Source organism: Dermacentor albipictus, chromosome 2 (genome assembly GCF_038994185.2).
Source record: "Dermacentor albipictus isolate Rhodes 1998 colony chromosome 2, USDA_Dalb.pri_finalv2, whole genome shotgun sequence".
NCBI lineage: Eukaryota > Metazoa > Arthropoda > Arachnida > Ixodida > Ixodidae > Dermacentor > Dermacentor albipictus.
Window position 1 is genome coordinate 145466577 of NC_091822.1, and position 69396 is coordinate 145535972.

Below are 69396 nucleotides of genomic sequence, written 5' to 3' on the forward strand. Positions count from 1 at the left end.
GTGTCCTGGCGCATCTATTCTTCGCGATCGGCCATGAATCGGGTGATGCATGAGTGCAAAAATAAAACTCATTTGCAGGAACATAATTTTGGTAACTGGAACTTGTAAAAATCATGCTCGCACGTGCTATCGCCTTTTCAGGTCTTGGCTTCCAGACTTCCCCAGTAAACATAATAGCGGAATATCAAGCGATTTTTAGCGTATGTTTAGATCTACCCGAATGTACGTCTCGATGTGACACAACCACACAAGTGCGCAGATGAAATCCCACTAAAATGTACGATAGAAGTAAACAACGGACAGCAAGCGGGGTCCATAACAATCATAGAATACACAATTTCGAAAATTTGCGCCAAGGCACGTGACCAACAAGACCAACAATGATCGCACAGAACAGGAGCGCCCTCAAACTAACCGTTCTATCATAATAACTTTTGTAGCCGTAAATAATAAACGTTGCTGCATTTATATTGCGTGTACACTGTAATTAACCGAAATTCTACTTTTAAATAGCTGTTTTGGGCTTACGCACATTTAAACATTTTTTGTGGTGAAACTCATACGGGAGCGAAAGTAAACAATCACATGTATTATGCGAGAACGATGTACATTTTATTTGTTCCTGTTATGTGATTTACATATTTTTTTTGTGCGCGGCCAATAATTTGATAAAGTGGTTTAGTCTCGCCGAACGCCGATTTCTTTCAAGCTTGAGCAGCCAATGGAATTTTACATATGTCTTCAGCACGGCGCAGCTTGACTGTTTTCTTTTTACCGAAGTTTTCACCGCCACATAAAGAGCGTAGCGACAATTTGCAACCAAGAAAACTTGAACGAGTTCTCGTCCGAAATTCTGTGCTTCCTTCATCGACAGGGTGCATCTAGCTTTTCTTCTGAAGTGTCGAAGTGCGCATGTCAACAGTACGCCATTTTTGATCTGTGTTGGGTCGGAAGGGCGTCTTTCGTGGTGAATAAACTGATCAAGAACCTGTCCTTCTCAGAAGAAAACGACGCCAAGCAATTGTGAGTACCACCTAAGCGTGTCTCAGTCCAGATCGCAAACCGCTGCGACCCGGAGTCGCTTTGCGGCTACTTTAGTGCGGTTCAATGCACTGTCTAGGCTTAAATGCACTAGGGCGGGCATCGGCTACATTTTATTCGCGAGGTTGTGCAGCGAAGGGACCGTATCGCATCGTGCGCTTCTTGGTTATGAAAGGTGTCTCTGACAGCGCTGTTTCGTAATGTCCATTTAAGGGCTTTAATCTGACTGTTCGGCCGTGAAAGGCATCTCGATCGGAAGTGGTACGTCTGTCGAAATCTCCCAATAATTTCGTTTTTTAGTCATGATTCATTCGGGGACGCCTGGCATGTCAAACGCGCCGACGTTAGGACCGCCGGCGTTGTGCACTGTCAAACCGAACCGCGAAAAGGCGTCCGAATGTCCTTCGATCGCATTATGTCCCGTTTGTTGTTTTGAGAAGGCGCGTTGGAGGCATTAAGCCCGAGCAGTCACGTCCGAGACGCAACGTTTGCTGCTGCTGCCTGTCGACATTCCCCGTCCCAGGTATTCTCCAGAGCTCAGAAACTCGGTTCGATGAATGTAACTGTGTGTATATTACACACGATCGTAACTTCATCCGGCCTATCAAATGTTTCAGACGAACTTTCGGAGGCAATAGCGTCGCGAGAAACGCAGAGACGCCAGCACGGCAACCGCCGTTTCCGCGGTGAACCTGTCAAAGATGCTTTGCCTCTGACGCAGCCGCGTGCTTCCTCTCTTTCTTTTTTCTTTTTTTTAACTTATACCTGTGATCGGACCTCGAAAACAACGCACTGATGTCTCGCTCTGTTTTGTTGTGCGTGGGAATGACTCCCGTGGCCGCCAAGTGTTCGCATGCGCTCCTACAGTCGTCGAAGCTGCAGGTCTTCATAGTCGACACTTGGGTACAGTGCTTCAGTCAGCTTCGTGTTAAGGCGGCGGCTGTGCCTGTCACTGTGACTTGGTGCAGTGCTGGAAGTGGCCTGTGTGAAGGAACGGCCTGCGGGTAAAGAATTTTCTCACAGACAGCTCGGTGGCTGCTATCGGCTACATGTCTGTGACGAGCTCTTGCAAACAAAAAAATGTGTTAGATTGTCGTGCACGAAAGGTCTGCTTGTGTTTGAAGAACGCGTGATAAAAGATATTGTCACGAGATGTCTATATTGGCTCGTGTGTAGATGGAAATTCAGTCGTCATTATGCAACTGTTTCATAAAGTCTTCGATGTCCAATGTTGCACTGGAAGTGTAGTGTTAGGGTGCCAGTGGAATTGGGAATTGAAGACCATGACTATGTAAGGCGCTGTCCTGCTTTCACAGGTCACATTTACAGTTTGAAATGCACTTAATATATTGACTTACACTGCACGCATAGGTGTCAAGCTTTTGAAAAGTCTAGAAAGGCTGTTCACTGCTACGGGATGACTTTCCTTTGCCTTAAAAGCTATGGACATCATTCTGTGTGTGCCAGAATTTACTCAGTGTTGTAGTCTCTAGATAAAGAGCTGTGGTACAACATTGTGTACTTAAATTTACACGGAAGCATACTTATTACTGTTTGTCTCTCTGTGTATCATGCTGGGCTTGTGGCTTTCAACTGCAGCGCTCTGTGGGAAATGTTTGTGCACCTTGTAAAAAAAAAAAATTGGGGATCCGAGGGCAGGTTGCTGTGCTGTAGGTGTGTAGAGAGGGGGGGAGGGGGGGGGGCGCTTGTTATTCTTGATGGACAGGTGCATGCTGCCACATTACGGCAGCACCACTTTTTAGACTTGTGGAAATACGTGATTTGTAGTAGACGTGGGATGGATGTGGCTCTGATTGGGCTTGTCGTCGTGTCCCCTCCCGTAAAGGGGTTTCGCTAAGTTCGATGGCTTTCCACAGCCGTGAACTCTCATTCAAGAACTGTGGGACAGTGTAAACTTCGACATGAACGTTAGCAAACTAGTGCAGGAACTTGCAATCATTTGCTCCCATTATTTCTTTTGTGTCCTGTGTTCTGAAGCACTCTTGTGTTTACACATTCGTGCCAACTTTCTCTGCTGTCAGCTCTATTGGTGGAAGTATATTTGTGCTTTACTTTAGGCATGTAGCTTATGGGGCTGTGAGACAGGGTTTGTGCCAAGAAGTTCTTTTGGGAGAGGGAGAGTCGGTTTGAAGGGAGGGAGACGTGACAACACGCACGATCCTCCTGTATTGTTAGGGGCATGGAAAAATGATATGGAAAACCATTTTATTGATTGTGCTTGGCTTCTAGAATGCTCTGAGCTGATGCAGTCAGGTTAAGTTCTATTTCCACTTTCTCTACTTCTTTCACCTGCACTGTCTATGGACTACTTCACCAAACTTCCTCAATGTAGTGAAACAGGTCGTTGCGGGCACTTCACCTATGCGGCAAATGCACTGGGTAGGGGCAAGAAGAACACAGTGTATGCTTTGTGCATTGACTAAGTCCTCTCGCACTTCTTTCAGCTGTAAGCACGTTGAGAGTTGCTGAGAAAAGAACAGCATGTTTGGAATGTACATGCGTTGCATAATAGCCAGGCTCAGCTTAGCTAAACATCAGTTAGTGCACCAGTGTTGTGGGAAGAGGGTGCAGAAGGAAATGCTTGTATGCAGTGACACTCCTTCGTAGTTGCCCCCGTTGTAAAGCCTGTATATCGCCATGCTAACTTGATCAGCTGTCGATACGCTGTGCAGCTTCCTGATAGCTTGTGCAGCTTACTGTGGTAATTTCTAAATCCTTTGATTTGAAGTCGTCACCTACAACTGTTTGCATGAGGCGTTGAGCCCCCTATTAAATCATGTCCATAGTGGAACCACGGCAGACACTGTTGGCACTGCAATATGAAAACTAAAATATTTCAAAATCCCAGTTGCATTCATGTTTATGCATTGTGTGGCTGTTGCTATTTCTAACTGTAACGGTGCGTTCACACTGGTGATTGAGAGAGGTCATCCGTCTGACCGCGACTGGAGACCCAAGGAGTGAGATGGTGACCGATGGCCACCCAAGTAACTGCAACCTGCCCGTTGCCATACCAAAATCTCTCGCAATTTATGCCATTCATGTCTGCTTGCACTGTCATTACCACATAAAGTCCTGTTCCTGCACCATTGATTGGTTTAGTAGGTTCGCAACTGCAGTCGTGCAACTGAAGAATAAAGCACTAAATGACTGACCCGTTGGGACTACTTATGGCAGGTCGCATTGCAACCAGGTTGGATGCATGACCCCTGGGTGTCACCGGTGTCAGTGAACCCTAATTGTTTGTTATTGGTCTGGACAATTTGTGCCACATGCCAATGCACGGATCTTTTTTTTTTTGCCTTTCAGTTCTACCTTTTTCCAGTTGAAAAATATGCTGAGAGATGTAGAGTGAGTATTGTATATTTTAACCTTGTGTGCTTGGCAGTTTTCAGTGCACCATTAATTAAAACCTCTTGCGCATTCCTTGAATTTAATGTCATAAATGTCCTCAGTCCTGCAACGCGTCACGCTTTGTGCTGCATTTTTCTGTCACACTTGCCAGTTGTTTCTTTTCTCGGCTGGCATCTGCAACCATTTACATGAGGCATCAAGCCTCTTATGAAATAATGGGCATAGATCTCGTCCTGACGATCGTGTCTGGATCACTGTGTAGCATGAAAACTACAGAAATACCCAACAAAACCCCATGTGCACTCCCTCTCGAGGGAGCCCCACTTCCTGCCAGTGAATTAAGGTGACATGCATAATTACAAGATTACATGCCTCTGTGTCGTACATATTACCTGCAATATCAGCGATGATGGCACGTCACTTTGGTAAATCGGCTGCTGCATGGTACACAAAACCACCACTGGAAGTGTGCAGCGCAGAAAAAAAGGAGGCAAGGCTTGCGGTGTACATGTGATGCGATCTCTCGGCTCCACTGTGGGAGAAGGCATGGAAGAAATGTGTCTTGTGAAAGCTATGTGAGGAGGAGTCTATGTTGGAAGTGGAGCTCGCTGCTGGGCAGCATGACGGTGCAACGTTTTAATTCACCCATCTCCTGTAATAATGAACCAATTAGAAACATTCTTGCAGTAAGACACTCCGCCAGCTGGTGCTTTGCAACTTCCAGAGTGTAAAGAAAATTTGCGATGGGGCCTGGTGACCCGGGGCGCTTTACAAAACTACAACTGCATGAAAACTAATCTACCATCTTCCTCTGCGACAATCTTTATAGCTCCGGCATTTTGAGATGTTAAGGAGCGTTGGCATGACATTTTTAAAATGAAGGTACAAACCTTCTAAACACGAATAAAAATACTGGCAAGTGTCGGAAGGTCCCAAATAATGTACTGTGGTACCATACCTTCTTCTATCAACCAGCTTTGTTTCGGTATCCATGAGCTGGATGTGTCACGATGTCGTAGATCGAGTCGCACAGCCCCCCCAAAAAGAAAAGCGTGTGCAGCACTCATGTAAATTTTTCTACAAGCCTTTCTGCAGCACGGTGTCGGCAAGTTTTGCTCCGTCTCATGGCATCGCATTAATGTTGATGTTGCAGAGTCGTGTGTTCCGGGACCATCTTTATTATGAAAGTAATGTCTTATAATCCCCAAGCTTTTGTACTTGCTAACTGCAATGCCTTTGCATGTGAGGACAACATGGTAGAGATTCTACAACTTAAGAAAAGAATGTGTTAGAATTGCTTTAAAAAGACCATTAAAGAGTTTATATAAGTTAAGCTTAGTTGATTATCCTTCTACAATTTAAAAAAATTCACTCTTATTGTAAGAATTAAACCACAAGGAAGTGCAAAAATGAAAGACGGTGGCGACAGCGCTGCCTTGGAGTTCTTGCTTGAGCTAGCCATGATGTCACGAGTTTTGATGGCATTTGCTCTCGGCTCTCCATTGATAAAGATGGGCTGCATTGCATTTAAAAAGAGAAAGTCTGAACTTGGCAAGGAGGAGGAGGACAGAACTTGATTGTGTGCCCTCCGAGTTGGTGGGGAGGGCCAAACTGAACTGAACTTGGCAAGTTCAAAAAATTTATTGTAAGCCACAACAGCCGAAAATATAAGAAAATGCTTGGAAATCTGCAATGTCGCACTGATGTAGTGTTTCTGGAGTTGTGGTATGAAATTGAGTTTCATTTTCTCTTACCGATAAATTCCTGAAAGAATATTTTATCAGTCCAAACTGATTCAGCGTGTCTCTTAAATGTCCCTTTAAATCTGATCAATCAATAAATGTGCTGCCATTATATGTGTCAACAAACCTGAATTTTTGACAAGGCTCGCAAGTTTGGGCTTGTTCTGTCAAATTTCATGAAAGACATACTTTGCAGAAAGTTCCCCTCTTCAGTCATCAACAATATATGCTTGGAAGTCTTGATTATCAAAGGAGATAGAGGGTATTTGCTTCAGGCAAGCTTTTTCGGACAAGTTCTCGAATCGGGTGAAATCTCCAAGAGCAAAGCCGTTGAAAAATTCGCTGTGGTCAGTCTCCGCTATTCCAAGTTTGCTGTTGCTTGTGGGTTGCATGTAAAAGTAAATCATTGTTAATATAGTAATATTGTAATATAGATCCCCTAAAAGACGTTTTGTTAGGGCAAAATTTATTCATGCTTATTATAGTGAAAATGACTCTAAAAAGAAATTTAGGTGGGTGGGTGCTTTTTTCTGTCCGATTGTTTCTTGACAAGGTTTTGCATCCTCTCTACCATTATACTGGTGTTGTTTGTGAGATTCCTACAAATTTTAATATTTGCAGTTTGGCAGGCATGCACCATTCGCATTTGAAGAGGTTGTTGATATACCTTTTGTGCCTGTTTGTGTGTGCAGGTTGGCAGGAGTGCCATGGGTAGGACGGGCTGCGAGCGCAGGCCTGTAGGGGGCCCCCCTGGGGGACTGCAGCCCCGGTAGTGGGCACTGCCAGCCCCCCACCCTTTGCTGCCCCCTTCCGCCTCCTCCTCGGAAGAGAGAGGAGAGGAAGGACCTAGCAGCATGCCGTCCTTCTCGCGCCTCGGGAACCTCAAGGACCCGGAGCTTGCCGAGCTATTCGACAAGGATGACCCCGACAAGATCTTTGTGGACCTCCGCGAGATCGGCCACGGCAGTTTCGGGGCTGTCTATTATGTGAGTTTGCTGCCCAGCTTACATTGCTCAGTCTGTTGTGTACACACACAAACACACGCACGCACACACACACGAAGAAAAAAGATTTTGCTCTATGTTTGGAGGAAGGTGTAAACATGTTGTATCCGATGACGTTTCTAAAACATCGCGAATGCCTTAATAAATGTAGGTTAACGTATCCTAAGTCACTCCTCTGGTCCATGGAAAGATTGGTAGGAGTGTCGCTGAAGAAAAACTGTTGATACTGCAGTTGTATACAGTCCTGTGGGACTTAGCTGTATGCCAAATGAGAACTTTGCCAATTACCTCGATCTGCATTCTTCCTGCAAACCTGCCACTGCCCTGGCATCTTTGGTGCATGACAACCTCCATGTTGAATTCCCTTCTGTCGATCTACTGCGTGTGTGTGTAAGTGTAATTGCGACTGAATTAAGGAGCCGGACCTTGCAAGGCTGCTTTTTTTGTTTCCATTTTGCCCTTCATCACTGCATTGCACAGTTTGCCGTGTGCCGTATTTAAACGGCGCCCAAACAACCTCGGAAATTTTTTACACGTTTCAAACAAATGTGTGTGTCATGAGAAGAGAATGCCGTGACCATCATGTCTGGCAAATGCGGCAGCACTGTGCTCCGCGGCAACAGCCAAATGTATATTAAAAAAAACAATATCGTACTCCTCCCCTGGCCTTTTTGGTGCCTCCTTGACAACAGGGTACCTCCTGTCACCAGGGGTGAGAGCTGTCGATTGGTTAGTCGTCGAAGGATGACCTCTTGTCAAGCTTCAGTTCAGTCAGCTTCACGCGGAGGCCGATTAGGAGCGGATAGTAGAGGAGCCTTTCTTCTGGTATGCTGACATGACTCGTAGCTTTCACTGTACTACATAGAGTTGGTGAGCATATGTGGCAAAGGAGAGAGAGCACAAGTGGGGAGAGTATCACAGAACCGCAAGGAACAGCGGCAGCCACATACCCATTAATCAGACACCTGTTACTTTGTTATTATTGCTCCAATAAAAAAAAACAACCTCTTGCAGCTGTATATATTCATAGTAGGCTAGTACACATCAGCTGCTATGATACTAAATGTCGAGGTCAAGGAGGTTTAAGGGCTTTTTAAGAGGATGTGACACTGAGAGCAAGGGCTGCCATTTCCTATTAGAAGGATTTTGCTGAAACAAGGTTTAAAGTCACGGAAGACTTTTGTGGGAACTTGTTATGGGAAACTTTAACAGCAAGGAAAATGAAACATAGTAAATAAGAATGCCTGAGAAACACAAATGTTGACTATTGTGTGATGCCCTGCAGGTACTAGAAAGACACGTGTGCAAATATTTAATAATGTGTGAAGTTCAGTAGCTAAGTTGGTCTTGATAATTTTCTGAAAATCACCCCATGTCACACAATACATGTGCTGGAACAGTTGAACGAAGGGGACTTTATTGCAGTATCTATAATATCAAAGATTCATGATTGCCATTTGTTTTTATGCAAAGAATATCCTAAAGCATCAGTATTCACTACAATCCCGAAAATCTTTTTGGTAACACGCACTGCTAAAAAGAAACTTTGGTGATGTACATTAAAAAAAGTCCCCAAAAATGACTTTTGTCATCAAACAGCCAGTCAAAAACCTACTAGATGAAGCAGATTGCCTGCTTCTTATTGCAACACTTGTTGCGTCTTTAAAGAAAAGACGAATTGCAAAAGTGCGACTTTAATCCCCAAACACAGTATTTTAACATTTACATATGTCTCACCAGCTGCGTGCTGGGCAGTGAAAGGTACGGGTCAAGTCAGCTATCTAGACTAGAGAACCAGAAGAGATCCTCCACAGAATCCCGCGATGCTGACTGAATGGAAGCTGCACAGAAAGATTAGTGTGGGGCACAACTGATGAGCGACTCTTTATTCTTAAGACATGCAGTCGGCTCTCATTGCTGATTGGCTGACACGAGCTTTATAACCTCCCCTACACTGCACGAAGTTGGTGAAATGAAGTACAGGTGCATGTTATTTGTTATATTTATCTCAAGAATGTGCAGAGTCACTATAAATTGTAATTGTGTGAATTGTAAGGATGCCAGGGGAAAGAAAAAGCTGCATCCACAGCAGCTTGAGTGACCCCACCTCCACATTCACCCAGTAGGAGACAGCACAGTTTTGTGCACAATTATTGTGAAACAACTAAGCAAAAAAAATAGAAAAATACAAATTGGAAACTACAGCACAATTTAACTTGTTGGCAGATTGCTATACAAGATCAACAATAGTCAAATATACACTTATCCGCATTGAACATCATGATGCGGCAGTGCAAGCACAAAGACACGGGAAAGGAAAGAAACATGCTCACCAATTTTTTTCTTTCCTTTTTTTTTTTCTTGTCTCTTCGTTGTTTGCGCTGCCCCGTCAAGGTGTTCAAACAGTACCAACTTGCCCATATGTTGATTATCCCCATTGGTGGGCACATAAAATATGGAGGTTAGTTTTATTCATGGTGATTCAACACGTTAGTCATATAGACAAGATTTACGGAGTGCCATAACTTTTCAATAGAGTAACAAATTTTCCTTTTTTCTGCTTCCTTTCTATGTTCTCTCTGTTGACTCAGGCCCGGAACGTCACGACCAAAGAAGTTGTGGCCATCAAAAAGATGTCATTTACAGGCAAACAGTCAACAGAGGTGAGGCATACATTTAGTATATTTCACTGAAATCTGTGGCCTTTCTATTGTGCCTGCGAGTTGCTGAGATGTCAATCTTTATTTAATCTTTTTCAGAAATGGCAAGACATTGTCAAAGAAGTGAGGTTCCTGCGCCAGTTAAAGCACAAGAACACAATAGACTACAAAGGATGTTATTTAAAAGAGCACACCGCATGGGTGAGTGTTACTGTGATCATCACCCTTTAAGCTTGCTGTTATGTTAAATTAGACGCATGTTTTTTGCATTTGAAAAGCTTTTTTCCTAGCTTTTGACACTGTATATGCTGCTGTGAAACATGGTGGTGGTGGTGGTGGTAAACATTTATTGCTTGAGCCTTTTTTACAACATTACTTGTGAGGGGGCTCAGGAGCGCGTAGGGTGTCCGGGAGTTTGTGGCCCTCGGCGACCCTCAGAGCCCAGTCCACCAGCCGTATCATGGGTACCATCATTTGCAGTTGGTTTGCTGCATGCAGTAAATCCTCGTTTATACTGTAACCGACAGTTACGACAGCTGTTTCTATAAAAACTAATTTATTCTGTGCGAACCTGTGCCTGTCAACAAAAACCCACTGAACACTCAACAAAAAAACGTCCCTGGAGCTTTGCTTCTTCAAACATCGTTCTCCTCTTTGTCACCTCCTCTCGCGTGCCAGCCATCCGATTCTTTTGCACGAGCCACCGGTCTGTCAGCACAGGCCCAGCGTTGCCTTGCGGTGCTTTGCCTGACGCTTGCGGTGTGGCGGCTCTTTGAAATGCAATGCTGCCGGCATCAGCCCCCCTCCAAAGATGCATCGTCCCGATGCGTAGAAAAGGCCTAGAGAGGCCAACTGCGTTAAAAGGACAGTGGTCAGAGGGTGACCGGTGCTAGGCTTGACCGTATGTGCAAATTCTGTCATTCAGTGCCTTTCATGGTAAGGCTTCATTCGTACTATGCGTACGACCTCTGCGCGAGTCCTGCGTCGTGTGGAGCAGACCTGGCCTTCAGGAGTTACCTCGTAATTTAAGGGACTTAACCGGCGAATTACTCTGTAGGGGCCAAAGTAATGGCGCAGTAACTTTTCCGAAAGACCGGGTGTACGTATAGGCGTCCATACCCACACTTTGTCTCGGTGGTTGTACTGTACCTCTCTTTGCCCTAGATTGTACCGGTTTGCATCGACATATTGCTGTTGTACGATACGGTGCCTTGGCAACTGCCATGCTTCTTCTGCCCTTTCTTTGTACTCACTAACCTTAGGGTCGTCTTCGGTGCTGTTGTTTACAGGTAACGTTGTGTCTAGTGTCGTTGTTACTGTCCGATCGTAAACAAGTTCAAATGGCATGAAATGTGTCGTCTCTTGTGCTGCAGTATTATACGCAAAGGTAGCATATGGTAAAATACTAGATTGAGGTCCACGTAGATTGAGGTCATGTCAGCGAGGGTTCTATTGAGCCGTTCAGTCAGGCCGTTTGCGGATGGTCCACTGTGGTTTTTCTATGAGCAGTATGTGTTAGTTTCATAACAGACAGCATCAAACGGGCCATAAAAGCTGTTCCTTTGTCTGTTATGAGTACCTTAGATGCGCCATGTCGTAACACAATGTGTGTGACAAAAAACTGAGCCACTTCAATGGCGGTTCCTTTTGTAAGAGAAGATGTCTCAGCATACCGGGTCAGATAATCGGTTGCTACCACAGTCCACTGCGTTCCTGAGGTGGAAACGGGAAATCGTCCAAGTAAATCCACTCCCATTTGTTCAAATGGTGCTGCTGGTGGTTGTATCGGTTGCAGGAAACCTGCTGATTTGAGTGGCGGTGTTTTGCGTCTTTGACAATCTCGGCACGATTTGACATAATGGTGCACTGAATTAATCAACTTTGGCCAGTAATATTTCTGGCAGATTCTCGCCAGAGTCGTACTAACGCCTAATTAGCCAGCTGCAAGGTCATCGTGGCAAGCTTCTAAGATCTCAGCTCGCATCGATGATGGTATGAGAAGTAGAAGCGTCTTACCACTGTGCTCGAAGTTTCGTTTGTAGAGGACGTTGTTCCGGAGGACATATGAAAACAATCCGCGGACGAAAACTCGAGGCACTTTCACTTGTCGACCCTCCACGGACTCGATGAACAGGAGTAATTCCGGATCAGTATGCTGATGACGAGCCATTTCCGTCACACAGCCCCAAGAAATGGGAAATCTTGCTCGTATTCAGGTGACGTAGCTTCGATTGGTGCATGTGATAAGCAATCACCATCATTGTGCTCGAGACCGCACTTGTAAACAACCTTGATGTCATACTCCTGTAGACGCAAACTCTATCTAGCGAGTTTTTCAGTGGGTCCTTGAGGCTCGCCAGCCAGCACAATGAATGATGGTCGCTGATGGCTAGAAACAGTCTGCCATATAAGTGCGGCTGGAACTTGCGGATCTTACTTATGGAACTTACAGAACTTACCGAAACTTACTGGCCAATATAACTGCCAGGCATTCCTTTTCTGTAGCTGAGTAATTTGTCTCGGCTTTCGACAAGGTATGGCTTGCGTACACAATGACTTTTTCTTCTCCATTCTGCCACTGATAAGTATGGCACCGAGACCAACGTTACTCGCGTCGGTGTGGATGTCCGTTTTGGCATTTTCATCAAAATGGGCAAGTATAGGAGGACTCTGCAAACGCCGTCATAGCTCTGAGAAGGCGTCTTCTTGTTCTTTCTCCCACACAAAGGGGACATCTTCTTTTGTCAGTCGCGTGAGTGGTTCGGCAATTTTAGAAAAATTTTCTACGAAACGCCTGTAGTAGGCACACAGTCCCAGGAAACGTCTAATAGCTTTTTGGTCTCTTCGCTTCGGAAACATTTCTACTGCAGTGATCTTCTCAGGATCGGGGTGGACGCCTTCAACACTGACAATGGGTCTGAGAAAGCGGAGCTCGCGAAAGCCAAAGTGGCATTTTTCGGATTTTATGGTCAATTCTGCCGTGCGAATAGCATCCAGAACTGCTCTCAGTCGCCGCACGGGCTGCTCGAATGTAGTGGAGAAGACCACCACATCATCAAGGTAGACGAGGCATGACTGCCATTTCAGTCTGGGAAGAACGCTGTCCATCATCTGCTGGAAACTGATGATGTATGTAAAGCCTTTAATTCCGATTCTTGCTGTGCACATTCTTACGGGGTCGACTAAGTGTCCCCCCACTGTACATATTGGAGATCCGTTCCAATGGGTCAATACTTTTTTCAATATTCTGGCGAGTGTACTGCTAATAACTGAATAGGCCGCAGCAGTGTCTATCAACGCAGTCCCTTCGAAGTCGTCGATGATGACGCGCAACTCGGAAGTAACGGTGTGGCGGCTCATTGAAACGCAATGCTGGCGGCAGTACTTTTTGGAAAAAGATGCAAAAAGAATTTGCTTACTGCGGAAACATATGACCTGAAGTGACTAAAAAAATTTTGGCAGACTCGGCTCTAGTTGACATCTACATAATGCAAAGTGTTGTGTGAGACGCCGACCTGTGCTGAGCTGGTGGGGAACGAGCGGCCCGAGACGCGTTTTGTCATTCTTGCGACTTTGGCGCTCCTTGAATTCAGCCTGTGTCAGCAGCTTGTTTGAATGGGGCTTTACAGTGAGAAGTTTTGAAATGCCTACTCGGCAACAATTGTTGTGGCAACACCGCAATATTGCACAGTATTTTAAGACAGCGATGGAAAACCAAAACGAAATTGAGCTGATGGGCGACGCTGGAATACAATGCCGCCAGAATGAAACATGACACATATTTCGCACCGCGTGCATTGGGGAACGAGGGCATGCTTTGGTTATTGCCTATTAAAAACGTGCAGTACACTTCCAATGGCACTAGCACTGTGGAACTGATAGATGAAGATGCTTATTGCAATAGGGTGGCTGCGATAGCTGTGAATGCGACTACCCGCAGAGAGATTTGCTGGCACCGGAAGAGGAAACTGAGTGTATGCTGGCAATTTCATGTGATACAGGTAGGCGGAAACTGTGAGGAAGCTGCCGTGGTGGGCGCCTCCTGCTCTCCATCGCACATGCCTTACGCTTTTTCTTGCCCACATGGGATCTAGCAACTGGAAGGCGTATCATACGATCACAGTTTGGTGATGTACTGAACGTTATGATCGTGTTTGCTGGGAACATACCGTATTTACTTGCATAATGATCACACTTTTTTTTTTCTTTTAAAAACAATGATGTAAATTTAGGGGTGCAATCATATGCGGAGTAAATTTTCCGCGGAAAAAAAAAATTTTTTTTTTTCGTCCCGCATTTGTTGCGGGATGACAAGTCAACAAACAGGCGGCTGTCGCTATAACACTGTGGGACATCAAAACAAAAATGGCGATTGGCAAAGCAAGCCAAACACACCAAAAGCGATTGTTTTACTTGTGAGTACATTATGCGCACTGAAACAGTTTCTTCTGTATCAGTAATGAGTAATATTGTTAATATCGGCAAGCTTGTGGCAACATCGTAGCCATGTGCACACAGAAACAGATGGGCGCACTCAGCTGCCAGAGACAAACACATGGCGGGCATGCTGCGAAAACTGCGGCATTTGTCTTCGCTACTATCCTAATACGGTACGTTTCTGCTAAGGGTGGGCGAATATCTTAGCTGTGTTACAAGCACCAGCGTATGAATAGGGTACACTTCTAACGTATCAATGTAACCGTGGCTACTGTCGTTGCTGATCGCGATTTGTTATGTGCCCACGAGTGCAGACGAGAGGAATCGAAAGGGGTCTTTTTTTTGTTGTTGTTGTTGACCACTACTATTTTAAAGCCTACATATAAGCCAAGGCAAGCTTGTTGCCAAGGCAAGTTTGGTTCTATATTTATTTTTTTATTGGAAGTGCAGAAAACGATAAAAGGAATGAAATGGGGCATCTGCTTAAGAATGTGTTTGGTGCGTGCAGATCGCTTGGTAAATCTTGAAAAGTCGTTCGCCTAGCATTCGACAGATGGTAAGCACGATCATCCTCAGCTAGTCTTGGCACACAGCATATCGCTTCCGCAAGTTCGGAGTGTGATCATTACGCAGGAAAGTAAAGAAAAATCTAATTTTCATGACGGTATTCAGGGGTGCGATCATTACACGAGTGTGATCATTATGCAAATAAATACGGTACTAACTGGTAAAAAATGCGTAACTTTAGCAGGTCATTTTCTGTGTTTTCGATCGCAAATGTTTACGCTGGTATATTGTATGCCAGTAAATTGTACGGAACGGTATTGTATCACCGAAGTTCTAATGTAGGTTTAGTGAAACAAATCTATTGTGGGATAGGGGCAGGGGACAAAGATGTCTTGTTAAATCTGTATTTGTTGCAGCTTGTCATGGAGTACTGTCTTGGGTCCGCATCAGATATCATTGAAGGTACGTGTTTTCACTTATAGTGTCATATCTGCTTTTCTGAATCAATACATGTCACACTTTGGCCTGTCTTTGTTTTTGCCAGTGCTCTCAGTGCAGTCTGCATTGCAAGTTGAGACTGTTTGAATGGAGTCCTGTAAGGTGCATGAAATTATTTCGCTCGGCATCAAATGTGCCTTCAGATGTGTGTCCTCTGCCGTATTAAAAAGCACCAGGAATGGCAAAACTGCGGTTATAGCACCCTGCCAGAAATCTTTTCTTGAGATTTAGCATTAAGGCGCCTCAGTAGGCGGTAAAAAATAAAGAAAGCCTAGACGATACCTACGTTGGTTCCCAGAATTGGCGGCACTCCAACCATTCTCAGTGGACAAAGGGCCTGCACCTTCGTTTGCACTTTTATGCTAAAATGTCTACATCTTTATACTACAAGTGTACTATTGCAGAACATGGCTGTCCGAATGCCTGACCTGCATTTTTCTTGCTGTGTTCCAGTTCACAAGAAGCCTCTGCGGGAGGAGGAGATCTCTGCAATATGCAAGGATGGCTTGCAAGGTCTGGAGTACCTGCATTCACTGGGCCGCATACATAGAGACGTCAAGGCCGGCAACATCCTGCTCACCGAAAATGGCACAGTCAAGCTTGGTGAGGGCGTGCTGCTGCTATCCTCAGTGTTTCACTTCCTCTGATTAAACCATTAAAAAAAATTGCGATTCGGATTTATCTGGTGGTACATTCGGCTAGTTGCTTTTGAGCTCTCTAGCACGCTCTGGAAGTGCATTTTACATGGCTGGCCGAAATGGAGCACTCGAAATACATTCATTCTTTTATATGGCTGCGCTCCAGCTCAGAGCGCTTGGAGGCACGCTGTCACTATCATTCTGAGAGCGCGACCGAGATCTGGCAGAGTTCCGGTCACGTGGCTGCTTTGGTGCTGGCGGGCAGCGTCTGCAGTGTTAGGTCGGCGGCGGGTGCATGCAGTGCATGCCATTCAGTGTATCATGTTTACTACAGAAGAAGCACTGCCATATTTCCACTTCCATCCTTCAATTGGTCTATCGAGCAGCTGTACATTTGGCTTGGGCACCATTTCTTTAGCTCCAATATAGAGTGGGTTCCGCGTTGTTGCAATCGGAGTCAGAGCACGATAGGATCCAGTTAGTGTACTATGAAAAACTTGTGTGAATTTCGGTGCCTCAGTTGTGATCATGTGACCGAGCCTCCGAGACCCGCAGTGTCAGCGCCGCGTTTGAGTTTCTCGGTATCTACATGGTGAAAGACATGGAGTAAAGAAATGGTGGGAAATGAAGCGTCTCCTTGACGGATGCTGCTAAGTCAGAACAACACGTCTGCACTGGCCTTTGGCACAGACTTCGACTGCATGCTTAGCATTATAAAGTAGAAGTGCTGTAAAGTCATTAACAGTTTCCGAGTGTACTGTGCTTCCGTTGCAGGAAAGTGGCGTCGTACTGTGCAATGAAACGTTCCTCACATGCAGTACACCAGGGAGTCATATTAGTACCACACTGTTACCGTATAAAGGTGGAACTGTTGGCGGCATATGACACTGCAGTCGAAACCCGGGATGTGCAAATCCCGTGACTATGAAATTCTTGCAACGAAATATTTTTGCATCCCCAGTGAACGCCCATAGGATTCAATGCATTTTGTACCTCTCGACAACGAAATGTCACTGTACTACAATCCCGCATCAATGAAATTTGCAGGAACGTAACCCCACATATTAACAACTCACGCAAGGCTAGCAGGCTCAAATGCTATTTCTTTGCACTAAAATTGCGTAAAATACCATCACATTACGCTTGCGTGGGTGCCGCCATTTTTATTTATTATAACAACCAAGCGCCAGAAGCGATTGTGCCAGAAACACATCATGGCCACCATCTTGTTTGTTGATCACCAGTTTGAAGCGGCAGCATGGTGCTACCGACATGCGACGACAGTTTTTGCTCCCTAAGTGTAGTGCGTAATGTGCCCTACGGCAAAAAAAAAAAAAAAGCATCAGAAACAAGGAAATCCACGTCCTACCGATGTAAAAATGTTTACGGTGCTTGAGATAGCGGTCGCAGCATAGTGCTGTGCATAGGGCCGTGATTTAGTGATCGTCTGATAATATGCATTCCTTGCTCCAAGAACATTGTTTTCTTTTGCCACCCGACAAGAATTGTGTGCGTATTCGGCGGCAGACATAGATTTGCCGAAGGGGCCGTAATCTCGATTGACTGCCTTCGGGTATACGAGATACGATCATGTGTGTGCTCTGCACCAGACACGTCGACGCCTACGGGTGACAGCAGGCGCTGGAAATATGCTGCTGCATGCATGGAGCGCTCTGTATGTGGTGCCGACTTACGAAAAATTTCGCAAAAGTGATTGTATCTCCAAAAGCAATTTACTGAGAATACTGCTCCACGGTGGTGCTGCCACTGCTGATGGATGCATGCGGCACACTTAGTAGTGTCGGCAATGCGGTTCTACATCCTTGCAAGTGCGCCAAAGCAGGCTAATGGAATTTTGACAGTAAAGTTTTGTTCTGCGACGCATTACGTATCTGTGCTATCTCATTTCGCAACAATAAAGTTTTTGTGAAAGCTAATTTTTTTCGTGTACCTCGCCGACCTAGTTATTGCGAGGTTCAACTGTAGTTTGCTGGACAGGGAACTCGTAAAATGTCGGGCACATGCTGTTAAAACAAAGTGCCAAGCCCCTAGTTTTCTGGTGGAGAAATGCCCGCGGCTTACCCATCCTTTCACGGAATCCGTCTTTTTCTGCATCCTGTGCATATCTTGAAAGAGTGTGAGTGTGCGCCAGTGATTCGAATTTGCTTTGTCCAATAGGAGAGCTCCCTGCACAACACGGGACTACAGTAACGAGTTGCGACGCTAGTTGTCCCTTCTTGCACTCGCTTATTTATAGCGTTTATTTGTGCCTAGAGAAGTACAGCACTGCGGCGGTCTGAATTTCCAATCTCTCATGTTTATGGTGATACCGAAATGACAGCGCTGTGTCAGTGGAAAGCCGTCAGCAAAAAGCCACACTCGCGCAATCAAAAGTGCGATAGCACCACCCAAATCCCAATTTCCTCAAATTTTGCTGCATATTTTTTCCATATATTTTGCTATCACATAAAGGAAGATGTTAGAATTTTGAAAAAAAGAAAAAAAAGGTATTCACCCATTTCATTTTTGTTACCCCCCTTAATTTCCCCCCGATTATTTTTCTTTACATTTTTGTTGAATACGAATTTTGTGTGTCAGATATTTTTGTACCATCCCGAAAGATTTGTGTCATTGAGAAGCTACTGTGTACTGTTTCGTTATGACGAGATTTGACTCTATAGGTGATAAACTGCCAAGTACTATTTCTCTCTCTCTCTTTCACAACTCTCTCTCTGGGGCTTGGGAAAAATTCAATGAGGATAACTCTAAAAAGGCTAAAGCTCCGGATTTCATTGCACTATAAAAAAGAGATTGACAGAAGTAATTTTTTTTTTTCATTTAAGTAAACTTTAAAGGTGGCCTTCTATTTTTTGCTCCATAATAAACTTTGAAAACACAGAATCCTGTTCGTCATGCAGTCCTTAGGTTATTATTGTGTGTATGTGATTGTGTAGGGATTTGCATTGTGTAATGCTCCCTCATTACAGTCGGAAGGAAGGGTAGTTTTCCGCCTTCAAAAGCTTTCTTGGCGCAGAATGGCTTGCCATAATTTATTAGTTGATGCGGTGCTCATTCTTTACTGACTCCTTTAAATCGATGTGTGGTAATCTAAAATTAATTCAGATAAAGCTTGAATGGTATTTGTTATAATGGGATTTGCCCGAACACCAGTTATCATTTAGTGTTCAGTGTCACTGGACCGCTTGTTCTCACCTTGCTGTAAACGTCTTTAGAACACCTGACATTTTTGTCTTTCACGCACATCGGTATTAAGTGTTGCAGATTGTGTGCGACATGCCAGCCTTCTTGCTGCGGCCGCTGACCACTTTCTCGCAGAAGTGTGACCGTGTGCCTTATTTTTTGCCACTGCAGCGGACTTTGGCTCAGCGTCCATGATCTGTCCGGCCAATTCCTTTGTGGGCACGCCGTACTGGATGGCGCCCGAGGTTATTTTGGCCATGGACGAAGGCCAGTATGATGGGAAAGTGGACGTCTGGTCCCTGGGGATCACATGCATTGAACTGGGTATGTCCTCCACCATCCACTTTGTTTCTCTCCTCCCGTGCTGACTAACTCCTGGCTAAGGAAAGCAAGCACAGTTTATGTGTGTTTGAAGTTGTTAAGATGTATGCGAGTCTGTGTTCAGAAGTGGTCATTGGCTTATTGCGTGCATGTGACATGGGTGAATAAGTGTGCAACACATGGTAGACCATAGTGGACACTGTATTTAGGATATCGGGGCTTTTGTATGGCTTGAGGAAGAACAACATCTCAAGTGCTAGCAACAGTAGAGCAGCTAGCTGCCATGCACCATGTATTTGCACAATGCAACCTGGTGCATTTAGACTGATAAAAACTCAGCGAGAGGAACTCTTTGTAAATACAGTAGAACCTTGTTTATACATTTTAGAAGAAAACGCTAGAAAATACATAGTAACCGAGAAACATACAATCGGAAGTCACTAAAAAATTTACAGACTCGACTGTAGTTGACATCTACGTAATGCAAAGCGTTGTGCGAATCGTTGGAGCGCAAGACGCCAACACGACTCGAGCTGGTAGGGCTCGAGCAGCCCTCAAACGCACGGTGTTTTTACTGCTTCGGCAAGGTTACGCTTGCACTCCTCGAATTTTGCTTGGGCCAGCAGCTTCTTCAAGTGGGGCATTTTGGTGGGAAGTTGTGCCCACTCAACGCGAATTTTTGTGGCACAAGACATGGGCTGAGCTGGTAGAGGCGCACATTGCGCACAACTCAGGCGCACATTGTTTTACTATTCCCTAGCGTTTTGAGACTGGGACTGTAAATATAAACAAAATCAAGCTGATGAGCAACACGGAATACAATGCCTTCATGCTGTGATGCCGTCAGAGGGATACATGATGCTCATGCAGCAGGGAACGGTGGCATGTTTGGGTTATCGACTCTTAAAAGCGTGCAGTACGCTTCCATCGTCACTGCTGCCCACACGCTGAGAAACAGATAAGTGAAGATGCTTACCACAATAGGGTTGGTGGCGATAGCTGTGAATGCGGTATGCGACGACCCAGAAGGAGATTTGCTCAAACTGGAATAAGGAATAAGAAACTAAGAGGTAGATCAGCATGAGACTGGCTGATGAGTATTGCGGAGGAACTGCTGCAGCAAGTAGCTTACTACTGTTCTCTACCTCGTGCACCTCACACCTTGGTAACACAAGAGCGTCTTTTCCTGAAATGTATGAACTGGTAAAAAATAACTGTGTTGGGTCATTTTTTGAGTTCTCGATTGCAAACATTGGCGCCGGGAAATCGTGCGTAACAGAATCGTATCTACGAGGTTTTACTGTAGGAATGCACCTCTCAGATCGCATGCCGCAAGAGCGAGAGCTACCACCAAAGCGGTCACTCTGCTATAAAAGTTTAAGTGAAATAAAATCCAATTGCACCCTGTGCGCTGTATGCTGTAGGTGCAGGTGAAAGCTTGCAAGAGTGGGCTGAGAGTGATGTTGGCTTGATGAGTGCCGTCCTCTTTCATCAAGCCAACATCCTTCTTGGCTCACCCTTACAAGCTTTCACTTGCGCCTAAAGCATACAGCGCACAGGGCGTGATGTTATTGCACTTGGCATGGTATTGTCTTCTGGTGCATTTAGTGCTGGAGGTTGTGTAATCTGGAGTTTTGGAGACAACCAGAGGCAGACAAAGCCTTTGCTCCCTGCTGCTTGCAATTTTCATGATAGCATCATCCCACTGCAGGGTCGACACTATCAGCTGCGGCAGATAGTGGACGAGAAAGCTTGGCTGGCTTTGCTTCCTACCAAACATTTGAAGATTTCGCCAACCATGCAGGAAGCCATATCTTTCGTCGCCGACTCTGAAATTCACCAAAATAACCTTTTTTATCAATCAAATTTGCATTTTCTGATTGCCTGATAATTTGGAAAAATTTGCATCCCCTTTCGTGTAAGAAAAAAATTCATTGGTGACTGTACTTATTTGCATAAAAGATTGAATTTCAATATAACTAAATTTTGATATAGCAAAGCAAATTGCTGACTTCACCAACTTCATTATATTGAGGTGTAACTGTAGTTTATCAGGGGCCCTTCTTGAGATGCTAGGAAACAGCTAGTTTCTGTAGATAGATGTGAAGCTTTTGGGAATGTAGTCAGAACCATTAAAATCTCGTTTGAATGTCTGGGCCACATATCTAATGAAAAACACTCGTATTTGGATCTTCTCCTTGTCTGCGCAGGTGAAAGGAAGCCTCCCTATTTCAACATGAATGCCATGAGTGCCTTGTACCATATCGCCCAGAATGACTCGCCCACACTCAGTGGAGGGGAATGGTGAGTGTGTTGAAAGTTCGTTTGCAGCTGAAAATTTGCGAGAAATTTTGGTGATGGCATCAATAGTTGAATGTCTTGTGGTGGTTTTTACTGAGCGTGAGTAGATATTTGTCCACATGTGCAATTTTGCTTCAAAGCCTGAGTTCAAATGTAATTTTACCTGCCGTCTTTTATGATTTTATTGTAAAATGCCCGATTTTTACATCTTGTTTGCAGTTGGCATATTTTCACTAATAATTTTACAATTTCTCATGTGTGTCTATTCTAGGGCAAAAGTTACTCCAAAAGAACACAGATACAATTGGTGACCAATTTGTCATAGCTGATTTTTCTAATCTGCTGTTTATGTGGAGGTACCTGTGCAGCACCGTCAACTTGTCCAATATTTACTATTTTTCACCATATTTTAGAATTCTTTGGCTTAACGGTTATATTTCAGTAATTATAAAGGTGGCAGGTCTGTGTAATGTTTAGGCCGGGAACCCTCCAGGCATAGGGATGAGGATGCCCGAGTGGAAAAAGTGGAAAAAGAACAGGTTTAGTTGCATATTGCAAGTAGTGGAATAAACTAATGACATTAAAGCCAAGGGCTATCATCTTTAATTGGGATGGTTGAAATTGAAAGTATACTGCTTTTTCATTTGGTCTTCATATAAAAATTGTTTTGTAGACTTCCATTAATTCAACCCTTGTAGTGCAATTTATTAGTTAATTTGGTCCCAATTGAAGCGATCAAAAGAGCTCAATGCTTTTTGTCTCCGTGTGAACGTGGAATTCTGCTCTGGTTAGCTAATATGAACACCAGTTGAAGGTCCCAGCCAGCACCCATACATTCGTATGGGCCAGTACATTTGTTATTTCGATCCGGAAATTGACCCTTGCCAGATTGACTTGGCTGCACATGGTTGGTAGCCCTAAGGGTGACCCCAATCATGACTCCAGTGGCTTTCTTGGTAGCGCCAGGGCACAGTGACTATGTCAAAAACATGTCAAATTAATATCTGCCATCCAAAATGCTGATTTTTGGCTTGCCTTAGTCAGGTTTCGAAGTGAAAGGAGCAGGTCACAGTGAATGATTAGTATTACAAATTTACTCAAATCTGGTACATGGCTCTTTACCCCCAAAAAATTTGTCCGAAAATTGCCTACATGTTAGCAGTTGGATACGAGACCGAAACTGTGTTTGCAGTGTCTCGTCATTGCCATTTTCATCAGAGTATGGAGGCAGAACAGCTTCTGCGTTCGTTGGCGATGACGTTGATGTGCTGCTTTGAGGCTGTAATTTAAGAAAAGCTGGTTCAGAAGGCGTTATTTTACATATTAGGCTAGCAGCAACAGGGTTGCATCTCAAATTATTGGTATCTTCGACCCTTGCATGCTTCATAGTGGGTAGTCTAGGCGTGGGCCACCACTTCGTTGGCGATTGTAGCATAGTAGTTCCAAGAAATTTGGACTATCAGATGCAGTGCGCTGCAGTGAGAGTGACATATAATATGGGTAACAGGAAACAATAAAAAACTGTCCATATTGCCAATGGTAAAAATTAAATGAAATAAATTTATATTCTGTGAAGATAAACTGCACATTTCATCTTATTTGTAATAGCCAGAATCGAAGGCATGCTGCATGTTTTTAGGTAAGGTCAGGCGTGCGTTAGATTTGGGCGCACATACTTTTCTACTATGAGCCCATAAAAACTGTGGGTGTGTTATATTAGGGAGTGCATTAGAATCAGGTAAACACTGCCAAATGAAGCAACCCTTTTATTTGACCAACTGGATAATTCTATTAATTCTGTCAGTCCCGTCAAGGTCTAGAGGTAGATTTCTACTGGGTTCTTAGGTCACTGCCATTCAAATTTGTAAAAATATTTTTACAACTGTTCGATATGTATTTTATTTCATGCCACCTTTATTTATTAATATCTGACTCAGTTTCACAAATCACTATTTGCAAGCCCCTGCTTTTTAAGAACTATGTTGATTTAGGAATTTGTGGCTTGATTGCTTTACTTATACAGTGTCTGAAGTTGACCTTGTCATTGGTGCACTTGAGTGAACGTGCTTTATTTAAATAAAGTGATTGCTCTATTGGTTTTAGGGACTTGTTTTTCATACTTTGACACATTCTTGTGTTGCACATCATCTTTTAAATTTTAACATGACCTAATATGTTGGTTAAGCTTCTAGCTTTATGTCAGGTGCAGCTGCCAGCAAAGACACCCTGCACAATTGTAGTTTACAAAACAAGCTAAACAAAGAAAAGGAAAATTAAGGATTCATCACAAATATTTGAACTTATAGTCAAGTCCATGCTAGCAGCAAACGTGTCATGGCGGCGCACCACCCTCCGAATCCATATAATGTTGACCGCTCAAGAGTAGGTGGCAGTTCCGGTTGCACGCTGCCAGCTCCATGACCAGCAGGCCAATTGGCAACTACAAAGCAGGCAAAGAAGCTTCCTTGGCACTTCAGCTCTTTTATTGATGAGTGACTCCCATTACCCATCCACTACATTTTCTTCAGTATCTTGTGCTTTGTTATGACTGCACTCCTGTTAATGCTCATTCCATAGGTCGGACGTCTTCAGGCATTTTGTAAATTCCTGCCTGCAGAAGAACCCTGCAGATAGGCCCACAGCCGTCAACCTGTTACAGGTTTGATTGCACTCCTCCTCATGCTTCTTGTGCAGTGGTTTTTTTTTTCTTGGCACACATTTCTGCGTTATTTCTGCACTGTATGTGCCTACGAAAGTAAACTTTAAAGAACCAGAGATGTGGATTCTTCTTTATTTTTCTGTTTCAACCTTCGAAATATTTGCTACTTGCGTTCGGTGAACACATAACAGAATATAGCAGAAACTTGTTCCACAAATCAAATGCCAGTAACGTTGCAGTGATGCATGAAATGGCTGCTTTTTGCATACAGTTAAACCTCGATATAATGAACTTCTCTATAAAAAAATTTTAGATATAACGAAGTATTTAACTTTTCATAACTTCTTGTCCATAGAACGCTATGTATTTAGAACCTCAAAATAATGTGTTTGTATGGGATTTCAATATAATGAAATTTCAGTGACGCCGCAAAGGAATGCCAGGACAATAAGTGGAAACTTCCAAGGACGCTGATCATAAAATGATTTAATTACAAACGGCTGCTTGCAAACGCACCTCTCAAATCGCATGCTATGCAACAAGAGCGACCGTGGAAGTAGAACCGCACCATGTTCTATACAGTGCAGTCCACTTATAACCAATAATGACAAATCCGATGGTTATAGTCAATCATCGCTATATCTGGACTGCTGTTAAAGAAAAAAAGAAAAGCTGCTGCCGAACATACTTTCGTAGCTCCAAAACCAAATTTGCTACTTACAGTAAAAAATTTGCGTTGTAGAAAGTAGGCTGTGAAATAGTGAAACGTTTATTTATACGTCTAAGCAGTGTGTCAAGCGTTAGGTGCTCTGAAATAGTCAGAAATCTGCACTTGCTTTCACTGAAGTTTCAGGTTCACAGCCACAGTGTGCGTTGCGTCCAGTGGCTGTGCATACACTGGCGTCTATAATTTAGCGTGCACGAAATCAATGAACAACTCTATCGACGACAGTGCACTTTACGTGAACGTTGTAGGTCGGTGTCAAAGATGGGCCACTGTCAATCTCGTCATCACTCCTGCTGCTGACGTCGCCTCCGTCACACCGCGCCGCCGTCTATGTGTTGCGACAACGATCGCGCCGTCAGAGATTCTTCCGAGAACGAGGCAGCACTGCACCACCTGTTGTACCGCCAGTAGCATCGTACTCCCAGAGTTCGGGTTTGTCAGCAGCTGCTACCGTGTTGGTTTCACACATGGGAGGGTTTCGCCCTGGCTCACAAAGGCCGCCGTTTCCGTTGATCAGCATGGTCACTAGTTGTAGCCTTCATAATCGTGGCACTCACGATTTTCAGAATTGCCGATATCGTCAACTGCGCGAGTCTTGCAAAATTTGCTGCTTTGTTCCAAGTGACGCAGCTTTGCGCTTTGTTGGCGCACCAACCGCAGCCCCCACTGCTTCTGTGGTAACGTCCTACTTATTCCGCGGCGCATTTATGTGCTCACTGAGGAAGAGAGGGAGATTGTAGAAAGGGAGTGCAGGCGCGGTTTGCTTCTAGATTTTTTTTTCTCTGGGTGCTTGCGGGTGATGCGGACACGAAGCAGTTGGCAACATCTTGTGGCACACTGAGCCAATTTGCGATGCCCTCCGTGGCTTTCGCAATCAGCGTACTGGTGGGACGTGCTGCGTGGTAAATGGCAGCAGATGCGAACTTGTGTAGGCAGACTTTTCGCCCTGTCTCGGTTAAGGGGAACTTAGCAACGCAAATTTCACGATTATTCTGCATGGGAAACGCCACCCAAAAAGCAGTATTTCGTTCGTTATATCCGATATGTGGTGAATAACATTGTTATATACGATTATTTTTCTCATAGCCCTAATGCATAAGTTGATACTCTGAAGTCGACTCATCGTTATAACCGATATATCATTATATGGTGGTATCGTTATAAGTGGACTGCACTGTATAAAGTCCAAGTACGATAAGACCTTATCGGGCCCTGCCCACTGCGAAATTTAGGTGCAAGTGAAAGTGCGTGAGGGCGAGACAAAGGCAAAGAGGGGGAGGGGAGTGAGCTTTCCGTAACGGGAGCAAGCGCGCTTGAGGGGGTGGTGGGTAAGTTGACACGTGTCTCTATTTCTGGCATGTCTCCATTGTGGCTGAGCATGGCTGTAAGGCGCGGCTGAGCACATGCGCAGCTGCACACCCTGCATTTAGAGGCAATCTGCCGCATGTGCCAAGAGTGGGCATGCGGAGAGGGCGTGGAACTTTGTAAGCTGTATTCCTGCGCATTGAGTATTAACGTTGCGTGATCTCGAGTTTCGGTGACCCATTGGAGCAAGAGGCAATCGAAGCATTCACTCCGTGCTGCCGGCGCTTTTCCTGATAGCGTCATCCCAGTGTGGGTGACACTATCAGCTGCGGGGCTGGAGTGCACACGAAAGCATGGCTGGATTTGCTCGATTCGTATGCAGATGTGAAGATATCGTCGACGTATGTGGCATGAAACCATATCATTCGTCACGGACTCCTACATTTATCAAAATTTATTGTTTTCTCATTCAAATTTGCTTTCTTCGATTGCCTGATAATTTGGAAAATTCTGCGGCCCCTTTCCATGTGAGAAACATCGATCGGCGACTGTACTTACTTGAAATTTGAAATTGAAACAATGAGATTTCGATATAACAAAGCAAATTGATGATTTTACTAACTTCTTTATACCGAGTTTTAACTGTATTTGATTGTAGTCTGTGGAAGGGGTAGCATGGGAATGCCTGGACCAATTTTGATCCCGTTTTTTTTTATGTATTCCCTGAAGTGTGCTTGAGGGTATGACAGTCTTCAATATCTTGCTGAGGGCTTAGTTTTTATTCTGCATGCTAATTTGTGAACGACAAGTTCTGGTACAATTAGAAATTGTGACCATGATGTTCTGTGTAAAAAAACTAATGCAGTAAAAAAAAATTTTGGAACTGTTGTACCGTGTAGTGCTCTTTTGAGCAAAGAATAAAACTACAGGCAGCTCCCTGGCATGTTTTGTTACAGTGCCAGGTTCTCCACAAGCGGAACACATGTAACATTTTGTAACTTGAAAACTAGTGAAGGTATCATAATGAAACTGCATATTTCTTTATTTCAGACACTTTTGAGTGTGGCTGCCAAGTTTCGTTGTTCTAGGTCAAAGAACAAAAACGTTAGCTCTGATCGCCACCTCCCCCCCTTAAAGGGACACTAATGAGAAAAGTAAAGTGAGGTGTATTTTCAAGTTACCCTTCTACAATATTAAAGAAGCCACTCTTATTGGGAGAAGAGGCTTTATAAGCTCGAACAGACTCCGTGATAAAAGATGTGTGGTGATGCCTCCTTGGAAGTGCCTGAACCAGCAGATGAAGGTATTAGTTTGGTGCAGGTGCCATGTGGTGGGTTCTGCATGGATTAGTTTCACATGTGGTGGAGAGAGTGTTCTATGGGATAGTCTGTAGCATAGTAGTATGTGTGCGTCAATTGGATCCCTTTCTCCCTGTCTGGTTTGGTTTACATGTTGCTCCTCATTTGTGTCTGTCCAGCATCCATTCATGACGCGGCCACGCTCAGGCAAGGTGATAGTAGACCTAATCCAGCGGACAAAGGCAGCAGTTAGGGAACTGGACAACCTCAACTACCGCAAGATGAAGAAAATTCTCATGATTGACTCGCAAGAGAACAACGAGGCCAACGTAGTGGAGGCTGAGGATGACTCGACAGTAAGTTCGTCATCTTTTCTCGACTGTAGTACCCCCTTGAGCCCCACACCTCGTCATGGGTGCGGTAGATACCCTTACGATGCAAATATACTACTGTGGGAGTACCCACCACCGCCGCTCTCACTGCGTCTACTTCATTTGCCTTGTCCACACCTGTGGCTGGCTGGCTGACTCAAGCCATCACCTATCTTGATGAAGTCTATAACTGTTAGAATCTATTATCAAAGAAGCACTAAGAAATATTGCCAGCGAGGCTCTAGACTGAGGGATGCTTTCCTTTCCTTTTCTTCCTTTTTTGTTGTTGAAAAATAAGATGTCCTCTCTCACATGTCTAGGCATGTTTGTGCCTAGACACATAAGGCATGTGTAGCAGTGAATTGACTGGAACCTAAATATCTGTTTCTATAATGAATTTGCAGCAAAGTGACATTGCAAACTACAGCGACTGATAATACTTCTTGTTCCACAAGCTAAGTGCTATGTTACGGGGCTTCTGTCAACATGCGTAGTTTCAGCAGTTGTTCCCTTGTGGCCACATTGAACTACAATGAATAATGCCACTGTATAAGTAGAAGCCAGTTGCAAGCTGCGTAAATGGCTGATGGCCATCTGCCATGACTGCTGTTGCCAGCTTGTTCAAGTTCTATCTGAACGTCTTGGCGAGCATAAACAGCTTCGCCCAGGTAAACAAAAATGTTTTCCAAGGTTTGTCATTCATTTTCGATGTTTTTCCTCTCAACTTTCTGGCCTCTTCACAGTAATGCCTCTTTGGTGCTGTAGGTAGATACTTCCAGTGAATGAATGCCACATGTGAGTGTTCCCTATCGTGTTGCAGGAGGACGACCAAGTGAGCACAGGGGGCAATGGGGGCAGCAGTGCGGGCAACGGTGGGGGCGAAGGCAGCAAGAGCAGCAGCCTGCGCTCCAACCAGAGCCAGCAGAGCAGCAGCAATGTGAGCGCGGGCAGCCACAGCAGTAGCACCAGCAGCCTGCCCCCAGCCTCGGAGATGGACTCGTACCCACCTTCCTCTTTCCGGCATCCGAGGGACAGTGTATGCACTTGTTTCCCCATTGCATTTCTTTGATGTGCACAGTGGATCGCTCAATAGTATGTTCTTTAGGGGACCCCACAAAAAGAATGTATGGTCCGGGACAAATGCAACATGACATACCTGATAACACTCACGGCAGCACTTTTGATGGGGCAGAAAGCTGCTCTCACAGAAAAGCACTTTTGAAATATGTTAGAGTAATTGTGCAAAGTCATTCGGTCATATTCATATAATAGATGGCGTGGTACCTAAAAGTAATCATTTCAAAAATGGTTGCAGGTATTTATACAGTATGAATGAAACCTCTCATTTGTGCACACATCAGTGCTTACAGGCTCGTACATGGCAAATAGCTGTTTTATACCTCAATCCTGTACAATCTCGTACCAAATCATAACGTAATCCTGCGTAGATATGTGGGAGCTATACGGGGATAGTCATGGTATGCTATGATATAACGCAACTGCTGTCACTGATTTCCTGGATCCCCCTGAAGGTAGCTCTTGTATTCCTCCCTTTGCAGAATTCATCGTCAACCAGCTTGAATAGTACAGAAGCAGGGGCCACTAATAATTTTGCAACGATACGGACAACATCTATAGTGACACGTCAAATGAAGGAGCATGAGCAGGAGAACCAGATGCACGAACAAATGTCGGGCTACAAGAGGATGCGGCGCCAACACCAGAAGGCGCTAGAGCAGGTGAGTGGCATCGTCGCTGACATAGTGCTGTGCATCTCAGCTTTGCCTCTGTACTGTACTGTCGTCTGGAACAAAGATTAGCACAAGCAAATGTCAATTGGAGCGGCAAGAGTCTATCTACTCTGCGGTGCTGCTACTCTGGACCACACAGCAAGAGTTTTGTGCTTTCCCCATTTTGCATCATGGGGGAGGCCGATACAGTCAAATCTCTATATAACGAATCACGCAGGATCGCCAAAAGTTGATCGTTATTCCGATAGGTCATCATAGCGAAAGCCCCAAAATTAAACATTCCACCCATCAACCCTTCAGTTCTTGAGATGTCACCGTTTGAGCCAACCACGAAAACGTTGCTATTGGCTCTTGGCAGGTGCTGTTGCTATTTTTCATAGATTCCACCGCCATGCACCACTGAAGCACGGTATATTAAGAGTGATGCGTGCAAATCACATGCTGACGCTGAGAAAACTACTGGAAAAAAAAAAAAGAAAATGAAAGCTGCGCGTCGCTTCCAAAGCGCAGTGTTTCTTGTTTGTTTTCACTTACTAGCCGTGAACACCCGCAACTGTCTCACTCGAGCGGACACCTGAACAATGTGCAAGCGCGGGTAAACGACACCATCTGGAAAGCGCAAAGTGTGACCGTGTGGCAACCCCGCAAGTACGGGTTTCGCTGTGCACGTAGGTAGTACGGCTGCAGAAAGAAGCTCGAAAGAAAGAAGTGTGCAGAGAAAGAAGGTAGAGATGCACCTCCATTGCTAGACGACACTTGCCGGGGCCGATGCCTGGGCGGAGCACGCGCTCTCAAGACCCGATGGATACATCGTCACATGGAAATCTAATAATTCTCAGATTTTAGAATATTAGTTTATAGCACTGAGGCATTGTTAACACAACATGGAAACTTAATAGCAATCGTTATTCTGAAAAGTTTGTTAATGTGGTGTTCATAGTAACGAGATTTCAGTGTAGCTGTTCCAATGGCAGGCACTTAAAGGCCAACTGCAACAATATTCACTTTGGCCAAATTGGTTATAAATGAGCAGCCTATTGAAGCAATATTGGCTAACTTCACGGCTGGTAATTGTCTTAATTTTCTTATTAGCAGCCTTTAAGTAACGCCTGCGATGCCGTGTGCTCCTAGTGGCGAACACTTATGACTAATTCCCAGCATGTTGCCTCAAACATTTTTTCAGCGCTGCAATCATGTGGGTGCCACCTAATAAAGGAGATAGCGCCGAACAGCCGCGCTGGTTCTCAATGTTCTAGGTTGTGTGTGGCGAGTGAAAATGTTTTCTTTTTCTTTAACAGTTACCATTCTTGGGATACTTTATACACACTTGGGATCTTTTGTAGCAGCTCTTCAATAAAAAAAGAAAAAAATTATTTCACATTTATCCATCACAGGGCATAATTGAACCCATGTCATATACGGTTAAACCTCGATATAGCAAAGTGCTGGCAATTTGCTTTGTGTTATTGAAATTTCATCTTTTATGCAAATAAGTACAGTCACCAATGGATATTTCATACACAGGAGGGTCTGAAAAATTTTCCAAATTATTGGGCAATCAGTAAAGGCAAACTTAAATGAGAAAAAAACGGAAATACTAAGAATTGTCTACTAAAGCGTGAGCATTGTTTGGGGCTCTGTTTATTTGTGTGGCCGCTTGGCAACAACATAAAATGAAAAAATAATTTTAAGTAATATGTATATAAAAGAAATAACACTGATTTTCAGTTTTGCAATATGAGAGTATGGGTTGGAAAACTCACTGTAACTCCCAACTAATGATGATAGGAAGATGATATTTTTTTCAACATGTTGCTGAACATTTTGGCATGCATAACATGTTAAAAACTGAACAAAAAATGTATTTTATTAAAGAAAAGTTCACTTCTGATTGAGGCCTACCACCTTAAAGTGGCAAAGCAAATGGAACTCATTTCAGCTGTAATTATTGCTTAAGAATTGTGTGTGCTGAAATTCATGCACTGAGACAGCACCGAAAATACTGCTATGGAAACTTGTTCTATGTGGTTGGTGCTCTGAACTGCTTTGAAAATGTCATGCAAATTCTACTGTCTTGGTTTCAGATGGAAGCAAAATGTATACAAGAGATGGATGATCACAAGCAGAAGCTTGACAAGGAATACGAAACTTTGTTACAGCAGTTTAGTAAAGAACTAGAAAAATTACAAATGAAGCATCAACAGGATCTAGAGAAAAAGGTAAGCATTTTCCCAGTTTCATCAGCATTCTTTTTGTCTTGGTAGCATCATCTGGCATCTGTGATGACAACTTACTTGTCATACATTTGTTCGAGCTGCCGAGATACCGTATTTACACTATTGTAAGTCAACCTATTTTTTTTAACTTTGAAAAGCTGGAGTGGGGGGGTCGATTTACAATGAAACCAAAACATTAAAAAAAAATTTAATTATGGGGTTTTACGTGCCAAAACCACTTTCATATTATGAGGCACGTCGTAGTGGAGGACTCCGGAAATTTCGACCACCTGGGGTTCTTTAACGTGCACCTAAATCTAAGTACACGGGTTTTTCGCATTTCGCCCCCATCGAAATGCGACCGCCGTGGCCAGGATTCGATCCCGCGACCTCGTGCTCAGCAGCCTAACACCATAGCCACTGAGCAACTGCGGCGGGTTTTTCCCTGATGTTCCGCATTAATGGAGCTACACGCAATCACAAGTTACCCTCCTCCTTAGCCACGCTTTTCCTCCTCAATTCAGTCATGAATGCTCCAGGCCCACTAAACATTCGGCACTCGTTCACAGCAGCGTTCAAGAGAACTGCTATCCTTTACGCCGAAGAAACAAATCACTGCGCAGCGGGTCGCAAGTTCGATGTCTCTGATTGGGTGGTGCGAGAGTGGCGACTGCAGCGAAGCAATATTTTCACCTGTGACGACAAGCAAATAATTTTCCACCGGCCGAAGCCGGGATGCTTTCCAGAGCTGTAGGCCAAGCTTGCGGCGTACGTCGCTGAAATATGTGATCAGTCCTTGCCAGTGAAGTGCGACATGGTCATGAAACAAGCGTCGATCTTCGCCTTTTAAGGACCTGCTCTGTCGTGAGTACGAGTGGCTGGTGGCAGAAGACCGCGAACTTACACCAACCAGATATGTCAAAAGAGCCTCCCTGATGGCTGCATGTGGTTGGGTGCACTCGGCGTGGGCTGCTGTTCCACAAGGTGTTGTGGTGTGGACGATTGTCAGATGTGGAATTTCACTGGATGACGATGCGCTGTGAGACCGTAGCAGCGATGATGATGGCAGCAGTAGTGAGGACGATGGTACAAGTGAAGACGAGTACTCCAGTGACCATGCCAGCTACTAATAAATTTTCTATATGGATTGCACCTTTGGGTATGCTTCTTTTTTTTCCTGTCACACACGATATAGGGGAGTGATGGTCGACTTACATTCGAGTTGACTTACAATCATGTAAATACGATACAATATTGATAGCTTGTCAGTGCCATGAGTTTTCACGAGCTGGTTATATTTAAATGTAATGCAAGCATTGCAGGTTTCAAAAAGTGAACAGAGAATGATGATTTGTCACCTTGTCAGGCTCCTCGTAGCTTTCCTGGAAGCCTGCACAAGAGCTGTACATTTAGCACTTCAGAACAAGTACTGTATTGCATGCTCTTTTCTTAGTGAGCCTGAGAGCATCATGTCTTTCGCTTTTCATATTTAGGACTGGGCATTCTCAGATTGCATAGTGAAATTTAAAAGACCACTAAGGAGCTTCATGCAATTCAGTTGTTTTCTTCTTTGCTTAGATTTTCACTGCATCTTGACCTTTTTTAGCACCATATAATTTCACTTTGAACAGAGCCAGTGCACTGTATAAACAGAATCGTAGTGTTCACGTATACACTAGCCACATTGTTTCATAGTGCTACCCTTCAGCCACGTACTATTACCACACTGTCCAGACTGCAGCCTTCACTTGACTACTATACAGTTAAACCTGGATATAACGAAGTTGACAAAAGCTCGCAATTTTTCGTTACATGCAGGTTTTTGTTACATGCAGGTTTCGCGTGAAGGCTCGTACGAATGATGCAGAAACGAAACCAAATAGCTCAATATATCCGCGAAGGTGAACTCACCCTTCAAGCATTTATTTTACACCAAAAAACTGCGTAATTTCCGCTTGCTTCTTCGGCACAAGTGACGGCACAACACGCCGCTCCAAAGAAGCTAAATCGTGTAGAGCTCCTTCATCGGCGAGCGAGCCGACGAAACGGCGCATAACGTCCATTGCGTTCATCACCTCCTTTGCAGAAGGCACGTCACACGGATCTGCCTCACAGGCACCATCATCACCGCCATCGGGATTTTGCACGCTTTCAGCTACTGCTGCATCAGACATTTCTTCTGTAGCCACGGCGGCGTTGTCGGCAAACAAAAAGTCAGTCAGTTCAACGTCGTTGGGTACACCACCGTTAGTGCATAGCTTGTTCCACGCTTCGGCCACATCGGACGGAGTAGAAAGGTCTTCCTCCTCCTCCTCGTCGGCACCAGCCCGTGCGTTTTTGGCTATTCCGGCCTTTAAAAAGCAATTCGCGATAACTTCTGCCCTGACCTCTTGCCAGGAGGCAGCAAGCATCTCGACTGCTTGATAAATGTCGATCTTCATCTCCCGTTCCAGACGGATGTCGAGAAGTATCTTCTGGATTAGTCGGCGCGGGTAACAGCATTTAAAACTGTTTATGACCCCTTTGTCCAGGGGCTGTATTAGAGACGTGCAGTTGGCCGGGAAGTAATGCAGTTCGATGTTCGACAGCTGCAGGCCCTCGACGTGGTGCGCCGAGCAATTGTCCAGCAGTAGGCAAACTTGACGGCCTTGCCGCTTGACGTCTTGGTTAAATTCCTTCAACCACTCAGAAAATATTGGCCGAGTCATCCAAGCTTTGGAATTCGCCACATACTTCACGGGCATACGCTTCGTCCCCTTAAAACACCTGGGACGGGCACTTTTGCCGACAACTAGCGGGACTCGCTTGTCTGTGCCGTCGAGGTTGGCACACAGCAGAATCGTTATGCGGAGCTTGCTCTGCTTTCCACCGCGGCAGTCATCGCCTTTTAACACTAGCGTGCGGCCCGGAAGCATCTGATAAAATAGAGCCGTCTCGTCGGCATTGTAGACATCAGCCGCCTCGAAGCGACTCAGGATTCCAGGCAGCTCGTCAGCCCACCCACGAAGCAGCAGCATCGCTGTCTGCGGAGGCAGATTCGCCGCTGATTACTCTTCCGACGACACCATGCCGGCTCTTAAATCCCTGCAGCCACCCGTTGCTTGCCTTGAAATCATCATGGCCCAAGATACACGCAAAATCCTTTGCCTTCTGTTGCAAGATCGCACCACTTATGGGTACATTTCTGACTCTCGTGTCCAAAAACCACGTGAACACTGCCTTGTCCACATCAGTGTATGTGGACAGCTTCAGTCTTTTTTTCTTCGAGCTTGTTCCCGACTCCACTGCGTTTCTGATGCTGTGTTCCGCACTCAAAATCGTTGATAGTGTGCTCGCTGGAATGCTGAAACGGGCGGCAACGTCCTTCTTCTTCTCGCCCGCGGAGACAGCATTTAAAATTGCGAGTTTGTCTTCAAAAGACAGAACTTTTCGTTTTCTGGCAGCAGAACTCATCACGACCAACCGACGACGTAGTTAGAAGCGGAGACGCACGACTACACACCGACAGGCAGGCCTAGCACCTCCAAAACAAGTCGGACAAACCAGTACCAGGGCACAGTTGACACACGCACACGTGCAGAACGCAGGACAACACTCAAAATGGCGAATGCAACGCATCCATAGAGAAAGAAAAAAAAGTGACGCATGTCGTTCGTCATGGAGTGTCGTTCGTCATCGTCCCTCTCCCTTCCCGCGCCCTGGCAATGAAAGAACCGGCTATCAGCGTTGCTTTTCAAGTGAATTCTTACACGTAAGTGCGTCTAAGCCGTTGAAACAAATAAAAATCACTAAATAAGAATGCTTGTCCTCAAATCCATACGAAACAAAATAAATCTGAAAGAGAAATCAGTTGCCGATACCAATGCCACCTGGCGTCACGCTAGACAAGCACAACCTGAAAAGACTGCTACGTTAGGCACGGAGCGGCGCTAGTTGCTGCCATCATCATCATCATCGCTAACTTTGCTCGGTCGCGGCAATCCCTGGCGTTCGCGTAGCTGCTGGCTCCTTACAATATTAATATTCAATAATCTAGAGCATTTCTTCGGCCGAATTTTCCTTAAAAGTGCAAAACGTAATGACTGATCAGCTTTGGGAGTTCGTTACATCAAGGCTAACCGCCGCAACGCGTTCGTTACATCAAGGTCGAAAATACATGGGCTTCAATGGGGGCAGCGTTGGGGAATTCAAAAACTTCGTTAAATCCAGGAATTCGTTACATATAGGTTCGTTACATCCAGGTTTAACTGTACTTGATTTCATACTTGGCGGGCAATGTTATGGAAGCTATGCAATTAGTGTGGCCACAGAAGTCGTTCTGTGCATGTTTTTCAGTGCGGTTGTTGTACCTGTGGTGCAACTACAACTACAACTTGTGGAAGTGAAGTTACATCGAATCGTGCATAATCTGCGAACCTTCGTGCTTCCGGTACGCAACATACTACATTTATGTCACTAGCTCAAATGTTGTGCTGTGGCTGCTGGTCGCATAAATATGCCACTCCGCTCGTTCTGCGGTAGATAAGTTCAGATCTAGCATGCCTTCCTTGTATTTGTAACGGAGAAGAGTAGCCTGCCTGTGCCTCAGCACCATCGCTACCGGTATGAACTCGTGGTTGCTGTCCTTGGCAGAATGTTTGTGACTGCTACCCATTCGGCTGCGTCCGTTGCTGGGTTTCGACCTACCTGGAACTTCGGAGTCGCACTCTACCCCCCATCATGCCCTACGACGCATGCACTCCTCCAGCGGCGGCGCCCACCCTGGTTTGTGCCAGTGCCTTGCGTCAGCGAGAACCCCCTATCTTCTCCAGCACAGATTATAAAGACGAAGATTGGATCTCCTCTTATGAGAGAGTGAGCGCCCATAACCAGTGGGACGATGTTTCCAAGTTGAGAAACGTCGCATTGGCATTCTATCTTACGGACGTTGTGAAACTCTGGTTTCTAAACCTTGAAGCCGACCTCGCTTTGTGGTTGGTCTTCAAGACCACCTTTACCCAAGTTTTCAGTCGGCCAACAGTACGAAAGCTGCATGCAGAACAGCGTTTGCGCACACGATCCCAAGAGGTCAGAGAGAACTTCACGAGCTACATTGAGGACATTGTTGACCTTTACAAACGAGTGAACGCGTCGATGTCAGAGGAGGATAAGATCAAACATATAATGAATGGTATTGATGACGACGCATTTCAAATTTTATTATCAAAGCGTCCTCACACTGTCGTTGAATTGATAAAATTGTGTCAGAGTTGCGATGAGTTGCGCAGGCAACGGCTTCACACCCGATGTCCCATTACACTCGCCGACTCTCTGTCAAGCCTTTGAGTCGACGACAACCATGCTGCTCTGTTCATAAAAATTCAGGAGTTCGTTTGCACAGAGGTCGCCTGCCAGCTATCTTTGATGTCTTCTGTCCCGGAACCACCACCCGCTTTGCCTCCTACGATCCGCGGCTTCATTCAAGAGCAAGTCTCTCAAGCCGTTCCTCCAGCTGCTGAGCAGACACCAGTCACTGCACCTTCCACTTACGCTGGAGCAGTTTCCCGATCTTGTCCACAAACGCTCTTGCTGCCCTCTATGCATCGACTGCCGGCATTTTTTCCGCCATCTATGCCGCTTCCAGACCGACAGCATTTTCCGACTCATCAGCCATGACTCGGACCTTACCCCCGTCAGTGGCGCACCTTCGATGACCGTCCAATATGTTTTGCTTGTGGTGGTGCTGGTAACGGGGCGTGCCATTGTTGTCGTTGCACGCTTCTTTTTCGGAACATCCGGCGAGCGCCACCTTTCCCCGCTCAGTTTTCCTACTGCTTCCTTTTCCCCTGACTGCCCAACTGCGTCTACCTCCGCTCACCATCTTCCACGTCGCCGCTCGCTTTCTCCAATGTGGTGCCATCCCGTGTCCACCGAGCAGGAAAACTAATGGCCGCAGTTCCCGAGGCACAAAGTGCGTCCACATCGCAATGCCCAAGTCCTTGTCCCTCTGCAGCCAACGTAATTGAAGTGTCTGACGAAGGAATGGCCGTCCTGGCACTTGTAGATCCAGGAGCCGCCATATCCGTAATTTCCACCGAACTCTGCGGCACGCTATGAAAGGTTTTGACGCCTCTCTCCGACTTCTCCCTTCGAACCGCGAATGCTCAAAATATTACGCCTTTCGCTGCCTGTACTGCTCGCATCTTCATTCAGAGACTGTTGTACACCATCGAATTCATCGTGCTGCCCTCGTGTTCCCATGACATTATATTAGGCTGGGACTTCCTTGCAAATAATAACGCCGTTCTTGACTGTTGTCACGCCAAACTCGAACTTTCTGCACTTCCCGACCTTGAGACTATAGAAAACGGCCCTTCTAGTGCTAAACTGTTTGTGTCCAAAGACAATGTCGTCCCTCTATGCTCTTCCCTGCTTGTGCCTGTGTCATGCGCCACTATTTCTGATGGCACTGTTCTCTTTATACCCTCTGAGGTGTTCATTCGCCACAGGTGTTCTCCGCTGCCCTTTGCTCTCCTTACTTTTCGCAGTGGTGTCACGAAAATGGTCATCGACAATACCACGGCATGCCCTTTACCGTTATTTCATGGTGAATGCCTAGGCTTCCTTTAACCGGTTGACACCTTTTGCATCTTTGACGCTCCTGCCGTTTCTACTTCTGTGGACCTTAGTGCACTTACTTGTGACCCTGAAGTTGATCAGTCACTCCTCAACGGCTTCACCGCTCCATCAACGATGAAACGTCACCTTCAGAATGAAGCCAGCTTATCGCTCTCCTGCAGAAGTTCCACACTTCTTTCAACAGCCATGCCTCCGGTTTGGGCCACACATAGACCGTTTTTCACCAGATAGATATCGGCAGTCATGCACCAGTCACGCACCAGTCATTTACCGAGTATCCGCCTCTCTGAGCGCCGTGTCATTCACCACCAGGTTGCTGACATGCTCAAGCGTGGCGTTGTGACGCCTTCAAACAGTCCCTGGGCGTCACCGGTCATTCTCGTTAAGAAAAAAGATGGCTCTATTCAATTCTGCGTCGACTACCGACGTCTGAACAAGATAACGCGTAAGGACGTTTACCCGTTACCGCACATCGACGACGCTCTCGACTGTTTGCAGGGAGCGGAGTTCTTTTCTTCGCTGGATTTACGTTCCGGATACTGGCAAGTCCCTTTGGCACCATCTGATCGAGCTAAAACAGCATTTGTAACACCTGATAAATTATACAAATTCATCGTAATGCCTTTCGGCCTTTGTAACACTCCAGCAACTTTTGAGAGAGTGATGGATAATATCTTACGCGGCCTCAAATGGAACACATGTCTATGCTACCTGGATGTCATAGTTGTCTTTTCCGCTGATTTCCGAACACGTCTCGGCCTTCTCAATAAGCTTCTTCTCTCTCTCTCGGCCTTCTTGAGCACGTTCTGAAATGCCTTACAGACACGGGACTTCAACTCAATTTTAAGAAATTTCGTTTCGCCGCCCGAAAGCTCACTATTCTTGGCCATGTTGTATCGCGAGATGGCATCCTTCCGCATCCAGCCAAGCTCTGTGCTGTCACCGACTTTCCACTGCCAAAGAAGTTAAAGGAGCTTCAAAGTTACCTTTGTTTATGCTCGTATTTCCGACGTTTCATTCGAAATTTTGCTTCCATAATTGCACCCCTGACAGCCCTTCTAAGTGGCGACAAAAAACTTTCCACTTAGTCGCCCGCCTGCGATGGCGCCTTCATGACGTTACGCCACCTGCTAACCTCACCACCTATCCTCTGCCACTTCGATCCTGCAGCCGCCACAGAGGTCCACACCAATGCCAGCCGCGTCGGACTCGGTGCCGTACTCGCACAACAAAAAGCGGGGTGTAATGAATATGTCGTTGCCTACGCGTGCCGAACTCTAACAAAGGCCGAAGCTAATTACTCTGTTACAGAGAAAGTGTGTTTAGCCATTATTTGGGCCCTTCGAAAATTCCGTCCTCATTTGTATGGTCACCCTTTCGATGTCGTCACTGTCCACCAAGCCCTTTGTTGGCTCTACCCTTAAGGACCCATCTGGCTGACTTGCTCGCTGGGCCCTTAAGCTACAGGACTGCAACATCCGCATTCTCTACCGAACCGGCCGCAAGCACATGGACGCCGTCGCCCTTTCTCGCTCACCGGTCTCCACTGATTGCGCTTGCCTATCCGCCCTTGAGCCCATAGTTACATCTCATGCACTGCATAGCATGTCGTCGGAGCAGCGCAAGGATCCCTGGATCAGTGCTCTCATCAGCATCCTTTCTGATCCATCCACCCCTTCACCATCCTGCGCTCTTCGCCACCAGGCTGCCCACTTCTGCATTTGTGACGGCCTTCTTTATCATCCTAATTACCTTTCTGATGGTCGTAAGTGGCTTTTTGTGATACCCCACCATCCCCGTGACTTTATCTGCGACACTTTCCACGCAGACTCTCAGTGTGCGCATGCCGGCCTCTTCAAGACCTATGCTCGACTACGCACCTGACTTTATTGACGCGGCACGTATAATTACGTTCGAAAGTTCATTCAATCCTGTGCTCAGTGCGAATGCCGAAAATCACCTTCTGGATAAGTCTACCCGTCACAACCCCTTCCCTCCCCTAGTCGACCCATTGATTGTGTTGGTATTGACATATACGGACCTCTACCCTCCACTCCAGCAGTCAACCGCTGGATTATTGTTGCAGTGGATCACTTGACCCGCTATGATTATTGTTGCAGTGGATCACTTGACCCGCTGTGCTGAAACAGCCGCTCTGCCGACTGCCACCACCCATGACATTGCATCGTTTCTGTTACGACATTTCATTCTTTGCCACGGTGCCCCTCGCGAACATCTGAAGGATAGAGGCTGCACCTTTCTTCCCGATGCTTTGAAGGCCCTACTCGATGAATGCCGAATCGTCCACTGCACCAGTACACCGTACCATCCAGAAAGTAACGGCATGACCGAGCGCTTCACCCTGTCAGGATTGGGGGCTCAATCCCTTCGTCCGTGGTCCTTTGCCAAGATTGGAGTACGGCATGAATTCGAAGGTAGCTGGCCCATGCCGTCGTCCAACTTATTTACGCTGAGATCGTTGATGAAGTGAAGAACTGCTTCTCATCGAGAACGAGGAAAAAGGGGTTTATTTACAGAAAATTAACTCAGTCTAACATGACTGTTTGAGAAAAATAGTATTAGTCCAACAGGACTGCATGAGAGAAGTGAACCAGTCTAACATGACTGCTCAAGAGAAGTGTCTAACAATCGCACAACCACAGTTTTTATACACTCGATCCGCTGGTCCTACGACGCGGCGGCTGTTCGTTTACACACCACCAACTCGCAGCTGCTCTGAAGACCAGTTTTCCGACACAAAGGCACACACATTCCGAAGCCCAAGCGACGGCGTTGAAGGTGGTGCCGTTCCGGAAAATCGACGCCGCTCGAGGGACGCTCGTTGTTTTGCAACATGCTGAACCGTGAGAGCGCAAAAATAAGACGTTCCCGCGGTAGCTTCTTCAGGCGTGTCAGATCAGCGCCGCGTTGAGGAACTCTGGAATCATTGTCCACACACCAAACTCGTCTTGTCACAATGTCGAAGCGGGCTGGAGGAAGGCGGCGGATTCCAGCGCAAAGGTCGCTTCTTTGAACGCCTCGCAGCTGCAGCGGCGGAGAGCGGGAGGTGCGCGTCTTGCACCCCTTGTCGTAATCGGGTGGCAAGGTGACAATCTTGTTGTGCAACCCGCCGTTCTTTACAACCCGTACTCTTGGCGATATGCTCTCGATGTACGTCGCCTCTGGCCATTCAAACTGGGACCAAGTTCTCCCTTTCGTGACGTATGCTTACAATACTGTGGTCCAAGCAACTACTGGATTTTCCCCTTACTTTCTCCTGTACGAACGAGAACCATCTAATACATTGGATACCATTCTTTCGTATACACCGGACGTGTCCGAAAGTTTTCCGCTATCTGAAGCCGCTCGTCTCGCCATGCCGAGGAATGCCGCCAGTTTGCCCGCTCTTTTTCCACCGAGGACCAGTGGCGGCAGCAATTCCGTCAACCAGCCGACCGTTCCGCACCAACTTTCACTCCTGGCTCTCATATGGCTTTGGGTACCCACTACCACACCCAACTTTTCCACAAAACTTGTCGTAATATACCTAGGACCCTACCGCGTCCTGGAGCAAACGTTGTCCATCAATTACATCGTAGAGCCCCTCACGCCATCGCCGCCGCAACTTGTCCACGTCTAGTCTGTTCGCCTTAAGCCGCCAGGATGGCACCTTTTTTTGCGGAGGGCGATTGTAACGAAGAGTAGCCTGCTTGCACCTCAGCACCATCGCTACCAGTATGAGCTCGTGGTTGCTGTCCTTGACAGAACGCTTGTGTCTGCTACTCATTCGCCTGCGTTTGTTGCTAATAAATCTCTTAACATATTATTTATTTGGGTCATACTTAGTGATGTAGAATTATGGGAGTTGCATACAATTGCATGACACATACCCATTTGTTTATATGTGACGCACTATTTCTTGGCCGCGAGTGTGAGCGGTGGGAGAAGATTTCCTAGCCTCTGCAGTATTGTCTGTCTTACTGTATGAAACGAAGCACAGTGCTCCAAGGCAGGAAGTGGCTATTATGAAGGGTCAGTGCTATAACTCTGGATGTGGCAAGGCTGCCAGATCAAAATCCAAGTCCTCGCTGCGGCATTGTCCGATACGTATAAAACAGAGCATAGTGTTACAATGGGAAGCTCAATAGAGGATGGCAGAAAACTAGGTGGTGCGACAAAATTAGGAAATTTGCGGGTGCTAGTTGGAAGCGGTTAGCACAAGACAGGGGTAGTCTGAGATTGCAGGGAGAGGCCTTCGTCCTGCAGTGGACATAAATAGGTTGATGATGATGAGTGTTACAATGCAGGAAGCGGTTTGTCTGAATGCTCAGTGCTATAGCACTGGACGGGGCAAGGCCGCCAGACCAACAGCCAAGTCCTCATCCTTCTTTTCTTTCACTGCTTGTCCTTTTCTTTGTGTACAGACACATTGTTACGATAGAATCATTCTGTTCTTTGCCATGCCTCTGTTGTAGCTGAAGCACAACCTGGCCGGGGAGAAGCGGCTGACACGCACCATAGCGCAGCAGCAGGAGGAAGAGACGAAGCGCTTCCAGCAGCAGCAGAAGGTTGAGTACAAGTACCTTAAAGAGAAGCTCAAGAAGGAGCTCAGTGACGACAGCAGTGGCGGGGGTGATGCCGCCCTGCGGGGCCACAAGGCGCAACTGCAGCAGCGACAGGCAGAGGCCCTGGCCCGGCTGCAGCGGCACCAGGCAGACTATCTTCAGCTGGAGGTGCGCAAGTACCGGCGCCGGCGCCTGCTGCAGTACCACCGGCTCGAGCAGGAGCTGCTCCGGGAGGAGCTGGCGAAGCGGCAGAGCCAACTAGAGGAGGCACACTCCATGCTTCTGCGGCACCACGAGACCACACAGGCAAGCAATCCTTTGACATGCCTTCGTTTAACGTTGGTACTTGGGGCACTCCAAAATATGGGACTATACCAGCTAACTAGAGCACGGAAACAGCAATGACTGATTTGAATTAAAAGAATATGGTTGTTGTCAGTCTTTGCTCATGTTACTTTGTCTCGTCCTGCAACTGAATGTAGCAAAGAGTTGGTTCAAATTGTATAACATTCAGGTACAGTCCAACTTAGTTATATCTGACGTGTGTTATAAGTGTACGTGCAGATACAGTTTACAAAACAAATATCACAATCGGGTCTATGCGAAAAAAATGAAAGCTTTGCATTTTTGCAGTTTTGCATTTCGATGGTGAATGTAAGCTGCCTTGCCCAACTTTAAATTTTGATGCAGTGCTTGGATTTCCCTCTAGTGTTAATATAAATGTTTTCCCTAATCTCTGCAATCTTCAGGAGCTGGAGTACCGGCAGCAGCGGGGCGTCCACCAGCTGCGGGAGGAGCAGGTGCGCAAGCAGCACCATACGGAGCTGGCCAACCAGCACGAGTACTGCTCGCGGAGAGAACGGGAGTTGCACAAGCGGCACGCGCAGGCCGTCAAGCAGCAGCCCAAGAGCCTCAAGCACAAGGAGCTGCAGATCCGCAAGCAGTTCCGCGAGACGTGCAAGATCCAGACACGCCAGTACAAGGCGTGGAAGAACCAGGTGCTGGCCTCAACGCCTAGGGACGACCAGAAGGCGGTCATCAAGAAACTCAAGGAGGAGCAGATCCGCAAGCTGGCCATCCTGGGCGAGCAGTACGAGCAGAGCATCGCCGAGATGCTCCAAAAGCAGTCGGTCAGTCGTTTTGCCCATGGTCCCTACTCTTTCAGCACGGGGCTGTATTGGTCAATTGATTTTGGGGGTTGTCGTTTCCTGCTCACATTTCAGTGTGAGCAGATTGTAACAACACTTGTGCAGCGATTTCACAGCATAATTACAGTAGAACCTCGTTCATATGTGTTGGGAAAAAGGCCTAAGAAAAAGCACTAACCGGGAATACGTGCTATCCAAAGTTGCTAAAAATTTGTTGCAGACTCGACTATAGTGGACATTTTCGTATTGCCAAGCGTCGCATGAGTCATTGCAGCACTAGCTGCCGATGCAAGCGGAGCTTGTCTGGCTTGAGCTGCCCGAGATGTAATTGTAATTTGTCATTTTCGCAGCTACAATTAACTTATGTTTGCGTTCCTCAAATTTGGCCTGGGTCAGCAGCTTCTTCGGGTAGGGTATTTTGGCAAGAAGTTTTGTTGTACCCACTCCGCGAGAATCATTGCAGCATGAGACGCACATTGTCGTTTTACTATTGTGTAGTGTTTTGAGGCAGCGACAGCGGCACGCTTGGGTATTTCCTATTAAAAGCTTGCAGTATGCTTTCTAATGGTATTGCATCACATGCGCTGTGAAACATATAGGTAAAGGTGCCTATCGCATAGCTGTGGATGCGATGTGCGATTACTGGCAAGGAAATTTGCTGATACCGGTGTAGGAAACGCTCACCCATTTCTTCCTCACATGGGATCTAGTAGCTGGGAAATGCAGCAGTTTGGTGATGTAGTGAATTTTGGTGGCGAAAGACCATGTTTTCCCAGATCATATTAACCGGTAAAAGAGAAGCACAACTGTACTGGGTCACCTTTTGTGTTCTTGATCACTAACGTTGGCGCTGGGAAATCGTACCAAACAGAATCGTAACGACGAGGTTCTACTGTATTGTGAGGCAGTGAAAGTCCAAAGTACTCCATTATGCAACCTCCTATTGCCATGGTGTGTGCCATATCGTGTGCCACAATGGCTGAAGCAGTTGAAGTGGCTTGAGGGAGCTTGCTCATTTTGAATCTAGTGCAGCTCCTTGCTTGTGATTGTCTTTCTCTCTCTTTCTCATGCACAAAAGGGGATCGTGGTGGCACCTTCATTTAAACACGCAAGGCCTTCAAGGTAGACGTTAGGAACTTGGTGATAAGTGTAATTTCCTTTCAGTAGGACTTGCGCTTAGCATCATTCTAGCGCACATTGCCAAGATATGCGGAGGAAGGAACCATCATGGTGCCAAGTGCCCTTGCTGCTGTAAGAGATTATGCTGCATACCAATTAGTCGTGCATAAGTGGAAACATTGCCATACAAGGACATTAAGACACATCCAAAAAAAGCTTAAAATTTTACTATTCTGCCCTGTCTTCAGCTAAAGGTAAATGCTTCACTCACGACTTACCTTTCCTTCTAAAATCTCATCCCAGAAAGTTGGGACACATTATAAGCCCAGATCAGGACCACAATAACATTTCATTACACAATACTAACACTCCCCTTCCAGACATTTACTGTGCTTCTACTTTCAATACTTATTTTTCTTCTATGTTGACCACAGAAGATCAGCTTGATCTGCCGGATGTATTGGAAATAAACTACCAGTATATGTCACCTATAGAAATAACAGTTGACAGTGTCGCATGCATGATAACTAACCTCAAGCTAACCACATCCTGTGGTATTGATGACATTAATTCTAAAATTCTGAAAAACACCGTGACATTATCTAGTAAATTCTGTCTCGCGTCATCACACAATCATTAGAGACTGGTGTGCTGCCGTCAGACTGGAATATAGCAAAGGTCATACCCATATTTGAGTTAGGTAATAAATATGTACTGGAAAACTACCGTCCAATATTATTACCATCTATATTCTGCGAAATGCTAGAACATGTAATTGCATCAAATGTCTACAGCCACCTGGAAGCCAACAAATTCTTCTTTTCAAATCAACACGAATTCCAGAGAAACTTTTCATGTGAGGCGCAATTAAGCGAATTAACAACTGATTTACTTACTAACATAAAAGAGGATCTACAAATTGATTGTGTGTTTCTAGACTTTTCAAAATCGTTCGAACTGGTAGCACATTGCTATTTGATTTTGAAATTATCTGCCCTTAAATTAGATTTTCTTACGCTAACATAGATTCAGAATTTCCTATCTAATCATCAGCAATTCACATCAGTTAATAATTTTTTTCATTTTTTCACATGTTGCTTCAGGTGTACCACAAGGCAGCGTGCTTGGGCCGTTACTATTTCTTATATACATTAATGACTTGCCAAATACCATTTCCTCGCACATGTGCATTTTTGCAGACAACTGCATTCTTTTACGTTCCATTAAAGGTGCCAATGATCATACAATCCTCTAAAAAGATCTAGAACTTATTTCTCTTTGGTGTAACACTTAGCTAATGAAGCTTAATGTTCTTTAATATAAAATTACCTCTTTTAGCCACAAATATATTAATTCTGTTTCTTTAAGACATAACTAACATCACTCTTTTGCATGGTACTTAAATATCTTGGTGTTCACCTACGTTTGACTCTTTTGTGGTCAGTGCACATTGCATACATATGCGCCAATTCTTCGAGATCATTAGGATACACACGTCGCAAGTTACATAATTCTACTAAAAACATTCTTAATCTAGCTTACCTAATGGTCCCCCCACCAAAAAGATCTGATTGAGAAACTCTGATCTATTCAGAATAGGGCTGCGCGTTTTAGTTCACATTGTTATGACTATAACAAAAGCATAACACAAATTAAACTCAACCTCTTGCTACAGCTCTTGCATGATCGTCATGATATAGCCCTGCTATCATTTCATAAATACGCCCATAATACAGCACCATCAGTACTGCCTCTTGAAACTCCTCATTACAGGTCACAACGGTTGTACAGTCAGTTAAATTTCATGCACATCGACGGAAAGACTATTTCATTTAACTACTCTGCTCTTCCAAGAGCCATTCACTTTTGGAACAACCTTCCTAACACCATCGCTTGTGAGAGTGACCAAAGAAAATTTCCGGCTTCTTCTAACAACAAATTTTTCAAACTCTACATAACCTAACGTGTTATTTTTGTCATTGCCTTTCCTGTTATTAATGTGTAGCTATGCTTTAAATACTGTTTTGTTATAGCTTAATTATGTCCTGCTTGCCCTGTAATTCTATTGGTTATATTTTACTGTGTGAAATTTTATTTTTGAAGGAGCTGTTGCATTCAAAAGCATTCTCTTTGTTCCTTGTACATATAGTAACACTATATTTTGTGTATTTGCACATTTCTTACCCTGTATTCTTTATATACAGTGCAGTCCACTTATTACGATGCCGCATATAACGGTGATATCGATGGTTATATCAATGTACGGGTTATAACAATGAGTTGTCTTCAGAGTGTCAACTTATGCATTAGGGCTACGAGAAAAAAAAAATGTATATAACGATCGAAATTCTGCCTTTTGGGCGGTGTTTTCCATGCAGAATAATCGTGAAATTTGTGTTGCTAAGTTCCTCTTAACCGAGATGGGGTGAAAAGTTTGCCTACGCAAGTTCGTATCTGCCGCCATTACTGTGCAGCGCGTGCCGCCATCGCACCGATTGTGAAAGCCACAGAGAGCATTGAAAGTTGGCGCAGCGTGCCACAGATGGCACCAGCTGCTTCACGTCTGCGTCGTTGGCGAGCGCCCAGAAGAAAAAAAAGCGAAGCAGACTGCACCTGAGCTCCCTTTCTACTATCGCCCTCTCTTCCTCAACGAGCGCGGAAATGCGCCACGGAAATGCGCTGCGGAAATGCGTCGCGGAAGCAGCGGTCGGTGCGCCGAGCAAGCGGAAAGCTGTGTCACTTGGGATAAAGCTGCAAATTTTGCATGACTCAAAGTACGAGCGCTGCCTCGTTCTGTGAAGAACCTCCAACGGGGTGATTGTTGTTGCAACATGGACGGCGGCGACGACAGCAGCAGCAGTGACGACGAGATTGACAGTGGCCCATCTTTGACACCGACCCCAACATTCTCGCAAAGTGGACTGTCGTCGATGGAATCGCTCGCTGATTTCATGCACGCTAAATTATAACCGCCTGTATTCGCACAGCCGCTGGACGCAATGCAAACCGCGGTTATGAACCTGAAACTTCCGCGAAAGCAAGTGCAGATTTCTATTTCAGCAAGCCTAATGCTTGACACGCTGCTTAGGAGCATAAATTAACATTTTATTTTTCACAGCCTTTTTTCTACGTAAATTTTTTATCATAAGTGGCAAATTTGGTTTCGGAGCTACAAAGGTATGTTCAGCGGCTTTTTTTCTTCTTCTTCCTTTTTTTTTACGGCACTTTTGATATATAGCGATGATCGGTTATAACGATCAAATTTTTTTTTCTTGATATCGTTATAAGTGGACTGTGCTGTTTGTATTCACATATGTATTTTAATTATTGTACATTATAATCTATGATTAAATTCCCCCCCCCCCTTACAACATGCCTCTAGGGGCCTGTAAGGTATATTTAAGTAAATAAATAAATAATTATGTGGAATGTGGCCCCTTCTGTGCGTACCATTCTTTTTCTCCAAGAAATGTTTGCACCATTTGGGACTCGTCTTGCTTCAAGACAATAATCGTCATCTTGCGTGCCTTCCGTTTCTTTGATGCTGTATGCCCAGTACTTCCTGGTCACAAATGGCATACGTGTTATCAGCGTGACATAATATTCTTGTCAGGAGAGCAAGCAAGACAGATGACGATTATTGTTTGGCAAGGGTGCACACATATTTTAGAGTATTCCCTTTAGCTTTTGGGGTGCTCTTCTATGTTTGTTGCTTGCTGCATCGCTGTGCTCTCTCCCTCTTGACACTTCCAGATCCGCTTGGACGAATCTCAGGACACAGAAGTGCGCCAGCTGAAGGAGCAATTGCAACAGGAGTTGGAGCTTCTCATGGCGTTCCAGTCCAAGATCCGCATGCAGGCCGAGGCCCAACGCAACCGGGAGCGCCACGAGCTGCAGGAGCGTGTGTCGGTGCGCAGGGCCTTGCTGGAGCAGAAGGTGCGTTGCTCAGTTGCGCAGCATTCAACGTTTTGCGTCCTCTGCACTGTGATGATTCCTACTAGACAGATAAGTGTTACTCCTGAAGCGATGATTGAATTGACAGGTCTTGCTAAAAAAAGAACGTAATTCTTGTGCAACATTGCGAATATGAAATTTACAAACCGTGAAACCTGTTGCCTAGTGGCACGAAAAATTACAATAATTGCAAAAGTCCTTCTTTGGCTCAATTGCGCGTGCCGACAAGCATGGGATGGGATGCTACTTTTGCATTCTGTCAGGCGAACCGCTGCAACATTGTCGGCATACACTCTTGCAAAACTCTAAATTGTATGAAAAGCATCCACTACACGAGGCGCCACTGCGACGGGTGCATACCCTGTAGGAGTGACTTAGCCATCACATAAAGCAAAATTTTCATAAACATTCCTGGCGATTTCGTTGTCGCTTATTTCCTGGCAAACAATGATGCAATCGGCCTTGACGATTGGGAGGGTGCCTATCGGTGCTTATTAAGCAGGGATTTGACTGTGTTGCCACCTAAAAGTGTGCTGTTCTTGTCAAAAGCATCAAAGCTATCCCTTGGTCCTGCGATATGGCTCATGTATTGCATATGGGGCTCCAAGACTCTGAGAAAGAATAACGGCAGCCATGCAGAACCCATTTCCAGAGTAATCTTGGCATGGCATCATCCGGCATCACAACGTCCATTTCAAACCAATCAATAACCATGCTGGTACAGTAGAAGCCCGTTGATACAATCTCACTTTGTACGATTTCCCAGCGCCAATGTTTACGATTTAGAACACAAAAAATTTTCCAATACGGTTAAACTGCTTTTTTAACGGTTATTATGTTTCCCGAAGACTAGGGATGTGCAAATACCAAATAGTAGATCTCGAATCGAATATTCATTAGAATCAAGAACGAGAAAAAGTAAGCCGAATTTCGAATAAAATATCAGCAACCTTTTAACAGAACTTAATGCTTACAAATGTTAGGCAAGAAAATACGGTGCTGTACATGCTTGGGAGTCTCCTAGCATTGCATAACAAGAATGTTGCAAGCTGTCAGTAACATCAGTACATAGAAGTCCATGTACAGTACGGTCTGCTCTAATTAAAAGGAGCACTGAATTAGTGTGCGAGCATTGATTGCTACTCAGTTCTAGTATATGAAGGTCTGGAAAATATTTCTTTTATCAATAGCATTTCTGTTGAATGTGATCAAATTCTTTTTTTTTTCCCCTCTGAAACTACTGATTTATGACGTTTTATTGTACTGAATACCAATAAGGTTCTCAGTATAATTGTAGACCTGTATTTTCCTGCATTTTTTTATTTATTGTGTAGAAAGTTCTGCTTTCCATTTGTTGTTTTTCCGAAAGACAGAAGGGCTATCCCAAATTTTCGGTAGGTGGTTTATCATAAGGTCACACTGCGCGACAGACAGGACTGCGCATCACATGACTCTATCACCGCTCCGCACGTAGCCGGCACCAACGGTAAAGAGCAGGCAGCATTTCATTATCAGGTTCGGCTTGATTTGCCACCTCGAAGATTATGAAATCTTGAGGGCTACGACAAGTTTGCATAGTGCTCGCTACCGCCACTCCCTCCTTCCTTCATTCCTTTTTCATCCGCTGTCTCGCTTTCGTTAACGACATTATTTGTCGGTTTTCTGAGCGTCGCGTGGCTGCTGCGAATATATCTGCGTCGATTTGGCACCAAACCATAACTTTATTCGCCAATGCCCGATGAAGCAGTGCCATTTAGACCTAATGGCCTAGGTAGTGTGGCTGTGATGAAAATTCACTGCTGGTCGATGTGGCAACGGGCTGCAACCCGTCACGGAATTAACTTGCTGCTAATATCAGTGATTGTTCCCGAGGTAGTAAGTGATGGTTATATCGACAGCTGTTGAGGCGACGTAAGGTTCGTCGCCCCATATCCAACGCAAGTTGCGCGCTGCTTTTGTTGCTGTTCCTTCTCTCCATGTCTCGTTATCATTTTGTTCGATCCTGTCGACCCATCCAAACCTTGTACCGACAGAGGCGGCCCCAGAGCCGGCACTGCCCTTCGAATTGTGGCGATTGGCTGCTGTGTGTGTGCAGTCCCTCCATCGTGCCAGCATTAGAGAGCGCTTGTGAACAAAGCCAGCTACTGCGTCAGCTGGGGCAGCCCATCCACGGTGCGCTCGGCACTCCATTTGCACCAAAAACAAAGTGAAAGGCTCGCTTGGGCGGCATCAAGCCCGAGGGGCTCCATGCGACACTGTGCAGGTCTCTACACCAAGCATATTGAATTATTCAAACGTTTGCTACACAATTTGAATCGGTGATATTCGAGAATTCGCATATTATATCTACATGGATGCATCTTAACATATATGTACATTGCTGTTTGTACAATGCATTATATTCCTTCTTTGAATTTGCCCTTCGTGCTTGGACCTAAAAGGTCTGCAGTATCATGTAAATAAATAAAATAAATAAATAATTAAATAAATGAACCCCTAATGAAAACACAATCTTTCTGCACCTGTGTTCTTTACAACTCCAAACTGTGATCACATGACATGCTTTCTGGCCTGTAGATCCCATCTGAACAAGAAAAGGCACGAGGTATGGGCGATCGAGAGCAGCAGGTGCCTGTCACAGCAGCTTCCCCGAATTATGTGCACTTTATTTTCTCTTTGAGTCTATAGGGGTATATTACTCAGGCTCGCGCGTGCGCACCTGACCCTTCTCTGGATCGCACAGCGCCGGCGGAGCGGCAGTCGCTCCCTAGCACTTTCGCAGCAGCCCTAGCAGTCAGAGCTGTGACCCCTAACCGGCGGTTCGCAGTGAGTTGCGACCACGGCGGGTTCAGGCCAGTGGGGACAGGGTGAGTCTCAACCTAAGGTGTTTATTCACCTTAGAGTACAGTGATTCCAACAGACAGCAACAGCCACAACACACACAAACACAACACAACACAAAACCTCAGCGGCGGAGCATTCCGCACGTCTGGGGCGAAACAAACCGCACAATGTGGGAACCACAAAAGAGGCTGATAAGAGTTCAGCTCACCCAAAAGTGGATCCGCGCTCGGGCCCTGGAGCGGTGAGTCGCACACAAAGGCCGGGCGCAACAGGGGGGACGGCGTGCGGCGGTCTCAGCGGCTGATTTGAGATGCGGCCGTTCGCAAGCTCTTCCACCGTGAGACAAATGTCCCTCGGGGGAATAGCGCTTCTCCCGAGCGGCGGAGAGGAGTCTCCCCGGTTCCAAGAAAGAGAAAGGAGGGAACGGGGTGCCTTGGCTGCAGCGTCGCGGCCAGACGCGAAGAGCAGCGGGAGCGGCGAAGGTGCCCTCTCCCCGCTACCCTCCGCGAGCGAGCACGTGATTATCGCGTGATAACCGCGTGGCCGCTCCCGAGATATCGGGATGCGCGTGCGATCCCCACATCCCCGCCCCAGGGCCCGAGCGCGGATCCACTTTTGGGTGAGCTGAACTCTTATCAGCCTCTTTTGTGGTTCCCACTTTGTGCGGTTTGTTTCGCCCCAGACGTGCGGAATGCTCCGCCGCTGAGGTTTTGTGTTGTGTTGTGTTTGTGTGTGTTGTGGCTGTTGCTGTCTGTTGGAATCACTGTACTCTAAGGTGAATAAACACCTTAGGTTGAGACTCACCCTGTCCCCACTGGCCTGAACCCGCCGTGGTCGCAACTCACTGCGAACCGCGGGTTAGGGGTCACAGCTCTGACTGCTAGGGCTGCTGCGAAAGTGCTAGGGAGCGACTGCCGCTCCGCCGGCGCTGTGCGATCCAGAGAAGGGTCAGGTGCGCACGCGCGAGCCTGAGTAATACCCCTATATTTGGCGCCCAACGTGGGGCGGTGAGTCGCACACAAAGGCCGGGCGCAACAGGGGGGACGGCGTGCGGCGGTCTCAGCGGCTGATTTGAGATGCGGCCGTTCGCAAGCTCTTCCACCGTGAGACAAACGTCCCTCGGGGGAATAGCGCTTCTCCCGAGCGGCGGAGAGGAGTCTCCCCGGTTCCAAGAAAGGGAAAGGAGGGAACGGGGTGCCTTGGCTGCAGCGTCGCGGCCAGGCGCGAAGAGCAGCGGGAGCGGCGAAGGTGCCCTCTCCCCGCTACCCTCCGCGAGCGAGCACGTGATTATCGCGTGATAACCGCGTGGCCGCTCCGGAGATATCGGGATGCGCGTGCGATCCCCACAAGTCGCACCAGCTCGACGTGTGTTGGAATTTCCTACCGCAACAATTCTCACCAAGTGGGCATGTCAAAACTTCCCACCAAAATGCCTCACCCAAAAGAGCTGCGGTCGCAGGCCAAATTCAAAGAGCATGAACATAGTAAGCTGCCGAAGCTCCCATACAGCTCTTCATTGTTTGTGTCTTGTGCTGCAATGATTTATGCAATGTTTCGTATTACAGAGATGTTAACTAGGGTTGAGTCTGCCAAATTTTTTTAGTGACTTCATGGCTTATGTTTTCCCACTTCTTATGTTTTCCCACTTCTTATGTTTTCTTGTCTAGTTTCTTGGCTAGTTTTTTTTTACAGAACGTATGAACGAGGTTCTACTGGTATCATAGTTGATGATGATAAGGAATTCGCGTCATGAAGAGTTCTTTTATTGAAACCACATGTAGTACACTTCAGCTGGGCTTACAATGCGGTCATTGCGCAGAGTAAAAGTGCCAACGCACCGCTGGAATTGTGTTGGTTGACTGTGTCGTGCAAACTTTAGGAGCTTTGGGTTTAGCAAAAGGTCCACAGAGGCCCACTACACAGCCCAGCAGCACGTCTCTAGTGGCCCACAGTGGTGGAGGAGTGGCTACAGAGTTCTGCTGCTGAGCACACAGTCGCAGATCTAGTTCTCAATCACGACGGCTCCAAATATATGGGAGCAAAATGCAAAAATGTTCATGTACGTGGACTTAGATGCGTGCTAGAGCATTGCAGGTGGTTAAAATTATCCGGAGCACTTCACCATGGCGTCTGTCATGCTCTACCCTGTGCAGTGGCTGTAAAACCGTCAACAAACACATTGTAGAGATGAGGCATGTGGCTGGGCCTAACAAGCAGACCGGGCTGCGTACACAAGTGCGACACCTGTGTGCTCGTTCCTTGCAGATGGAGCTAGAGAAGCAGCAGTTCCAAGAAGAGAAAGCTGAGCGGCAACGATTGCTATGCGAGCGGCAGTCGCGTGAGATCGAGGCCTTTGACGAGGAGAGCGCCCGCATGGGCTTCAATCCGGTCGAGATAGCGGAGGCCTCCCGGGAGTCCTTAGGTTCGTCGGATGCAGACAGCCTGGCTGGCAGCACCCTCAGCCTAGCCCACAGCAACAGTGCCAGCTCCTTCACCCACACGGCCCTCTGAGGCAACTCCCCCTCTCCCTCACCTCCTCCTCTCCTCGTCACACATTGCAGTGGTCAGTCACGGCAGTCTGCCACACTCACGCAGGCCAGTGTGGAGTTATTCTTCAAACACAATGGTGCATGGTGCAAGGGTGGTGTGCCGTGTGCACTAGGCTGTCTTTTGCTTGTGGACGCAACTTCCCGCAGACCTCATGGGTAGTAGGCACTAGAAAGAAGTACACCACCTTGGCCAGGATTTTGTAGCGATACCTTTTTCGATGCTATTACTTTTTGCATTTTTCACACATCATCAGTGATCATAGCGACGCTTCGTCCGCATTACCAGTGGGATCAAGCAGCCAAGAATGGTAGTTGATATCAGGTGCATATAATCGAGTTGAAGAAACCTCTATAATATTGAGGGCCTATTCGCTCAACCACTCATTTGTCTGAAGAAAGTAGTCGAGGTACTGCAGTCATTGCAGAGATTCAAGATTTGTTTACTGTATAAAGCATGGGAACAAATTGCCTGCTCTGGGAATGGTGTAAACTATCTGGCTGCAAGAACTGTGAAAAAAAAAATTCTTTTAGTGCCAGACTGGAGGGGCCACACTTGAGATCTGCGAGAAGCAACGAGAGAATTGTGTCATTGCTGCTCATGGTGACGCCTACTCTGGCATGCTTCCCATTTTGGATCATACCTCCAGGTGCTACGTGCCTGAAGCTGTGCAGTACAAGGTTGTTAAAATACTTGTCTTGCTGAGTCGATTATGTTCACTTGGGAAGAACTTTCGAGAACTCCTTGCTCTGCTCTGATAGGCAGTGTGGAGAATATTGCTCTCTCTCTCTCTCTCTCTCAGTCACATTTCTTTTTTGTTGCAATCAAATGGTAGTTTTGCATGCCATTGTGACAGAATGAAATTTCTTGATAAATAAACCTGCAGCTGGTCAGTCCTCCCTAAGTGTTGCAAATCAGAGCTGCAAGCAGGACAAGCATTCCAGGTCATACTTGCACATTCTGCACTGTCTCAGTTGTACAGTGCAGTCAAACATTGAAGAAGTTAGATGAAAAAATCTTGTTTGTTATATTGGATGATTATTATAAGAGTAGACACGATTGGGTCCAGCAGTTATGTTTCTGGGGCTTCCTTTTAGTACCAGAAAGGACCAAGCCGTTGCTTTAGATATCTTCCATTTGCTGTTCATGAATGATGCAAGCACTGTCGTGCATCAGATGAATCAAGTGTACAAAAGAGTGTGATTACTAGTTGCTTTAGGAAATGTTTTCAATTTTTTGTTGCTGGTTTACATATTTTAAGCTACCACTGGGATGGTATGCCAACAGGCCCTGCATTTTTGGCTACATTATAAGACTAGAGCACTAATTTCCCTGAGGCATAGCTAACGAAGCTTTATATTTCCTTTGTTGTATCTGATAGTTCATTGCATTAGTGTTTGTTATGTCAAAATTTGACTGTATTACATTTAGCTGCCGTAAAGCTCACAGTGCTTAAGTTCTTCACGTTTATGAAGTGACGCTGTTGGTTATACTTTCAGCGCTGTGGTATCTAATGCATGGAAGGAGAATGCCAGATTGCCGTGTAGTCCACTTCATTTGGAGCACTGCACCAAATGTTTTTTTCTCGTGCAGTGCTGTTTAATTGTTGCTACAGCTGGCAATATTGTCCCGTTTGTGGAGTCGGGCCTATCATTTCATTCAGGCCAGCGGCACCTAGTTTATCATGAAGGAATTAATGAATGCATCAATTATTTTTGTAAAGCTGGTTATGGCCTAATTAATTGGAAAGAGGTGTGTAAGGGGCCCAGGAGGGAAACGGGACATTCTGGGAATCAGTGGCCATAAAAGTGTGCATATATTATTACAAACTTGAGCTCACTTACTGTGAGAGGCAGTTTTGAGGCCATGAAACAAGAAGTAGGGAAGAAGTTAAAATGCTTATAGTACAGCTGGAACAAAATCTCTCTCTCTCTTCTCTCCCTCCTTTTGGTCTTGTAACAAAAACACACACACACGAACTTCTGAAAGCTTTGGTACATGAATAATATGAGGAAAAGCCAATTTGAAATTTGATAATCCAGAAAAAGTTTTGTATCGTAATGCATAAGGAATTGAGTGGCTCATCATTCTGCCATAGGGTGGGGTCTGAATGCTCATCAAAGACATGCCTTTTAGTTCAGCATAGCCAATGCAGTAAAGCTGGATTGCAACACTCATCAGGAAAAGTATGTTTAGCTAATCTATTATGTCTTCAATAGGTATTGTGAGGTGCAAACTGCAAAAAAAATTGTCATAATTCACAGCCAAAGCCTCCAGTCTGCAGTTAAGAACTGCTCTGTTTGGGCCCCATACTCAATTCAAGAACGTCCCTATCAGTTGCAGGCTTCATATTTAAACCGTAAAGTTCTTGCGTTTCTTCCTAGTTTCTGAATCTCGAACACCTTTGCAAAATCCAGCTTTATGTATCCAGCTGACCTGGAGCCCTTTTGGATGGACAGCTGCACTCGTGGTTTCGTGCATATAGCGCAGGGAAGGTTACGGTGAATTCCACTGGCTGGTTTGAAATACTATTAAAAAGGCATGCTCATTTTGTAGGCTCATTTTGTAGAAGATGCAGTAGCTTTTACTGATATATTCAAAACTAGACTGTCTAATCTAGTGAGGAAACATGTGACTGTGCGCATATTCTGCCAGACGAGCACCCATTCTTGTCTGCGGAGCAGAAGAAATGGTTGCTCCCCAAATGGACCAGCGGAATTCTCCATTTATTGCAACACTTGTTTGCTGCATACGTGATTTCAGTTTGTCCATGGCACCATGCAGCAGCGTGCGAGCGAAGTGCATTGTCACACGTGCACACACACCTCCGCAGTCTGCGCGTGCTCGTTTATTAAACCTGACGAGACAGTAACCAGATAAAGAAATGCTGCCAGGTGGTTATGGCTGGCCCTGGCCTTTGGTGGCAGACTGCCTGGACTGTCCCGTAGGCCTGACCATGTTGATGAGTGATTGTCCCCCTTTACAAAAAACCCTTCTTGTTGTTGTAACTGGCACCCCGAGGCTGCCGTGGCATGGTTGGTGGAGTGTTGACCTGACCCTTGGTTGTTTTCCTCCCCCGGTATTTTTGGTCAGTGCAGTGCATTCTGTGTGCAGGGCACGCTGCCGCGCATCCCACCCAGGAGTGCCATTGAAAGGTGGTCTGTTATTTTTTTTTTTCTTTCTTTAAACGAGTGTGGCGGGGAGAGAAAAGTGCGAATACTATAGGTCGATTTTCTTCTTTCTGGTGCGTTACTTTTTTTTTCATTCTCCTTTTTTAGCGCTTTTTTTTTTCCTCTGCCCATTTTTTTGTCTTGAGACCCATTCATTTTTTTTTCGAAGGGCATGCCATTTTACGGTGCTAAAAACTTTTATTTTTTATTTTAAATGCTGTACCCAGTGCCCTCTGCGTCCTTTACATAGTTTCCCTTTTAGTGCAACATTTTTTTCCAGCCCCCCCCCCTTTTTTTATAATGTGCTGCTGTTAGCCTTTTTTTGACAGAGAAGGCTGGTACCCTTCCCCTTCCCCTTTCTTTTTCTTTTTAATAGAAATTACTGTGCTCTACTTTTTGTGGCCAGTCCAAGTAGTCTTTGATTGGTTCAGTTTTCTTTTCTTTTTTAATATATATTTCATTTTTCCCTCCCCCTTAATTTTTCTGGTGCAAAGCTGGCATTGACATTCAATGCCTCTCGGTTCTGGCAGAAATAGTGAGTAACTTGGAAAAATCCGGTGTAGTGTGCGCTGCCAAAGTCGCAAAGTTTCTTGGATGCCATTTTGATGCTGTTGAGACACTGTAGGCTTCCTCTGCTCAGTTTTGATGATCAAATTGTAATAGTCTGAGGGGTGTTAAAAAAAAGAAGAAGAAGAAGAACGGTGTGCGGTGACAACTTTGTTTTTGGATGGATTGCAGCTGCTTTCATGCAGCCTGCAAACCATAGTTTTACTAAGTAAGTAAGAATGCACAAAGTGTACAAACATCTGTGCTAAATGTTAGCAATGTTGAATCTGGCAACCCAGGTGTGTGTCAGGGTTTTAGAAGAATCGCAGTGAAACTCTCATCATCATACGGGAGTTTTATGTCTGTGAACCTCGGTCCTTTGGTTGTTTTGCTTTCTCTGCAAAACAAATGTCCTCTCACACCTTAAGCCAAGATTTATAAATAGCCTGCATGTGCTAGCCCTGTGTCTGAGCAGCAGCTGAACAAAGCTTCTTTGGATGCGACGCTGCTTGGGTATTGATGCCCATTTTAGCAGTCTTAAGGCTGTAGCTCTAAAGTGGCAACCGAACTGAATATAGGTTTGTCCGATTCTGAAAAGCTCTAAGCAGTGCAATTCGTGCTGTGCCAGGCTACACCCACTCGCTGCCACGTTCATGGGTGCACCGCACTGCGGCAGCACCTTGGTGCGCCTTACTTTGCACCTTGTGCAATCGAGGAAGGAAGTGCGGGGTGTGCTGCAGCACCACCGAACAGTCGAGGACCTAGGTGTAGGGAATATTGGTTGCATTGAATAGACCTTATATTTCTGATGTGTAGTTGATGCATTGTTGCCGGTGTGTCCATTTTGCTCAGTGCTGTGACCGTACTGCAGTCCCTGTCGGAGTGTGTTCCCCATGGTTACCAGCTGAAGCTGATATCCACGCGGTGTTCATTTCAACTCGTGATAACATCGTGGTTACTGTATTGTGCAAAATGGATAATCCAGCATCTTGTGACACTGAGCCCCCCTTCAAAAAAAGAAAAAATATATTCATGTGGTTGCCGCTCAAATTTAGTGCATCTCGATTTCTGTGCATGCATACCGAGGAAGCTTCTCTTCTTATTTCTGCTCGCATTTGGGTGGTGGTGAACAGAGTTCAAGTGCCATACATTTTGTAGGTCTTGCGTTTAAAACAATTTTGGCCTAAAATGAAAGGGCAAACCAATGTGACAACCCTTCTTACAAGCACACACACACACGCATGCACGCACACAAAAGAAAAGCAACAAGTGCAGATTTTGTAATGCCCATATTAGAAGTCGGTGTCATGCAGGTGCCATTAAACGTGCTGTTGCCAGCGAAAGTTTGCAAACCACGGTACAAATTAAAAATATATATATATTACTGCAGCCTAGGCATGCAACATGCCTCCAGGAAGCTGGAAGTGTCCGAACTTGGGTGTCATGTGGTCACTAAAGTGCTGCATCCCTCAATGTCTACAAAGTGGCTTGGAAGCTTTAGTTCTTTCAATGCTCCCACTGTCACAACACTTTTGCTGGTAACGGTACAAGAGATTGCAGTACCACAAGTTGCTCTTTTTCTAAACAAGCAAAAAATGAAAATTTTGGACTAATGGCCATTTGTTGCTGCACATGCACTCGTCTACAGCGGTTGTAGTAAGCCCTGCCCGATGGAATCGTGGTCATATTTCTGAGAGCAGGAAAAAAAATTGTGAAAAGCTAGCGCACTGTTCACATACAGCTCAAGATGTTCTTGTGCACTTTGTTGCTGTCATTTTATACGAGCCTAGTAGATGGATGTTCCTCAAGACGAACAGTCTTCCGTTTCAGTGACGATGAGTGCTTGGAGATTTTGTAAGCTGCCCATTCCTTTTTATGTCCGCCTTCTCTCTGTCCCTCAATTTTTTTTTTAATTTTTTCCCTAGGCACATTAGAAGCACCAAACAAAGAAAAACTATTGGGGCATGCTACCTACATTTTTATGTTGACCCCATAAGTTTTTGTTTTTCTTCATTATTGTGTGCTACTACCAACTTGGCCCCTGCCCAACAGTTCTCCTCTTGATGTAAATAGTGCTGTATAAAAAAAAATACATCAACTGGGTTGTATAGACAAGGTCACATGCACCTTTGCCAGTGAACGAGCGAATAAATGATTTCGGAAGAAAGTGTGGTGTTCTTGGTTTCTCATGGGTTCTCGGTGGTTGTCACAAGTTGCACATACTGCTGGTATGACATGAATCTTGCAAAAGAAACTAATGCCAGAAGAAAGACTGTTGTCATTGTATTTGACTCGTTGCATTCTGACCAAGGATGTGTTAAAACAAAATTGTTGGCGTGGCAGCACCTGCAGCTTGTTACCAGCACAGCTGAAGCCAACGCTTGCTCAATCTTCACATCGTAGAGGGAGCTACGGCAGCTGGACTCTGCTCGCATTTCAAGTGCTCTTGCTCTGTTCATGCAATTACTAGTCTAATAGGGAAATAAGGGCTCTTAATTTCTGGCTACAAGAGTTGCCTTTGGCTGATTAGTTGTATCATGACCTGCCTTAAATTTTTCAGGAGGGTCAGGTTTCATTCTCAAATGAATGACACCAAGATAAACATTGTGCGAGATCTGCTAGGTAAAATTTGCCATCTTGAGCCTGCACGAAGTGGAAAAAAGACCCTTGTGCTGTTTTTTGGTGCCTGTAGTAAGTTGGCAGTCCAGCTTTATTCATGGGATGTCATTTCCACTCGCGTGACCAAGTGCTTTCTCTTCAAGTCGTGACACCTTCAGCTTTCTCGATACAGCTTTTTCATTTGTTGCACTAAGGACCCTGGAAATGCTGAAGAAACAATGGACTTTTTATTTTCTTGATTTTATTTTCTATTGAAAGCACGAATTCTCTAAACCTTAGGAAAAACACAGACAAGCATCTGAGTGAATCTATTGTAATGCTTTGTTATTACTACCAACCAATTTTGGTTTCAGTACCCAACATGGGTGGATCGGGTCATTCATTGGTGTTATCCGCCCCCAAGATTGTTCCAGCTGCCACACAAGAGCGCAGCCATGAAAAATGCATGCAGCACTCAAACTTGTTTATTTTCTTATGGGTATCACCATGTCTAGCCTTATTTGCTACGTCTGCTAATTTTGCTGTCATCACGAAGCAATGTCGACACCACATCCGTCATGACCTACTTTAGTATCTGAATATTTAGTATCCCAACCTGTCCGCTTGCCAAGTGTCATTGTATGTGCGAGAAGCTTGTGGTAGAGTTTGTATGACTTCAGAAATATTTTGATATTCCTTTAAAGAAAAGCTATGTTTCACTAGTGTTAATTTAATTGTGTATTGGCTTCAAGCTAATTTAGCTATGGTACTTTATCAAAGAACGTAAATAGCTTTTTAAATGGACATAATATTGCTACAAGGCACTGCAGTAACAAATGACGAGAAAACTGACGGAAGGTGAAGATCGCCGACAGTCGCGCGCACGGCTCCATCTTGTATGCCTGTCTTCTGTCCATTGTATATGGGCACATTCACACCGGCGACTTGAGGAGGTCGCTCGACCATTTGCGACTCGCAATCAAAAAATTACCGACGATTACGTTACTTCCTAATGCGAAATTTGAGCGCAGCAAATAAGCTGTTTCACCTTTTCGATAGATCGAGAGATTGAGCCTCCGCTTCGGCGGTGCGAACGGCAGGGTCTTCTCGGCGGCGGCGATGAGCTTCTGCTTCAGCCTCGCTTACTGCTGGTTGCTCTCGACGGCGGCGATGAGCCTACGCTTCGGCGGCGCGAACTGCAGGGTCTTCTCGGCGGCGGCGATGAGCTTCTGCTTCAGCCTCGCTTACTGCTGGTTGCTCTCGACGGCGGCGATGAGCCTCCGCTTCGGCGGCGCGAACGGCAGGGTCTTCTCGGCGGCGGCGCTTAGCCTCTGCTTCGGCGACGCGTACTCCTGGGTCATCTCGACGGCGGCGACGGTAAGCTTCTGCTTCGGCGGCACGCACCTCTGGATTCTGACGGCGACGGCGCTGGGCCTCTGCTCTGGCAGCTCGTTTAGCAGCAGCAGCAGACGGAGGACTTACATCGGTCGTCTCGCTCATGGCTCAGAAAGAACTGGCAGATAATTTCGCAGTGGCGAACGGCAGCGGCAATTTCGGCTCGGGCGGTGCACATATACAGATCCGCCGCCACCGATCTGGCTCTCTGATTGCCACCGCACAGGGGTTGCATTGGAGGAGGAGCGAAGAAAGGAATTAAGTTCGAGCCGGCGCTTTGACAGCCGGAGACTCGCAGGAAGAGGGGGGCGGCGTGTACACCCAGCGGCAAACGATGGGGGCAGAAGCGCGCGCAGCAAGCGGACAACACGATAAAGGGAGGAGGGAAGAGATAGCAGCGACTGACTGATGCCGCTGACGCCGATAGTGAGTCAACCCCAGCTGCGGAGTTGGTTTCAGGGACAACGCCGCCGATGCCGACACAAACAATATGATACCCTCGCTTCCGCAGCGCTAAGAACCAGGTTACAGTGCTCTAGAATATATTCTAGAGCACTGTAACCAGGTCTAGCCGTGGGAAGGTGGTCACGTATTCGTCGACGTGCCGGGGCCTACGTGAAATAGCCGGCGCGTCGGCAACTGAAGAGCACCCTATCCGCCACACAAGAACAGGGGGGGGGGACCCTTTCCTCCTCTTTCTGCATGGCGGCGACGGTGTTCTATGCAGTCACGCTATCTTGACTCTCTATCGGCGTCAGCGGCATCCAGCGGTATCAGTCGGTCGCTGCTAGCGCTGGGGGGATGAAAGGGGGGCGGAGCTGGTTACGAGGCCGACGACAACGCCGACGACGACGCGAAACCCAGGAACGGACGCCAAAGAGCTGCGCTCTAAAAGCGACCGAAGGCGACTGATGTTCACACCGGCAAGCCCGGCTGAGCGCGACCCGCAAGTCGCAATCCCGGAGATTATCGTTCTCAGCGAGAACTCTCGGAATCTACGCGGAATTTGAATGCGACGCCGGAGGAGGCCGGATGTAGACACACGAAAGATCACTTCCGGTGCGCCGCTGATTGGTTTATCAGTTTTGCGACCACGGTCGCGCGACTGAAAAATCGCGCGGAGAGCGACTCGCCCAAAATGGTCGCTTTTCGATAAAGGCGACCGTTTGCGACCATTTGCGACTGGTCGCAAAGCGACCAACTTGGTCGCGCGACCTCCTCAAGTCGCCGGTGTGAATGTGCCCTATATCTTGTAAATATATTGTCAAGCGTCTTTTCTTCTTTAAGTAAAAAAAAAAATTAACGATGCCTTTCTGCAGTAGGCTCTGCAACAAAATCGGCTGAAGTGACAGCGTCTTAGCTGCCTGGCCAAGGCCTGGCGACCTAAATGTCACTTGAACGAGTGAGTGAGTGAGTGCGTGAATAAACTTTTATTCGGTCCAGCAAAACGCGCACCTGGCGAGTGCCTCAGGTGCTGTGGAATTCGCACAGCATCTCGCACACCATCTCGCTCTGCTCTCAATTTCACAAAGAACAGTTTTTTTCTCAATGGCTGGTTTGAGGCGTTATCAGGATTACTACATCGACACAAAACTTTTCTGTTGCAAAGTAGCATCAGCTGACCATGAGAAGTGCCTTTAACCCTAGGAGGGCCCATGACATGGCCGTGCAATTAGTTTCAGTTTATTGTTTTAACTTGAGAGGTCGATGTGGTCACGCACGCAAAACGCTGCATGTTTCAACCTAAAATTTCAGCTTGAATTTGCTGCCCCCGAGCCCCTCCAACCGAGCACTGTTTTGGCACAGCTTGTGTGGTGTCAAGAAGTACGTTGATACGATCTCGCTTTATACGATTTCCCGGCAGCAACGTTGGCAGTCGAGAACCCTCCAAAAATTACCCAATACAGTTATACTTTTTAACTGTTAAAGGGACGCTAAACGCAAATACTAAGTTTGGCTAAACTGATAGATTAGTGCTCGAGAATCTAAGGCGGTTATATTATTGCGAACAGAGCCTTAATAATCGAGAAATTGAGGTTAATGCAGGACATGATTAGAGACTCCTCCGGGGCATTCACGCACTTGCCTGGTGACAAAAGCACTCCTCAGGTAAATTCTGTCTTTAGTACTCAACTACTCATTGCAAAAGACATCGGTGTACTATATTATAAGACGAAATAAAATGCTAAATGTCCATCTCTATTTAAATTTTAGAAAAAGACTGAAATTACCTTTGACAACGACGCGGGCGGTCGAAAGGTTTCGTTTTCGCTCGACTCGGCGCCGCTCATGCTTTCGCGTCTCAATAGTTTCGTTATCGCATAGTGCTGCGCTGGTTTTGCTGGCTCGCGAAGCTCACTCAAACTGCAAGTAACAGAGAATTCCATGTGATGTCGCGAGATTCCCTAAAGGTCTATGCCACTTTACCAAAAAAGTAGCTGCAGCCAACGTTACTAGATTAGTTTCAGTTGTCAAACTCCGCCGCGGCACCTGACCCCTTTCTGTCGCGCCCGCGGGGTAGCGCGCGCGACACTATCGGCCCGAAGGCGGGCGGTGCGCGCAACGTTTGTGCGGGCGGACAGAGACGCCGATGAGCGCAGCAGCGTGCCACGTTTTGCTCGTGTTTCTGATTTGTATGCCAGGAAAATTCTGCTCGCCTTGTGAGCAAACATGCCTGCAATGGAACAATGAAAAGGCAATGAAACAAGAAAAACCACGAGAAAGAGATGAAGTGATAGCTAGGGAGGGTGCCGCGCCCTTCCTAACTATCACTTTGTCTGTTTTCACTCCTGTTTTTTTGTGTGTTTTATTAAAAACTTGCGAGCATTCTACGACGAAATAGTGTACCAGGCCACCGGCTTTGAACTTCGTGCGCATTTCCCAAGGGCTATAAACTTGTTGCACTCATCATTTCAGGTCATCAAAGATTTTTCGGAACAGCTAAACTTGACAGAACAGAGTGCAATTCAAAAGAACCTGAAGCTTTTTGCATCACAACAAACGACAAAGTCGCTGCGAGTAACTTTGATGTCGACTTTAGACATTGTCGATGATCTGCCGCGTCCAGTTGCGCTCTGTTTCGACAGCCAGTTAATTATCAAGATTCACTGGAGGTAAGGCACACTGTTCACATTTGTTGTGACTGCATACACGTTGCACTGTTTTCTAGGAAATTCCCTCACTCATGTTTTTTCAGCAATAGATTGGACTAGTGCGTTCCTTCGATTGTGATGAGTCCCATCCTACTGTAATCAACTTCCCGCAGATTCCGCCTTCTAAGCCTGTATACACCTGTTAAAACAGCGCTACGTGCTAGTGTGGAAGGTATATGTCGGGCCCTGTCTGTGCTCGTCGGCGTCATCGACACATTTAAGCAATTGAGAGAAGCCTGCCAGTAAAAAAAAAAAAAAAGTTTTCGCAATGCCATTGAGGCGGCTTTGATAAGTTGCCTGGAGCCAAGCAGCTCACCAGAATGTGCTTGCAATGAGCACACTTATGCTCGAGGAAACATAAGGGACAATGCTGTTTATTATCTGTGTGGATATGTCATTCATAAAGTCAGAAAGGGCGCACCATGTGAACTATGCATAGCGGACATAAGCTTTGAAATCCCAGCAGTTGGCTGCGACAGTTACTTAATTGAGTGCAGAAGTCTCAAGCAAGGTTCCTTAAAGCACCCGACGCCAAAGATGCTGGGCTTTATGAAGACTGCTAACAAAAGTGCGTCAGCTTCCTTGGATGAGGCAGGCCTTTGGGGAGAGATATTTTGGAAGGTTTTAGATGATCTAGAGGGGTGCTGCCTTTCTCTTCTTGGTTGTGCAGAGCATTTGTTCGCGTTCACGTGCGAAGTACTGAATTTCTTCATTGTTATGCGGATGCGTTTTTACTCCAGGGATACAAACTGTCATCTAGAAAGCAGTCACAAGGTAGCTGTAGCAACCAAGAAAGCGCGTCTTTTGTGAATATCGATGCATCATGCTTAGATTCATCAATCCGGCGTTGTACCGGTCCTATCATTTTTTTCATCTGTACATAAAACATGCCACAAATGAAAAGCCTCACTTCATTCACCTATTCATTCACCTCTTCATTCACCTATTAGCTGCTTTTTACAGAGTGCACAATGTAAAAATGCTATTCTTTGAATACTTAGCGCCACGAAAAGCAGCAAAAGAAAAGAAAAAAACTGGCATTGAGTCGGCGGCGCGCTGCTGCCTTGGGAAGCTTCTGTAGCCAACCGGGCCAACCGTGGCGGCAGCGCCACCTCGCGAGAGGAGACGGCAGAGGGTCACGTTCTCGCGCCGCTCCCAGGCGGAGTTTTACAACTGAAAAGTATCAAGTAGCGATGGCTGCAGCGGTGAATCCACCGCTCTGTCTTGGCTCGGTGCCGCCGTCTGCCGGATGCCGTTTTACTTGTCGACGACAGCAAGGAGTAGTTAAAGGAGTAGTGATGGCGTATGCAACAACCACTCCCACCGGTTGGGTGGCGGGAGATTTGAATGTCGAAAAAGGTATTCGCACCCTTCAGATGCAATTTTCTCGTAAACTAAGTCTTTTCTTCGCATGAAACAAGCACTGCGAGGTTTCTGGAATGATGTTTAAACAGTCCACGTTGACTTAGTATTTGCTTTTAGTGTCCTTTTAGTACGTACTCGGACACGATCTTCCGGCACTAACGTTCAGTACGTGGCCAAACTGCAGTGTACACGTTTTCAGTCCGCTAGATCCCATGTGAACAAGGCGCGAAGCACGAAGCCTTCGAGAGCCGTAGGCGCCCGCCATGGCAGCTTCCCGCGACACTCGCTCGTCCGTCTAACGTGAAAATGCCTCCACGTGCTCAGTCTACTCTTCCGGTACCACTAAAATCTTCGCATTACATGGATGTAAACTGCAGTCGAGTCTGCCGCATTTTTTTGAAACTTCGGATCGTACGTTTTCCCGGTTAGTACGCTTTTCTCCCAAAACGCATGACCGAGGTTGTACGATATTTCACTCGTGCGATAAAAACAGCCGAAAACAGCACGCGCCCACAGAAACTATCTCGATCGGGGGTGACCGCTGTAGGGGTTGGGGGACGGACTCCGGGGTGAAAACCAAAACTTGGGAGGTTTTATTCTACATTTATACAGAGAGGTGAGAGTCAAGTAACAGTCGTACAGTCATTACGGGCCGGCAGCAACTCGGACGCTGCGGCCCGCGGCAAGAAGTTCGAGAGAGGTGAATCAGGGAATCAGGGAATGCTCCGGTCTCTCTGGAACGCTTCTTATAAACCCTTCGAGCACTGGAAGTCGCGTCATGTTCGACCAATGGGAGAGTCCGCTCAGATGACGCCACTTTCAGCCAATGGTAGGCGCCCGTGCGATGGTGTCATACCCGGCGAAGGGAGTCGCTGCTTGGGCCCCCTTGCTTGATCACTTGATCCCCCTGCGCTCTTGCCTCGCAGAGTTGCAATGCGCTTCTTCCAAGGAGGCGAAGTGGGGGCGCTCATCCTCCATTGTGCGAAGACCCACCTGCTCCCGGTGCTACGGCCCCGCAGCGATAGCAAATGTCTTCTTCAAAGGCGAAGGGGGACGATTGGGCTCTATTGTCCGAGGACCCCTTCTAATCCCGGCGGCGTACGACCTTGTTGGCACGTGAACTTGTTGGCTCGTGCGCTCCTCTGGAATGTGCTTTCCTGCTTCTGCATTCCTCAATTAGCTGCGCTGCGATTCGATGTGGTCTGGGGAACTCGAAGTAGCCTCAGGAAACGGCGCCATATCTAACAGCTCGTCCTCGCCCCGGTTGTTCTGAATGGCCGGTGAACTCAATTCGCCGGCCATGAGGAACGCTGAAAGAACCTGCAGGGTATTGGTGCCGAGCCACGTTTGACGAACTTCGGGATCCTGGGCCCTGGAGAACATACGTCAAACAAACAAAACAACACAGCGCTGCCCCACGTGTAAGCGCAGGCTCTTCACCCCTGACTCGCCAGGCTATTACTGAGTCAAAATGAACCCTGATCTTTTATTTCCCCCAATTTTGACCAAACAGTTCCAACCACCCTTCCAAACAGCTATCCATTTCTCCTCGATTGCCGACAAGACCAGAGCACTATTGTTGTTGCAAAACAAAAGGGTCGTTGACGATGCAAACAACAAATGAAAACAGCCGAACATAACTTAACTGGCCTAACTACACGAACAGCATGTTTCCAATCTATCGCAGTGGCGTACTTATCGCACGTATTGGTGCCACTGAACAATCTGGTCAACCTCACAAGAACGTAATCACAAGCGCACTAGCCTTGTGGTCACTAAACAAAACGCGTACTTGCGTTGTAGGCAAACTTTTCATTTACGCTTACTCACGTTTCTTCCCTGAAAGTCCTACAGGACACGCGACATAAACGAACAATTAAACTTGCGGGACTTACACACTCCGCTGAACCCTTAAAATAATGCGTCTTTTAATAACTCGTTCCACGCATACTTATCAGAGAAGTCAGAATACGGCTGCCCTCAACACACACGAGCAACCCAGTCATAAATCTGCTTCCTTCCGTCCACACAGGACATGCGCTAATGGAACTAAGAACGCTTCTCAGTGCAAATCATGCACTCACTGAAAATCTACGCGCTTAACCTTAGAAAATTCAAAAACACTTAAAAAGAAAGAAGGTTAAATAACACACACGCGCGTTACGATAGGCCTCTCAACAATAACCTTGACCCTCAGGTTACTCACACACACACACAAAAAAACCTATCTACTTATTCATGAGCATCTCGCGAGACTACAGGTTTACTTAAACGCGTCTTTCAAATCTCGGAGCTTTCTCAAACCAAAACATAAACAAAGCTC

General features: G+C 46.1%; 1 protein-coding gene across 2 annotated transcripts; it reads left to right on the forward strand.

The window, feature by feature from the left end:
- The first annotated feature begins 691 nt into the window (after positions 1–691).
- On the forward strand, positions 692–60731 carry Tao (Serine/threonine-protein kinase Tao). Of its 2 annotated transcripts, XM_065435603.2 has the most exons (18): positions 692–1023; positions 4372–4413; positions 6851–7144; positions 9754–9825; positions 9922–10023; positions 15183–15228; positions 15718–15867; positions 19275–19427; positions 21635–21728; positions 24303–24384; positions 27894–28070; positions 28906–29121; positions 29645–29824; positions 31921–32055; positions 43146–43541; positions 43985–44365; positions 49256–49438; positions 54566–60731. In XM_065435603.2, the coding sequence occupies exons 3-18, from the start codon at positions 7013–7015 to the stop codon at positions 54809–54811; spliced, it is 2745 nt and encodes a 914-aa protein (XP_065291675.1). In that variant the 5' UTR covers positions 692–1023; positions 4372–4413; positions 6851–7012; the 3' UTR covers positions 54812–60731. The 2 variants fall into 2 exon arrangements, with proteins under 2 accessions (XP_065291675.1, XP_065291676.1); XM_065435604.2 differs by lacking the exon at positions 4372–4413.
- The last annotated feature ends 8665 nt before the right edge of the window (positions 60732–69396 follow it).

Excerpts from the sequence above, each read along its gene's own strand:
- Tao (XM_065435603.2), top strand. The coding sequence starts at position 7,013 with ATGCCGTCCTTCTCGCGCCTCGGGAACCTCAAGGACCCGGAGCTTGCC. Across the intron at positions 10,024-15,182 it reads TAAAAGAGCACACCGCATGG|CTTGTCATGGAGTACTGTCT; the intron begins GTGAGTGTTACT and ends TATTTGTTGCAG. Across the intron at positions 29,825-31,920 it reads ACCAGAAGGCGCTAGAGCAG|ATGGAAGCAAAATGTATACA; the intron begins GTGAGTGGCATC and ends TCTTGGTTTCAG.